This window comes from Cicer arietinum, chromosome 2, assembly GCF_000331145.2.
Source record: "Cicer arietinum cultivar CDC Frontier isolate Library 1 chromosome 2, Cicar.CDCFrontier_v2.0, whole genome shotgun sequence".
Classification (NCBI taxonomy): Eukaryota; Viridiplantae; Streptophyta; class Magnoliopsida; order Fabales; family Fabaceae; genus Cicer; species Cicer arietinum.
This window is the reverse complement of record NC_021161.2, coordinates 36,718,245-36,775,347: the sequence shown is the minus strand read 5'-3', so window position 1 is coordinate 36,775,347 and position 57,103 is coordinate 36,718,245. Positions and strand designations below refer to the sequence as shown.

The following is a 57,103-nucleotide window of genomic DNA, read 5'->3' as shown; positions in this document are numbered from 1 at the left end:
GTTTTATAATAAATTTATAAATTATTTTATAATATTATTAGTCATTTACAATGGTAATAATTTATATTATTAGTCATTAAATTCAATGAAAAAAAATTACCTAATCACTCATAAATATTGTCATAAATGCTCTTTATCTAATCCTCCTTTCATGAACAATTATATTATTCCACTTATAGTGAGTAATGATTTTATACGTCAAAAATTCAATTACTCATTAATGTCAATCCATTTATAATTACTTTCAATTTATGTCAATCTATTTTTTTAATAATATTTTATAAAATAAAAATATATATTCTATTTGACAGAAAATACAAAAATTTATTAAAAATAATCATAAATTCCGAATATATGAAAAATTATTAAAAAAGTTACTTTCAATTATAATATATATGAATATATTAAAAAATATAATAAACAAAAGTTTACTATATATGTATTCTGAAAAAATATGTTAGCACTAAACTTTCATCAATTAAATTATATATTTATAATTGAATGTTATTTTTTATTTTAATTTTCCTTATAATAATGATAATTTGAATGTTAAAAAATAAATGAAAAATTAAATATTGCATAAAATTAAATTATTTTCTAATAGAATTTATTTTTGGTACATATCAACATATCATTATTCAATTGCACAAACAATTAGTTAAAACTTTTAAATACCTAAAATTAATTTAAAGTATATGTAAATCTTTAATAAAATAAATTTCAAACTCTTGATGAAATATATTCAATAATTTTTTTTTACAACAACTTCTCATTGCAATTAAAACATCATACTAATAAAACAAATAAATTTAGACTACGCTACAATATAATTTAACATTAACATTTTTTTAAAATAAAAAATATTAAATACACAATCATATTTTTAAATTTTTACATCTTATTTTTTTATTTGTATTTTACATTTTATTTCATCAAATAAATACAATTACCATTATAGGTTGAAAAATAAACTGACAATCAAAGTACAATGAGTCAAACAATTATCCTATATAATAAGTTATCATACGAATTTTACAAAATATTTTAAAAATTAAATTAGATGATTATGATAAACATGATTTTCCCTCATTTTAATTTTTCTAATCATATTCAATTATTACAAATCAATAAAGTAATATTATAAGATAACTATATTTATAATACATAAAATATTACTTATAAAAGTTATAAAATTAATTAATATTTGCGCAACACGCGGGCCATAATCTAGTTTAATTTAAATTAAAAGTTGTGGTTGGAAAGTGATAGTGTTAACAAGGACAAGTGTCAAAAGAGGAAAGTACATCACTTTTTTCTTATTCCCTGTCAATCATGTGTATACCAGACCCATTCAGACTTTCCTTTCTTTCACCATCATCCCTAATTTCTCTTATATCAAAACACTAAAAGCTTCTTCGTTCACTTTGTTAATGTTTATCATCAACATCCCTCTCCTTTTCTTTGCCTCCCGATGATCCTCCAATGGCAACAACCATTAAAGGTTCTTTCTCTCCAATATGATCTCACGCATGCCTTCTCCTTCATCTTTAGAGTTGTCTATAGTCCAAGGTAACACTGACAACCTCTTTTTCTAGGGTCTTGAAATAAGGGGGTTTTGAAATTGAGAATTATGGAAAATTATGAGGTTTTGCATGTAGGAATGTTTCAAAATTCATTCATTCTTTATGTGTGTGTTGATGATTATAATGTGTTTTGCATGAATTGATCATTTGAGTCATATGAAGTGTGGCATGGTTTGGTATGTCAGATGTAGAGACAAAATTGTGTGACTTAGAATTAATGGCATAGGCAATGTCACTCTATTGTGCAATCAGAGTGAGTGCAACTTCAAAGGATGTTGTGAAAGGCAACATCTTGGAGCATGTTGCATTTTTCAAAGCATGCATGAATAAAAGCTTAAGAGGCAACCCTAATAGAAGTTTTAGAGGTAACTTGTAGTAGGTTCTTTAGAGGCATGCTTAACAGAGTCGTACACTTAGTTCCAACACATATTTGAAGACTGATGTAGCCATCTTTGTTGCCCAGTGTCTGACATGCCAAAAGATGAAAATAGAGAATTAGAGGCCAACATGCATATTAAAACCATTAGAGATACATGAATGGAAATGAGATTTCGTATGTATGGATTTTGTTGTAGGTCTCCCTCGTACTCAGTCTTGGTACGATTCCATCTAGGTAATTGTCGATAGCTTGACCAAGTCAGCCCATTTCCTACTTGTCAATACCACTTACAATGCTTTCAAATTGGCCAAACTATTTATTAAGGAGGTAGTAAGACTATATAGGGTACTGTCTAGCAAAATATCATATAGAGATTCTAAGTTCACCTCTATGTTTTAGAAGGCCTTTCATAAATCCTTAAGAACCCTCTGAACCTTAGCATTACTTACCATCCAAAAGATTGAATGAACAATCAAACCCTAGAAGACATGTTGAGAGCCAATGTCTTAAAGGATGGGAAAAGTTGGGCCACACACTTACCTCTGGTAGAATTTGCATATAACAATAAGCATCACACAAGTATAGGAATGACACCATATGAGGCATTATATGGTCACAAATGTAGGACTCCCTTATGTTGGTCACATGTATGAGACAAGGGGATTATATGTCCATAAACCGTTCAAGAAACATGTAATAACCATCGCCATATAAGAGGGAAAGCTTGATCAGCGGAAATCAAGTTAGAGGAAAGACATAATCAAAGGAAGTCATGTCAAAGGGAGAATTGAATTAGAAGAAGAATTGGATAAGAGGAAGTCCAATCAAAGGAAGAAATAGATCAAAGGAAGTCTGTTAAGAGGAAGAAAAAGATTAGAGGAAGTCCAATCAGATAACAAATTGATTTAGAGGAAGTCCCATTAGAGGAATAATTGGATCATAACAAGTCCAATCAGAGGAAGAATTGGATCAGAGCAAGTCTGATTAAAGAAAGAACTGGATCAGAGGAAGTCCAATCAAAGGAAGAACTAGATCAGAGGAAGTTCGATCAGAGGAAGGGTTTGATCAGAGGAGAGACTAGATTAATGGAAGGGTTTGATTAGAGAAAGAATTGGATCCGAGGAAGGGTTAGATCATAGGAAGAACTAGATCAGTGAAAGGGTTTGATAAAAGGAAGTCAAGTCTAGAGGGGAATTTTAGAGGGAGTCTACATATAGAAAGGGAATTTCAGTGATGCGTTAACATCGATAACACCAATTAACCCACTAAAATTTCACCCTCGCTCATCAATCCTTGACACATTATAATCATCCACACACACATATACATAATGAATGAGTTTTGATGAACTGAATGCAAGTTTTCAACCATTCCTACATGCTAAACCTCAAAATTTTCCTCACTCTCAGTTCAAAGTTCCCATTATTTCAAAACCTCGTAAAAGAAATCTTCAACAGAAAAAGATGTTGAAATCAACTCAAGAACCCACATGCAATATGAAAAATCAATTACTAGGAAAACACCTCACTCTATTTGTCTTCTTCTATATATAGGTACCCATCTATGTTGACAATAGTGAGGTTGAAATTTCTTTAGAAAATATTTGGAACACTTTCCATTTCTCATGCAAGAAGATGATATATTTGTAGCACCACAAGGACCATGAATCATATGGGTCTTGACCAATTATAATTTTTACAATCACTTATAGTAGCCCCCTTTATCTCTTGATTATGAAAAATTATCTTCACTTTTTGAATCTTGTAAGGCATTTCATAGATAAGTGTCGAAAATATTATATTGATTATGGAAAAACTCAATTAGTTAAAGATTTTGCAGTTGTGAAGAAGATGGTAAAGAAATATACTCCAAAAAATATTGCTCATCTAGACAATGTCGAAACTAAAGATACATACAAAGATATTCAAAGTAATCATTGTGTTGTTAACTCTCATTTTGGTGATCATATCCCCAATGTTGAACTAGGAGACACCACAATTATTTTGGAACTTTCTCCTTTTGAAGAAGAAAACAATGATAAAAATTATGAAGAAACATCATATTTAAATCACAGGATTGGTCATGATTAAGAGATATTGTGTGATTTTTTAAAGATTGAAATGTTTGCGAAGTACATCATAGGAGATATACTCGATGATTAAGTGAAGGTAACAATTATTAACTATTTGTAGAATCATTGTATATTGCAAGTGAAGAGTCTTTTACAGATGTAATTTATAAGGCAAGAACAAAGAACATGAAGAAGGAAGTTATATTATATAATTTTCACACAAGAGCCAGTAAAACTACATGAATTTATAAAAAAATTATCACTATTTTCTTTCTTTTTTTTTTCTTTGCTTTTCTTGGGTTAGGTTTATGTCCCCAATTTATCACTATTATCCATCGTGGTAGTAGCAGTAGTAGTATGTATGGTTTTATAAACTTACCCTTAAAAGAGAGATAATTACATTAATGAAGAATGTTTCTTGGAATATTAAATGTCTTGATAATTGGTAGGATTTTATAAGTTTAGACTTAAGGAGAGAAAAATAGTTAATGCTTTCATTAAAATATTTAGGTTTAAATATATTTTTGTTCTTTACAAATATGCTTCATTTTGATTTTAGTCCCTGTAATTTTTTTGTTTAATTTATATCCTAGCAAATTCTAACAAGTTTTAAAAAAGTCTTTCATGAATCTTTTTTAGTAAAAAAATAGTGACATGATTAATTTGGATAAAGTGACACGTGATTGTGTAATTGTTGTTCACTAGACAATACTTTATTTAAAATTAAAATTCATTTTATTAACTAATTTAATCATTGAATAATTCATCCGTTTAAGGCCATGGATGTATCATTCTCCAGCTACACGCTCTCTGGAAAGCAAGATCCACCATTTTTGAAAACAGTGTTAATGAAAATAGTAATGATCGTGATCCCTCTTCTTCACCTGTTTCTAAATCTCTGTCTCAAAGCAGGACTAGTATCTTATATAATTTCTTTTCTGATCTTATACTTCGTGAGCAATATAGAAACCCTTGTAATCAATCATATTAGGATGGGAAAGCTTGTTGAGGATTATGATGCTCTTGTTGGAACCATTGCTTTAAAGGTCTTTCCATTTTATTTTTGAAATTAAATTATGAATTTTGTTTATTACGGTTTCTAAAATATTATATTTTGATTATTCTAATTAAAGTATGTAGCAACCCACACCCTCGACTAAAGATTTATGATTTGAATAAGAAGAAATTGGGGTTGAAGATGAAGATTATTTAGTTTTTTATTATTTAATTAGTTTATTAATTACTTAATAAGTTTTAAGTTTTAAGTTTTTAATTAAATGAGTTAATAAAATAATTTTTATTTTTATTTTTAAATATTAAATATTATATAGTTAATAACAATTACACAATCACTATATGACACTTTCTCCAAAATTAAAATAAATAAAAAAAAGATTTATAAATGACTTTTTTTAAATTTGTTAGAATTTACAAGGATATACATCAAATAAAAAAATATTATAGGAACCAAAATTAAAATGAAATATATTTGCAATAATAAAAAATATATTTAAATCGAGTAACATAATTAGCAATATGTTAGTAAACAAATATTTAAACCGAGTAACAAAATTAGATTGCACAAAATGATGTAATATAATTATGGATATGTTAGTAAACAAATAATTAATGCAATTGAAACTTGGAAAGAAGCTTATAAAAAGGAAAACAAAAATTCAAGAGGGTCTTAAATTTAAAGACAGATCCAATTTAGTACACTTTTTTTATTTATAATTTCGAGTAAATAAATCTGAAACAGTTTATTTGATTAAAAAATTATGAGAACGTAATAGTTTTAAATAAACAAAAAGTAGTACAAAAATTTAATTGTAAGACTTAATTACAGGTTTGGTCCTTCTATTTTAGCTGAATTACGAAAATAGTCCATCTATTTTATTTCTCTCCAAATTTAGTCTCCCAAATAGAATTTTGGTCTAAAATTTGATGAAGTGTTATTTTTTTAAGCCACACCATTTATCATCATAAATCTCAAGTACAATTGTTGCACAACGAGATCTTGAGACATAGTGTGGCTTAAATAACTGCAAAAAAATGATATTTCATCAAGTTTTGGAATAAAATTCTGTTTGGGCGACTAAAATTAGGGAGAAATAAAATATATGAACTATTTTCGTGATTTAGCTAATATAGGAGAACTAAAACTGCAATTAAGTTTAATTGTAACAACAGAAAATCTAATCATAAAAATCACTCAAAAAAATTATAAGGGGACAAAAATCCTATATTATTGTTAAGTATATACAATGGAATAACCAAGAATATAGTGAATCATTTTCAATAAAAATTAAGGCTTTTGTTATAACTAACATCTTCTTTTTAATAAAAATATATCGTTGTTTAAGTTTAACTCACTTTGTAATATTGTTAATTTGGACATTACATCTGAAGTTTGAATCAAAATTTTGAAGTTCTATGTTAATTTTAAGTGGTAATTATATCATCTTAACTATAAATAAATGTATAGTTGAGATGAAACGTTAATGGTTCTTTATTTCCATCATTGTGAGAGTTAAAAGTTAGGGGTTGTTTTTTAATAATCCAATTTTTTTTTTAAATTATCAATATATTTCCTTTTGAAAACTATGTGGCAAACTATATTTTTTATGACTTAATTAGAAATCGTCATTTGCAAAGGCGACTTTCTTAAGAAAACTCAAATTTTCAATTGCGACTTCTTTAAAAAAAAAAAATTCTTCTCACTAAATCGCCTTTTGAAATGACGATTTTTCAAGATTTATCAAAGTCACCTTTTAGAATTTCCAAATAATTAAAAATAAATCCTTAAAAAAATTATCATTTGCAAACTCAAATTTTTTTAAGAAGTCGTTTTTACAAATGATGATTTATAATTAAGTCAATAGAAAATGTAGTTTAGTATATAACTTTCAAAAACAAATATATTAGTGAAAAAAGAAAATAAAAAACCCGAAAAGTTAAACTTGACACATGAGGATGCAAAGTTCCAATTCCCATGGTGGCGGTCCGGTCGCATTCTTGGTTGGGAATAAGTTAACTATCAATCAAACCAAAACACCCTAAATAAATTAAAATTAAGAGAGTTAGGATAATGTGAACTATATTTGCTTATATTTTATTTTATCATAAAAATTTATATATTATTTTGTTCTCAACCTCAAAAAAAATTCTCAATGCCAAGGAAAAATAGAAGTATGTTGACCACTTTTGTTTTTGTTTACTATTAAATTACAATAAAAATGGTATAATATACCCTGAATATTTTATAAAATTTATCAATATATTTATTATATTACATTACATTTTTAACAAATAAATATGATGAGAAACACATTATATTACTTTTTAACAATCAATAACATTTTTTAAATATAGTTAGTAAATATGATGGTAAAGTTCCTGTAAGAAAAATATGATGGTCAAGAAGTAAGAATTAAACTATTTGTGCGAAAGAAGTTACGTAACATTCAATCGTAATTTAAATATTCGAACAAATATTTTAGGCAAAATATTATAATGTTTATTGTGGTGTGTATGATTGGACGTCTGTGTAACTTTGGTTACATTTTTTTTTTTTTTTTTTTTTTTAGATGTTAATGTTGCATTCTATACTTATTATATTAAATTTTAAATATAAACTAAAAAAATTGATAAGATCAAAAAAAAAAAAACTAAAAAATGTGTTTGGTATAAATTATCTAACAAAATATATTAATATAATTAAATACTATTATTTTTATTTGTTAATGAACTTTTATTTTATATTTTGTATATATTTAAATTGTTATTGGTTTTTATTCAATGTACTAATAAAACTACAGCTAGTTGTCTTTTTTGTTTTATTTTTTTTTTACCAAGGACAAGGTTCATTTGAAAATTTGAATTTAGACAACAACTATGTATAGCAATTGATCAAATACATGTTTTCTATAGAAAACTTCTACCAATGACGACCATTAAAATATGTAATAATGTTAGAAAAAAACATAAAATCTAGAAAGAAAAAAATCATAAAAGATGAAAAATCATCATAAGAGAATATATACCATAGATTCAAAATTAAAACAAAACTTTTTTATAATATTTAATTTGAAAAAAGTTATCAAAATGTAAAACTTTTGTAATAATGGCATCCATTAAAAATGTAATAATGTGAGAAAAATTCGTAAAATCTAGAAAGAAAAAACCACAAAAGAAGAAAAATCACCATAAAAATGTATATACCATAGATGCAAATGAAACATTTAACCAAACTGTATAATGATAATTATTATGAAAAATCTTATCAAAATATAAAACTTCTGTAATGATGGTGTCGATTAAACACGTAATAATGTGAGAAAAATTCATAAAATCTAAAAAGAAAAAAAGCCCATGCAAAAGAAGAAAAATCACCACAAGAATGTATATACCATAGATGCAAATGAAATCATTAACACAAAACTTTATAATAATATTTAATATGAAAAAGCTTATCAAAATATAAAACTTTTGGTTGATGTACATACAAATATTACTGTTTTTATGTTGAAAGAATAGTTTAGAATACAAGAGAAAAAATAGGACATGTGAAATAAAATAAAATAAATAAATAAAAAACAAAAATGGTATCTTCGTGACTAAAAATCATATTTTTATTTAATAATCTTTCGCTGCACCAGATTAGTGCTCTTAGTCTTATTGGTTATACTAGTAATAAAAAGTCTTATGGTTATATTAGTTCAATTTTTTTTTATTACGTACTCTTATTGGTTATACTAGTTGAATATTTTTAAATAGTTTTTTATTCAATAGTTCTAAATAGTTGATCGATTCACTAATTTATCCATAAAATTTGATGAACATACTCTAATAAATACTGTAGATCATTTGACTATATATTAAATTAAAATATTGAGTAGAGTTTTTCATATCTTTGTCAATTGTACCATTCATTGTATTTAAAGTTTTAACTATTTTCCTAATAAATCCTCTGTTCATACCTAGGCCCTTAGTAAGAGGACCAATTGACATGAACAAAAATCTCTTAAAATTAATTTAACATCTATAATAACTCCTTATCGACAATAAATTATTCATCAATCATAGTAGTAATAAAAATTATACTATTATTACTATACAACATATAGATAATAATTGGTTTAGGAAAAATTATAAAAAAATTAACATTAAAAGAAATTCCTTCAAAAGAAAAAACATTAAAAGTTTTTGACTTTAATAAAAAAAAGTTGTAAACAGATTATTCGAAAAAGAAATTAATTTTTATTTATTTGGCATTTTTTTTTATTTACACGTTCCTTAAAAAGCTTTAACAATGGCGTACAGTGAATCATATGTGAGTAAAATACATAAAATCTTGGGAAAAAAACAAAATAAGAAGAAACATTATAACAAGATTATCTACCTTAGATACAAAAGCAACGTAAAGCAAAAAAAAAAAAAAAAAAATTACAATATTAATTTTTTTTTTGTAGTAACATAGCCATGGGAGTGAGCATTGACATGTTGAGTTGGTTACCCGATTCATTGCTTTCAACCATTGTTTCCTCTCTCACTTTTAAGGAAGCGGTGAGAACATCTATTTTATCAAAAAATTGGGTTAACATATGCAAATCAACAACAAACATAGAGTTCAATGAACTCTTTTTTGTTAAATATGATAACTCTCTTGATATCATAGATGCTCAAAGAAGGGCATTTTCGGATTTTACTAAAAAATGGATCCAAAATTGCGACCAATCCGTTATTGAAAAATTCAGTTTATCGTTAACATTGCCAGATATTTATGTTCAACTTATAGATCGTTGTCTTACATTTGCATTAAGTAAAGGAGTTAAGCATTTAGAGATTGATTTCACCTATCCAACTTGGATGGAAGATAATTTTTATTATGATATTTATGTGGCTATGGTTGAGTTGCCTAGATATGTTTATGCATATAGTGGAATTGAATCATTGAAATTGTATTCATGTAATTTTATTGCTAGTGAAGTGGTTAATTTTCATTCACTCAAAGAGATTTCTTTGGGTTATATGAGATTAAGGTTGTTTGCTATTAAAGCACTTTTGACCAATTGTAAAAAGTTGGAGAGTTTGAGTTTTTATAAGTGTTGGAATTCGGATGATGATTTTGATTTAAAGGAAGAATATTTGGGGCTGAAAAAATTGGTTATCAATAGGTGTCATTTTAAGTTTAATATTTTAAGAATTAATGCCCCAAATTTGAAGGTTTTCAATTATCATGGGTTGATGACACTTTTTGTGATTGATATTCGATCACCAGGATTGGAAAAGGTTAATCTTGACTTTTCACTTGAACATGGAAGTCAAGGACATGGTCATTATCTTTACCAATTTTTATGTCAACTTGCTCCTGCTCAAGTTTTGATGGTATGCAGTTACTTGCTTCAGGTACATTTTCTAAAATCTTCTTATTGTTATTACATAACAATAGATTAAATTTCATGTTGTTTAAACTTATTTTGGGAAATATTTTTTATAAAAAAAACATTTTTTCGTATTTTAATTATATTTGTGTAAGTTTTAAAAAAATAATAAATTTTATAAAAAAAATAATTTTTATGATGAAAATGAATAGTTACAAAAAATAATCTCTAATTATTTTTTGTGTATGATGTGCTAAGGTAATTTATACAGGAGGACGACCAAAACGTATGTATCGTAATATGAATGTGAAACATATGATAATGAAGACTGCTCTTCACCACCATGAGTTTATGGGAATCGCATTTATGTTAAATAGTTGCCCTAAGCTAGAGCATCTCACTATTGAAATGTGTGACCGAAAAGTTTTGTTGGTAAGTTTTACATAAAATTAATTTGTTTTAATTAATTTCCTATGTATCGACAAATTATAAGGTGGGACACTTTTGATAAGTGGTGAATTATGGATCAGTATTGAAAATTGTTCAAAACTTCAACGACAATCACGTTGTCTTAGGTTAGTAGAAGTTCATCATTATCTTCATTATTATAGTTGATAAAATGATTTAATTGATATTAATTTGATAAAATAAAATATGTTCTTTAAAATTGAACTCTTTGAAATAGCAATAGTCAGATTACCATCCTGAACTGTAGTAATGCGGAGAATTTTGAATATCTACTTTCAAAAAATATCGTCAATCATTGTTAAAATTTTAAATCACTTTTATGTATCGATTCACTATAGACCAAAGAAGTATCGATCAATATAGTATATTGAATTAATTATTTATACAAAAATAAATATTAAAAACATTTGAACTTTTTGTTTTTATTGTAGGGTTATGAACCAATGTTCACCGTTGACCCAGATACATTTTGGGTTGAAACTGCAAAACTTTACAAATGTGTGAGAATAAATCTAAAAGAAGTGGTGATCAAGGGATTTAAGGGAACTAAAAATGAGTTCAATGTGATAAATTATTTTGTTGTTCGTGCAAGGAACTTGAAAAAGATGAGTATCGAAATACTAAAAGATGAGAAAGTTGCTACACGTCGTCAAGCTGCTGAACTTCTACTTATGTCTCCAAAGGCTTCAAATAATTTGGAGATATCAATCTATTAGTGAATTTAATTTTAGGATTGTTATGTTTGTTTAGTACACATGGTTTTATTTTATCTTGTTTTTATTTTTTGTAATTTATTTGTTTTAATTGCTACGACTTCATATTTTATATATATGGATTTTAATAAGACTTTTATTTAGAATTTATTGCAGCATTAATCTATGAGTAATTTTACAAAGATTTCGGTTTAAATGTTGCTAAGATTTGTGTTTTACAATGGTTGTTTTACATAATTTTTTATAAGCAAAATTGTGCTGATATTTCAATTTTGAGAATGCGCTGGACACTATTTTTTTTATTACAGTTGTGTGCTTTAAATGGAGGGGAACAAGAAAGTTCTTTTAACTGTTCTCATAATATGGTGTTTGGAAATGAAGAGGTGAAAAGTATGCCAAAGGTGAAGTATAATTGTGATCAATGAGATGGTGTTCCACTAAGCTTGAGTAGGTGTAAATGTCAATTTTCCAAACTGAAGAATATTGTGTGATTGTATAAGAGTGCAAAGAATAATTGGGAGCCATGATTAGAAAAAAGAACATTGTTTTAAAGGGGACTTTTGAAGGGTCTTCCAACTATGTAATTCTAATTCAAATGATTATAAGAGTAATAGGGATTGCAGGAATCGGATTACTCTAAATTATGATGAGGAAGTTGTGGGAGAGGACGTGTGGAATTTTGGAAAGTCCATTGGGTTAAATTTTTTAGAAGAGAAGGAGATTGTTGTTGACAAGTTGAGATACTTGGAGGAAATAGATAGGAGTAATATTGGGAGAGGGGTTTTGAAGGGGGTTGTTTGATGTTGAGGGAATGTGATGTAATAGGGGAGTAGTTGTTGTTTTAATGAAGGTCATTAGTTACAATGTAAGAGGTTTGGGGGAGCGGCTAAAACGAAGGATATAAGAGAGTTAATTAATCTTTAAAAACCCAACTTGGTTTGTATTCAATAGAAAAAGTTGGAGGTTATCGATCATAAGTTGTGTGTATGTATGTGAAGTTCAAATGAGGCCAATTTTTCTTTTAAATCTCCTATTTGGAGATTGAGACGTTTGTTAGTCATGTAGAGTACAAATTGTGCTCACATGTTATCTTTGACTTTGTTTTCTAACACCATTTGGTATGTGGGTGTTTGGTTGAATGATGGAGAACCATTTATTGGGGTGAATGTTTACGCTCCGTATGATGTCTTTGTGAAAAAACGGTATATTGGGAAAAAGTAGTGGAGACGATGGAGGAATGTTGGTATGTTTATGGAGATTTCAATTCCATTTGGAATGAAGACGAACGTAAAGGGGTGGCTCTATAGAGGAAGATATGAATTGTTTTAACAAGTTTATCAAGGTGGCTTAGTTGTTGGACTTGTCACTCATTGGGAGACATTTTACTTAGTCTAGACTAGACGGGACATGTATGAGACGATTGAACCGTTTTTTACCATCTTGCAGTTGGTGTGATAAGTGAAATTATTATTCTCAATGGGCTTTTAATAGAGGTTTTTTGCATGATTGTGCTATTCTACTTTTAGAGGTGTCGTTAATTTAGGAACCACAATCGTTCATGGTGTTGAAGTGTTGGTATGAGTTTGAAGGTTATCACAAGTTTTTTCGGAAATCAATGAAAGGGTTTGACTTTTAATGGTTAGGGTGGTTTCATGTTGAACGAAAAATTAAAAGGTAGTAAAGCATCGTTAAAGGAGTGGCACCAAAAGCACAATAATAATGTGGAAGAGCAAATCAAGGATATGAAGAAGAGTATCAACAAGCTGAATTTAAAAGGAGGGCGTATGAGAGTTTAGATGAGGCAAATGTTGTAGAAAGAATTTTTATCAACTCAATTATTTTCATTGACTAGAGTTAATTGTAGTATTAAATGGGAAAAAGCAAGGATTATGTGGTTGAAAGATGGGGATGCGAATTCAAAAAAAAGTCCATGGCGTGATTGCAGGCAAACAACGAGCTAATTATATCTTAAGTATTGAAGTTGAGGGAGATATGGTTAAGGGTGTTGAGGGGGTTAGAGGTGCAATTCATGGTCATATTTCTATGCATTTCTAGGGACGGGTGGCCAAGGTTGGAGGGGTTATGCATTGAGTCAATTTTTCATGAAGATGCAGAGTTTTTGATTAAGGGTTTTGATGTAGAAGTAGGTAGGCAAGCGGTGTGCAAGTATGATAGCTTCAAGAGTCTATGATCGGATGAGGTGAACTTTGGCTTTTTAAAAGATTTGTATGAAGACATCGAAGAAGAGTTTATGTGGTTCTTGAATGACTTTCATGGAATGGAAAGTTAGTGAGAGGTGCTAATTGTACTTTTTTCCTTATACTTTGAATGATTTATGCACAATTTCCTTGGTCATGTGCATGTATAAGGTGTTGGCGAAACGTTATTGTCAATATAATGAAGTGTGTGCCAATATTAGATGGTATTCTTGTGGCAAATGAAATTGTTGATGCAGCTAGGAAAAAGAACATAGAGTTGATTTTGTTCAATGTCGATTTCGATAAGGCCTACGATTTTGAGAAATGAGATTTTCTAGACATGATAATCAACTCCAAGAAGATTTCATATTCAGCGAAGGAGGCAATTAGGGACTTGTTTGAGTTCAGCTACAGCGTCGACCTTGGTTAATGAGAGCCCAACTAATAAGTTTATGTTAGGACATGGTTTAATGCAAGGAGATTATTGTGCAAAATTTCGCAAGTGTATGAGTTTGTCAAGTAGTAGTATATAAGATTATCGTATTCGTAGAGATTAATTTAAATTATTTATACTAATGAAAATTATTGTTGGTTCAAGATAATGAAAACGTAACGATAGCTTAAAAATTATAAAGAGAGTATATAACAACACACATTCGAATTAATAGAAAGAAAACCTAATGATTTCACTTGTAATATCAATACCTCAAGTCCTAGTTTTATATAAATTCTTATTTATTTTCTCAATTATCAATCTCTCTTTAAAATTATTAATAAAGACTCGTCGTTTAATGTAATATTTTTTTCTCCTAAATTAATTCTTTGATTGATCGTACAAAAAAATATAATTAAGAGAAATCATAAAAACCTAAGAGGTTGAGTCATTGAAAGATTAATATCTATATTTCATAATACAAGAATCATAATCTCAATTATCCTATATATCTACCAATTAATTGTAGTTTGTCGCTTGTAAACGGATTGATTAAGGCATGCAAAGGTCGATCATCTCAAATATGTAAATAAAATAATAGAATAATTTAATTGAGATAAAAAAAAACAAAAATCTAAAATAAAAGAAATAAAACCCTAAAAGAGTATGAATTTTTGCTCCAAAATCTGAGATGCTTTACTTCAACTCCAAGCAATCCCAAGTTTTCAAAGTGTCTGTCCTTCTCTCTTTCTCAAATTTTTTTCGACTCCTCCGATTTTGTTTCTTGTGTGCGGTTCATCTCCTGTTTCTGATTTCTCCTCTTTATGATAGCAAGAAGATTCTAATTTTATGCGACAACATTTCCCCTTCTTTGGCAACATTTACTTATCAGAAAATTCAATCACCTTGAAGTGTGCAACAAATCTCCTTCTTGTACTCATAAGATGGAATATTAAACTTGATATTTTTGCACTAAAAACTTAATAGATTTGATCAATTTGAATTATTTTATCATCTCATGATCAAGTTTGTAAATACGATAAATAAATGAATATATAAGAAGAAGTTGAAATCAAAACTATAAAATAAGATAAAATAAAAGGTAAATACTCTCTTAAAATCCTATAAACGTAGGTTTATCATATATCATTTTTCTCCTTTTTTTTATTTTTTCTTGCCATAGAAAGACTTGTCATCTCGTTTGAGGAACTTTAGGATCTTTAACATGACTTTGATGGGTAATGGGCGATGTAGACTTAAAACAGACAAACAAAGGTTGTGGTTTAAGGTGTTTTCTAATAAATATGCAGTTATTAAGATGTATAGTAAGTAGAAGTCAGTCTGATTCTTTTTAGTGGAAGGATATTAAAGGTCTGAACGGGGGAGTGGAGTACTAAAGAATTGGTTTTCGGATCGTAGTCTAAATTTATTTGTTTTATTATTATGATGTTTTAATTGCGAGCATGAGAAGTTCTTATAAAAAAAAATTATTGAATATATTTCATCAAGAGTTTGAAATTTATTTTATTAAAGATTTACATATACTTTAAACTAATTTTAGGTATATAAAAGTTTTAACTAATTGTTTGTGCAATTGAATTATAGTTATGTTCATATAGACCAAAAATAAATTTTATTAAAAAATAATTTAATTTTATGCAATACTTAATTTTTTATTTATTTTTTAACATTCAAATTATCATTATAATAAGGAAAATTAAAATAAAAAATAGCATTCAATTATAAATATATAATTTTATTGATGAAAGTTTAATGTTAACATACTTTTTCAGAATACATATATAGTAAAATTTTGTTCATTATATTTTTTAATATATTCATATATATTATAATTTGAAGTAAATTTTTTAATAATTTTTCATATATTCGTATTTTATTATTATTTTTAATAAATTTTTGTATTTTCTGTCAAATAGAATATATATTTTTATTTTATAAAATATTATTTAAAAAATTGATTGACATAAATTGAAAGTAATAATAAATGGATTGACATTAATGAGTAATTGAATTTTTAACGTATAAATCAATACTCGTAGAATAATTGAATATGATTAGGAAAATTAAAACGAGGGAAAATCATGTCACAATCATCTAATTTAATTTTTAAAATATTTTGTAAAATTCGTATGATAACTTACTATATATGATAATTATTTGACACACTGTACTTTGATTGTCAAATTATTTTTAAACATATAATGGTACTTGTATTTATTTGAGGAAATAAAATGTAAAATACAAACCCAAAAATAAGATGTAAAAATTTAAAAATATGATTGACTATTTAATATTTTTTATTTTTTAAAAAAATGTTAATGTTAAATTATATTGTAGTGTAGTCTAAATTTACTTGTTTTATTAGTATGATATTTTAATTGCGAGCATGAGAAGTTGTTGTAAAAAATAAATTATTGAATATATTTCATCAAGAGTTTGAAATTTATTTTATTAAAGATTTACATATACTTTAAATTAATTTTAGGTATTTAAAAGTTTTAACTAATTGTTTGTGCAATTGAATTATAGTTATGTTAATATGTACCAAAAATAAATTCTATTAAAAAATAATTTAATTTTATGCAATACTTTTCATTTATTTTTTAACATTCAAATTATCATTATAATAAGGAAAATTAAAATAAAAAATAGCATTCAATTATAAATATATAATTTAATTGATGAAATTTTAGTGTTAATATATTTTTTCAGAATACATATATAGTAAACTTTTGTTCATTATATTTTTTAATATATTCATATATATTATAATTGAAAGTATCTTTTTTAATATTTTTTCATATATTGGTATTTTATGATTATTTTTAATAAATTTTTGTATTTTCTGTCAAATAGAATTTATATTTTTATTTTATAAATTGTTATTAAAAAAATGGATTGACATAAATTAAAAGTAATTATAAATGGATTGACATTAATGAGTAATTGAATTTTTAACATATAAAATCATTACTCACCATAAGTGGAATAATAGGATTAGATAAAGAGCATTTATGACGATATTTATGAGTAATTAGGTGTTTTTTTTATTGAATTTAATGACTAATAATATAAATTATTACAATTGGTAAATGACTAATAATATTATAAAATAATTTATAAATTTATTATAAAATAACTTATAAAATAATTTGATAATAATATAAATTATAAATTATTATTAAATTGTAAAATAATCTATAAATTATAAATAATTATAAAATAATTTTATAATTTATAATTTATTATAAAATAATATTATCAATTAGATTTTGAAGGTATTAAAGAAATTGTGGAAGGAATAAGAGAAGCAGAAATAGGGATCGAGATCAAAGAAGTTGTTGAAGGAGGAGAGCATACTCTCAATATGTACATATCAATTTTTTTTTAGTGATGTGGAAAATATGATAAAGTGACATCGAAAGTCTATTTTAAATATTAATAATAGATATTGAATACTGTATTTTTATGAAAGTGCAAGGAGTACTAAAAATTATTAATACTATAACTGTCTCCATTTATATGACTTGAAGACACACTAATTGATTACTAAACAAATCCCAAACTATTCTCTCTTCAACTTATGCAAATTGCTCCCCTATAGTATGGGATAACTCAAGAGAACATTAAAAAATGAAAGATTTGTGTAGAAGACATTAGTGAAGTGATTTAAAAAAAAAAACATACTATAAAATATAAATAATTGAAGTGATTGCCTCAAAAAATAAAATAAAGTGAAAGTTCATGAATAAATAGAGTTGTGAACCGAGACTTGCGACGTAATATATTTGACCGTTAATTAATTAATATATAAATATGTATTCTTTTAGAGGATTATATAGATAAATATATATTGGCAATCATTTAAATATGTACGTAAAACAGTTCGTAAAAAAAGTATGACTATTATTTAAACTAATATACGATCCTTCTTTTTTATAAAAATAATATAAGTTTACAATTTTGTATAATTATTTAAAAAGTTTTAAGTCGTTTAATTAGTAAGGAATGACTAAATTATAAATAAAATTAAAAGATATAGAAAAATTGAAGAAAAGAAATGTTATGCCAAAACTCTTAGGAAGCATACCAAAATTTGATACCTTTCTATATATAGGTATATATATTCTAAAAAAATTAGTTATTCAATTAAGTAAAAAGTAATAAAATTATAAATGAAATAGTTTAAATAAAGAAGAAAAAAAAATGTCACCAAAATCGGGTTTTTTTTAAATATCCTTTTTTTTAAAAAAAAATTACTTAAATACTCCCTTTTGAAATTTATATACCTAAATACTCAATTTTTTCACTAAGTCACAAGTCGCCATTTTGAATAGCGACTTATTTAAGGAAGTCCACTTTTCAAACGGCGACTTTCCAAAGAATTTAAAAAAAGATTCAATTATTTTTCAATTAACAAAAATAATATATATATATATATATAATTAATATAATTCATAAAAATACATAAATACATATTTTAAATTAAGATAAATTTTTTTAAATTGAATAAAAATTACGAAACATATTTTTGTTATTTGAATAAAAATTGAAAGAAAAAAATTAATTTGTTTTAAAAAAAAAATTGGATAGTCGTCATTTAGAAAGTGAGCTTCCTTAAAAAAGTTGTTATTTCAAATCGCGACTTGTATCTTAAAAACAAAAAAGGTATTTAAGTATATAATTTTGAAAAAAGGTATTTAAGTATATAATTTAGAAAAGGGAGTGTTTAAGTAAAAAAATTTAGAAAAAGAGGCATTGAAAAATAAAAAACCTTATAATTAACTTGTAGCCTTGTTAAAGAGACTTCAATCTTTCTTTTTTCTAACCCACAATCATTTGGATCTTTGGTCTCTACTAGTAGACAACCCCAAGATATCCCTGTGACTTAGGTCCTTTGGGGCCACTACAAAACTAATCTTCGAGTCAGGACATTTGAATTTTTCACACTAGATAGGATTCAATCTTTTTACCTTAGATATCCACAAGCTTAATATATAAATAAGTTTCTTACCTTACACTAGTGCCACTCTTAATATAAGAATGATGCACAGCAAATGAATGTTAAGGCTCTCAATGCCAACCTAGTTATTTTTTATAAAAAAACAGATATTCATTCATTTAAATTAATAGAATACATCAATGGATAACAACACAAATATAAATTTGATAAAATTGCAAAAGTAATTATGCGAATAAATTCACATCACTCAAGTTCATAGTATAAAATGGTAAAATGCCAACAAGTTAGATAAAATTAAAGTGACCCAAATATCTATATTATTATATCTGCAACGTTGACGAAACTAAATTTATTGAATGAATTTGTTTGTATTGTATTAAAGCTAATTTGATGATCTAAACAAAATGAATGATGCAACAAAATATGAAGATCAAACATCGCATCAAGATTCACGAACAAAATAAAGTTAAACTAAATCGATGAAATAATAGAAAAATACAACAACAAAAAAATAGATGTATATGAAAATCACTTATTTATATAAAATAATAGAGAGAAAAAATGATGTTTAAGGATTATTTTAGATTAAAAAAATGGCTTAGAATCATCCTCTTTCTATAATGAAGAAGAAAGAGAGGTAGAGAGAAAAAAAAATTATTGTGTCTAGGTTAGAGAGGGGTTGACTACTTTAATCATAATGTCATCCTAGTTGAAATTAGCAGTACTATAGTGATTCCTTTGCATATATACATATTTTGCTTTAAAAAAAATATTTATGTCACTCTGTGTATCTTTTCTAGTGCTCATGGGGAGCCTAGGTTATACCTTCTTATGAGGTATGATTTTTTCTATAATTGATATGAGGTTTTAAGTTGGTTGAGATAAAAACTAGTTGTGTCTTTTGCATTTGTCAACTTTTCAATTCTTTTAGAGTTTGGACTCTACAATATTTGACCTAGATTTAATAATTAATTTTGTGGATACTATGAGACCTTCAAAATAATTATATCTTTTTTGATATCTATCTATTCGAGGTGAATCTTACCTTTATATATATACTCACACATTTGGGTTGTTAATCCTTTTTGCTTGTACAAGAATATATGTAAATATTTTGTTGTTTATGTGTGTTGTTTATACTATCCTTCTATAGGAGCTCTCGGTGGATTCGACCTAGGGTATTTGATTTTGAGTACGAGCCTTTGATTTTTCTTTGTTGTCATGTTGTTTTGGATTAGGGTACTTTGTTTTTCCTCTCTTTACCGAAATATTATTTTTATTCCCCTTAAAAGTGGAATCAATTTTTCATGAACATAGATACCTTAAATGCAATTAATAGATTGAGTAAAAAAACAATTAATCAATCGTTGCATTATTAAATATCAATAAAGTTTTTGTATCTTTCTCAATTTTATTGAATAAATCTAAAGGTTCAATTTTGATAAATTATGTATTCATATTAGAGTTATTTTCAATAAATAATTGTAAGTGTTTTTGGAACATGTATATTCCATAAGTTGATATTTTGACTTCTTTGGATCACAAGACAACCACCTTCTGGACTATTATTAATTGAATATGTTTTTTTTTTTTTGTTAGATTATTTAACTATTATTGGTATGACTCTAGTAATTGTATGCTTCTTGTGTTATGTTAGTTGAATTTTGTCTATTACAAAAATAATATTTACTTCCAAAGGGTAATGAAATACACAAAAATATTCAAAGACAAAAAAAAAATCCAACGAGAATCTTCTAAAGATTAAATAATGTATTACATTTCTCCTTAAGTCTTATTAATCAATAATAGAGAGAAGGTGGGGAGAATATAGAGAAAAAGTTGAGAGAAGATAAAAGTAAGAAATAAAAATGACAATATTGAAGTGTGATTTATATAAGGAAATAGTGTTTTTGACGGCCTACACGGCCATAAATGTTCGACGAAATTTTATGGCAATTTAGACCATTACAAATGACAACGATATGCTTGATCAAATTTGTGTCAGTCTAGGCCGCTACAAATTCAATTCATTTTGCTCCACACTTTTTGAGAGGATATGAACCATTTGTAATTATATTTATTGTCAAATATAACATTTAGCATTTGTGATGTGTTTTTTCATTAGTAATGTCAACAAATAGAGTCCCATAATTTCTAAAGATTTTGTTCTGTCAATAATCACAAAAAGGTATTGTGGCGTCAACTAATTTTTCTAGAATTGGTTAGTAATATAATTTATTCTTCTAGTGAAAGTATATGGAATTGATTGAAAAAAATATTTCATTAATTGGGATGTGAAAGTGGATGAAGATGCAAATTGTAATTGTATGACTTTCAAGTTGATAGACAACCAACTTTTCCTTCTCTTGGTGCACAAATAAAGATTAAGATGGATAAGTTGATTATGACTTTACTGTAAGAGGTACCTGATCTCTTTAAGAAGTTTATCAAAGTTGTAATAGTTTTGTAACTTGTTGAAAAAAACAAGACATGGCAATTGGTTAACAAGCCTAAGCATGTCATAGGAGTTCAATGCTTCTATGGTGTAAAGATGAACCATTATGAATCCATCATCAAATACAAGGTTAGGCTTGTTGTTAAGAATTGACTACACATTCTTGTCAAAAAAAAAAAAAAAATTGACCGAACATAAATGTTTGCACTAATAGTAAGAATAGCTACTATTCAAATTAATGTAGCATCGGCGAAACAAATAGAGTGGGAAATTTGGCAATGAGATTTCAAATTAGCAATTCTTCAATGAAAATCTTGATGAAGTTCACGTTGATCAACTTGATGAAGACATAGTGTATAAGCTTCATAAAGCTTTCTATGAGCTAAAACAAACCACAAAAACTTGGTATAACAAAATTGGTAGCTTCTGCCACAATCAAGACTTCAGAAGAAGAGAAAATGGTGCAAATCTTTATCGAAGAAGGTTGTTGGAGGGTGGTTCTTTAATTTTCCAATATAAGTTGATGAGTTGCAAGTAACTAGCAATAATCAACACGAAGCACAAAAACTTATGGAAAGTTTAACTCTACTTCCACTATTTTGTTGTCGAATTTGAAACTCACAAAGAAATATAAAGTTAAAAACATTTGATGTGTTCTTTATAGAAGTTTGATTGGAAGTCTACTTTATCTTACTTCATGTAGACCTATATTATGTACGCAATAATCTACTTTCAAGATTATGCATAATACTACCAAAATATATTTTGTTGCAACAAATAGGGTGCTTAGATATATTAAGGACGCCACTCAATTTGAAATATGGTACAAGAGAAGTGAAAATTGAACTTTGTTAAAGCAAGTTAACGTAACACCATATGTTAATTGTCTAGAATATAACTCTAGCATTAACATAATTTGGCAAAAGCGGTATTTAATACAAATCCCGACAAAAGCCATGCAAATGTATTAACATACATATTAATCTTTCAAAATAAAGAGCAAAATGGAGTACATAACACATCCATGGTTCAAAACAACTTCCTAGAAATTTTAACCAAACTATAACATAAACATTTATGTTACATTCTCCAACTCTTGATCTAAGTCTTTTTACCTAAAAAATATTTAAATACTGTGCAATGAGATTACATCTTAGTGGGTCTCAAGAGATGGAACCAAATAAATTAATAGTCTAAATCAAGAATATATTTATCATATGAGTTTATCATACTTTGTAAGCTACTTTCGAGTTACCTCTTCTATCTCTAGCCTTAACTCTTTCTAAATATTTAAGTCACTAGATGTGAGTAATCTAATGACTTGAACTCTACCTAATAAGCATGTCACAAATACTACATTAGTTTTATAATGCCCTCTTCTTGTTAGTAACTTTATTTTAGTAAAATTGGTTGTAATTAAATTTGTAAGCGGTGTCTTACTTAACCTCGCTTCCATCGTATATAGATGGAGAATTTATCTAACTAGAATGAATCATAACTTTATTCAAACATAGTAAATATATAAGTAAACATACGCACACACACATGTATATATATAGCACCACACATGAATTACAACATCAATTGTGAAGGAATACATTAAAATTATCAAACACTGAACCTTGCAAATTCTTATGGTTTTAAGCAATATAACATAAAATATCACTAACTCTAGTGATAACATATATTCTTAAGTACATTATGATTAGAATAGATTTTTCTCAAAACAACCTCATATTTATGCTAAAACAACGCAAAACTAAGTCTAACTGTCTGTCAATTGACAAGAACTTATAGGTAGCAGACTTAAATAAACGAGCACTATTTGGAAGCTTATGATGTCTAGTTTATAGATAAAAATTAATTTTTTATCAAACTGAGCCCCCAAATTGTGTAGTTTATCAAAACAATACACAAGATCATAAAACCAAGACAACAACTTTGGTATAACCTATAACTCATTTAAGCATCAATACTCAATCAATTATGACAATGTTTGTACTCAAATTGAAAGTAATTGAGTCTAATTTCTAGAAAACTAGCAATCACTCAAAAATAAGGTCTAGAGAAAAAGGTATGACCAAAACATCACATATGTCCTGTGAATTTTAAGTTCCCAGTACTCGTTCAATCACACAAATTTCCAAATGAATTTTTATCTTTTTGCAAACACAAATGATAAAAGTTATGAATACATCAAGCAATGAATACATCAAAAAATCAAATTGGAAAGAAATTATTGACATACCATAATTCAAATCAACATCACGATAATAAAATTCAAGGTCTTTAATCTCAAAACACATCAATAGAACATATTTTCATATCATCAAGGAAATTCAATTATACTCTTATCTATTCTCAATTTCAGCCACTCATATGCATGACCTGTTTTAATAATTTATTCCATAATCCATAAATCTAACATAGAAAATATACTTCTTCCTTTCAAACTTTTAAACCCAAAATCCCTAATCTATAGTGAGCACTACCTCACACATGCACGTAAGGAAATAGGGGAAAGGAACCAACCTCTTAATTTCCTAAAGAATGGAGAAAATGATGATACTCCAAAACATATTATGTATATTAATAAGTCAAACATAAAATAATTACTATCAAATATTTAACATTAAAGAGATATGTTACAGTTACGATTTTTCTTAAGTTTCTGGCATATTCTCATTGAACTCAAGGAGATAAGAAATTGTAGCTTAATCTCCTATTGAAGCATAATATGTAGCAACAATTACAACAATGAACCAAGCTATCAAGATGAGGAAAATACTACTTGATTTGGAAATACATCAAATTGAAGCAAACTTAATTAATTGTGATACCAATTCAAAAATTGTTGTTGTTGAAAATCGAGTTCAAAGTGGAAAAACCAAACATTTTCTAATGAAGTTTCATGTTCTAATGAGGCCATGATTATAGGAAGGTATATATTTTTGTATGAGGAATATTATAAGGGAGTTTCTTCTTCTACCTTTACCTACATTCTAGAAGTACATATTGTGTTTTTTCTCCAAATATGTAGTTTCAGACAAAAATATTTTTTTTTGTCAAGATATTTACTTCAAGATATAATTGCGGTTTTTAAGAAACAAAGGGTGATTTTGGTAAATCAAGAATTGATTGGCCTTTTTCCAAAAGTCATCTTAGAAATGGTGTAGCAGATAGATCAAATCACTAACATATTTGGCTCTAGCTTTGGGAGAGGGAGATGAGAATTAAGTGGAGACCTTTTAAGTTTAAAAATGCTTGAATAAAAGAACTAGAGTTTTTTTTACCATAATTTCTAATAGTTGGACTGAGAGTAGAGGTGTCGATTTTATTGCAAGAATTAAGAAGAGCACTGAAGTCATAAATGAGTGGGGTAAACGCTTAAGCTCAAAGTACAAGGTTGCCATTACTTAGTGTTTAATAGAAATGGAGTGTAGAAGAGAAATAAGGCTACTTGAGGAGAGAGATGTTGAAGATGCATTTTCATGAAAATGGATGAAATAGGTGTTTATGTGTGTGGAAATAATGAACTACCTAGTTATGATGAACGGAGAGGGAATGGGAAGAATCTCACCAACGAGAGTGCTTAGGTAGAGTGGCCTATTGTCTTCTACTTCTTTATCATTAGTGTTTAAGGTGTTACCTCTCTTTTAAAAAGACATGAGGCTCAAGGACACACATATTGTCGAAGTGTGTTGAGGAGCCCCCATCCCCACACACCTTTTATTTTCTAATGATTTTTTTTTGTCAGGCCAACGAACAAGAATCCAAAGAGCTGAAAGAGATCCTAGAAACATATGAGAAGGCATCAAACCAAACTATCAATTTACAAAACTAATAGGTGTTTTTTTAGTAAGAACACACTAGAAGCTATGAGAGTGGTAGTTACTAGAAAACTTGTTGTAACGGAGTATCTTTGAACAGGTATATATTTGGATATCCCTCTATGATGAGACATAACAAGTAGAAAATATCCAGTTACTTAAAGGGAAGATTTTGAAAAAAAATTCAGAGTTGATCTGATAAGCACCTATCGAAGGCTAAAGGAAGATCATGGTTAAATAAGTGGCTCAAGTTATTCCAACATATTGCAAAAGTACCTTTTATTTCCTTTTATTTCCTTTTACATTATTTGAAGAGCTAGAAAGCATATCCAATTCCTTTTTGGTGGGGATCTAGCATGAATTTGAGAAGTGGAATTGAATGGCTAAGTTGGAAAAAGTTAATAATGAGAAAGGCATATGGAGGAATGAGCTTTAGAAACTTTAATGGCTTTAATTTAGACATGCTTAGGAAGCAAGGTTGAAATCTTGCAACTAATCAAGATGCTATAGTAACTAGTGTCTTCAAAGCCAAATATTTTCCAAAGGGATATTTCTTGGAGGCACACTTGGGCCATAATCCCAACTATGACGGTTTAGCATCTGTTATTCCCAAGTGGTGGCTAGATTAGGAGTTGGATGGAGGATGGGGAGCGAAAGTAACATTAAGATGTGGAGAGATCCTTGGTTAATAGGAAATATTAATTCTTATGTGGAGTTAAATGTTATAGCAAGATTTGAAGATTTTTATGTTGCAAATCTAATTGATCATACTACTCGTACATGGAATACTTCTTTAATGGATTGATTTTTTAATGACAACGAGATTATGTTTATTGCACGCATTCTATTACTTTATTTGGAATGTTAAGATAAATTGATTTGGTGCAAGAGTAGATATGGTATTTTCAAAGTAAAGTCGACATACTATTGCGTCCTGGAAGAATTAACAGATAACTCTCAAATTCGCAAATAGGGGGATTGGATGAGTATATGGAAATTTAAAGTTCTAGAAAAGATAAATTTTCTCTTATAGAGGATTTTCGAAGATTGTCTTCCTACTATAATGAACCTTCAACGTAAAAAGGTTCGTTAGCTCAACATTTGTCCCTGTTGCAGCTTAGATAAGAAAACATAATGGCATATTTTCTTCAACATTTGTTTTTGTTGCTGGAGTAGTTGTCGCTACACATTGTTTTAATGAATTTTTTTTCACGCTTGTGTCCATTCTTTCACTACAACATAGGCTTAAATTATTAGTGCAATTATTTTGCACTTAGCGTATACATAATGATAAGGTATGACATAATATCAAGAAACCAGATAGTTTTTCAATTACACTTTCTCGTGAGATGTTACGTGAATAGCAGCTAGCACAAAAAAAAAATTACAACAAACAATATTGTGACAGAACAAAACGTTGAACTATTATGGCATAAATTAGAGTTGCGGGAGTATAACTACAATGTAAGATCTAACAATTGTAACTAAATTTGAATCTATTTTGCAGCATTGCAAAGCCATTGTGCATATTTATCAAAACTAAAATGTTAATTTCACTAAAAGGCAAACAAATTTTGTTACTCATATTTTTACGAGGACATCAAGGTTTTATGATAGCTCTCATATTTTTTATTCAGTCCCAACTTATATTACAAATGTAATTTTGAATGAAATGCAGTAAGCTTATTGTTGTAAAAAAATAAAGAAGAAACAAATAGTGATAAAAGAAACAATATTAGAGAGTTTATTTCCCCTATAATATCAAAAGTCATGAACTCTTTTTTTTTTTTTTTTACAAATTATGGATTCACCATTCCAGACATGCTCTTTCATACTATTAATTCATAATTCAAATACATCAACTTCCTCAACACTCTATCTCAAAACACCTTTAAAAAAAACCCTTTATTTTTTTACGAAATTAATTCTCATTACTCAATCAAATCATCCATTCACACTATGTAAGGTAATGTGACTCTATATCCTTTATAATTGTGTTGTTTATCTCTTTTTTGTTATTCGCATTTTTGAAACTAAGTTGATATGTACATCATTCATATTTGTTGTTCCGAATACACCCAATACCACGTCTGGATTCACTAATACGGGCACAATGTTTAATTTACAAAATTAATGTCTCCATTGGTTAATCCAATCTTTGTTTTCTTGTTGTTTAATTTAAAAAATCACCATGCATTTCAGGTATGGATATTCCTCTTGTTGATTTGAATATTGACAATCCCCCTATTGATGAGAAACCTGACATTTCTGAAGTAGTTTTCGATTCTCTTGATTTTACTACTAACTTCATTATCTAGAAGAACTTTAAATGTAGAGAAAACACGTTGAAGTGGGTTTAAGATGAAGCAATCAAAATTAAGATTTGTTACTGTTATTATTAAGTCTAATCATGGATCTTATAAAAGAAAAACAATATTTTGTATGAGTTGTGAAATGGGTGATGTATATAAAGAATAAAAGAAGGTGCTGAAATATTGAGACACGAGATCCATAAAAATTTGAATGTCCATTTAGATTGTGTGGTTATCCCTGAGCCCATCGTTCTCCCTGAGTCGCAAGCTAGAGTTATCTGTTGCACCTCACCTTTAGTAATCATACCATGTGCAATGTCTCTGATCCGAGCACATCTAGGAAATAGATCCATTGCCATAGTCCCTTACTCCCCACTATGTGTCTCAAATAATTCATCTACATAAATTGACCCCATTGGCTCGCCCTAAGGTGTTGGTATCAAGAAATGGTGTGACATCTAGATATACCAACTCTTGTATCCAAAAGCCCAATCCCAAGGATTAGCGACACATGTTGCATTAACATCTAATGGAGACATCAAAAGAGGTGTTGATATACATGAATCGCATGGAATATTTTGAACATGGCCACACCACTAAAGCATGCAATATGGTAAATGTCGGTGCATGATTTGAGACCTGCACCTAATCTATCTTGAGTAAAAATAGATATTGAACAACTGATGCGTACTTAGGTGGTCTTCAGAAGGACTAAACTGGATGTCTTCAACATGTTATCAATTGATGCGTTCTCGACAAGGTTCTATTGTCAACATACCCCTTTACAAATAGAACACACAAACACATGGGAGAAACTCGTCATACTCTACCTCATAGATCATAGACGAGATGCAGCTAAAATGTTGCATGATGCCTGCTTGTAACAATATGGATCCTGCACCATTTTAGCAACATCTTATTTAGAATCTATAAGCTGGAATATGACAACTTACTCCCACATGATTATAGGTTATGTCTATAAAGGGGTATGTCGGCATTAGAGGAGCATGTAAAGGATAGTTGTACTTTAGATATATCTGGATAAAATGATAACCTTTCACAAACCCAAAGCACATCAATTTTGGATCTTTTGGTAGAGGACCTCTTAGTGGGAAAAAATTTCAGAGAGCCCAAATCTTATTAATAAAACTAAAACTTTATTATAATGGTGTGCAACAAGAAAACCTATTTCTGAAAATGCCATCAATTTTTTCTTAGATGTGTGTCACCCTTATGGAGAATACAAGTCTTTTATGATCTCATTCACTCATTTTTCCAACTCAAATACTTCAAAGCCTTTTATCATATCAAGACAAATGGTAGGCCAATTTTCAGCATTCTTACCCTAAGAGTGCAACAATAACACGACATCCACAACTACCTTCCCCGACAATGTCAACAATTTTATCAACAAAATGATGCATGAAGAGTTCCATCTCATCAATATAAGTTATGGTGCATGACATTGAATTAGGTGATAGATTACCTTGTCGTGCACTCTTTCTAGGTGGACATGATGATTGCGGCTTAGACTCCACAGTAGCCGTATCAAATTATAATGAGTCAACATGTTTCAAAGAAAGAATATGAACGTTTAGTTGAACTTTCAGCTTATCGACAAGAGTGAACATACACCTATTTATTGCACTTTTTTTTGCCTTATCTACTAATGGAATTAGTGATGTCATTTCTAGAAAAACTATTTGACGCATTTGCTCCTTGATATATATCTTCATACTGCAATCAAAACTACTAATGTGTGTTTGAAAAACATGAAAATATTTCAATGTTAATATTTTAATGGTAATTTAAGAGTTACAATTTGTCGACATTATAATACATAAATCGAACCAGAATCGCTTCTAAATCTGGTACAATAGAAATACCTGGTTGACTTTCTTTTCTGATAACAATCATCATCAAATCATAATATCTTCAAGTACTTGTGAACTTTGGCCAAATGAATAGGTAGACGATGCATTATCTTCCTAGCAATTATGCAAATGCATGCAAATTGTAAGTTGTTCTAATCTTGTAACCTTATTTAGAACTATCAATACCACACTCATTTACTCGTCCTGCTTCAATTGCAATAAAATCCAGTGCATTCTTTGAAATATTTCTAACTAATTTTGAGTACAAAATTTTGTTTATCCATTTGTGTTCTAACCTAATAATACTAACTTGAAACAATGTTTGGATTTCAGTATGCTACAAATCACCCACACTATTCATATAAATACCTCTTCAACCTACCGTTAGCATATTCAACTTTGTTTGTAGTCGTATTACACATGTTCATCACACGATTTGTCCATGCACTTACAATTTTCTCCTTCAATGGATCTAGTGTAGTATTTTCCACATACTTGAGGAAGTTCGGAAAATTTGCACTCACATTTCTGAATTGTTGAAGTGAAAAAATATATATTTTCCCTGAATTAGAAGCAGCTACAACATCTAATGCACTCATAATGTTGTCTCATGCTTCTTTAGATATTTCATATTTGACTTTGACTTTGACTTTAACATTCAACTTACATCTAGATCTCACTTTTTTGAAATGTGATAGCACTCGAAAATACTTTAGCAATAACGTTCTTCAATGCATTGTCTCGGTTAATCACAATTACCTTTGACAAATTATCATGATATTTCAATATGCCATGACACTTCTATGTAGCTCAACTGACATTATCTTCCTTCTCATACTCCATATAAGAAAATACAACCAAATATGTCATTTCAGTAGACATGACACCAACAAAATCAAGAAAATGTAAGCGATGTTGGTTTTGTATGTTGAAACCATCAGCAACACAAAGGAAATGTGTTAAACAACTTCATTGAGTCCAGATGAACCCAAAAGATATCCCAGATTTTGTCAGAATCACCACCAATTCTATGTTTGTAGACATGCTTATCATGATCCAAGTATTTCACCAGTTATGATCTTTGACCCCTTAATACTTGTTGTATATGTGACACATGTATTAAAATATGTTTGATAGTAGTCACATTGTCAAGCATTCTTCTTTTCAAATTCATAAGAATATTTTTAGGAAGAACCATATTACTTGTCATTTCATTAACAAGTTTTTTCTTTTCCACAATTTAAACGACATGTAGAAGGACGACCTTCTAATTTTTTTGTCATCTCCTGATTATGTTTTCTACAAACTACATTAAAGTTTTCATACACCAAAGCACAAAAGATGAAAACACAATCTAAATGGACACTCGTATTTTATGAATCTCGTGTCTTGACGTTTCAACATCTTCTTGTATTCTTTATACACACCACCCATTTTCATAGCCCATTAAAAGGTGTTATTTTCTTCTACTTGATATGTGATCTAACTTAGCAATAAAAATAACAAATCCTAATTTGATAGCTTCATCTCGAACCTACTTTAACATATTGTCTCTACATTTAAAGTTCTTGAACATAGTGAAGTTAGTTGTAACATCGAGAGAAGCGACAAATGGTTCGGAAATGTCAAGTTTCACATCAACAATGAGATTATTATAATTCAAATCAACAAGGGGGTGTCAGGTTGTAAATTAAATAGCGGGAAAATCAAAGTCTAGATTAGTGGATCTGGATGTTAAATTTGTAAAATAAACATTGTGTCTGGATTGGTTCCATATGTGGTTTTCGGTGTGTCTAGATCAACCAATTAGATCATTTACGTATTAGCTTAGTTTCAAAAATGCACATAACAAAAAAAATATAAAAAACACAATAAAAAAAAGGTTATAGAGTCACATTACCTTTTATATAAAATAAAAGTTGTGTAGATAGAGTGAATGGATATTTTTTAAAGGTGTTTTGAAGTTTTGAGATAAAGTGATCAAGAAGCTAATGTTTTTGAATTTTTGGTTCGTAGTATGTCTGGATCCATTGAAGAACTCAGCCACATCTCGTCTGGATCGATGAATCTGAATAGAGTAATATTATCTAAAAGGCTTAATTCTAGTTTTGGTTGTTCTATTTTCACCAATTCACGAAATATATCCCTCTATTTAGGGGTGTTCAAAATAACCAAAAACTGAACCAAACTGTCGAACCAAACCGAATTGGTTTTGAACTGAACTGGTTTAAGAATCGAACTGTTTTCGAACTGATTTTGTAAAACTAGAACTGAACCGAACCGGTTTTTCAATTCAAAAACCGAACCAAACTGGTTTTTTGTTAAAAAACCGAACCGAACCGGTTTTTATTTCAAAAAACTTGAACCAGATTTTTTTTAGAAGTAATTAGGGGTAATTATGTAAATTTTGGCCTATATGAACAAAAAAAATAAGTTAAACCAGTTCAGTTTGGTTCAAAATAATAAACCGGTTCACCACTTTTATAAACCGGTTCGGTTCTTTGAACTGAAAATCGGTTCGGTTCAGTTTTTCCAAACTGAAAACCAGTTCGGTTCAATTTTCAAACGGTTCTAGTTCAGAACTGAACTTTGCCCACCCCTACCCTCTATCTTAAAAGTCAATAGTTTTGTTCTCTCTCTAAAAAAATTTGAACTAAAAAATGAGGATTTAACATATTTTAAATGATATGGCATATGATTTCATGACATAGAACCATCTAATGCATTTAGTATTCATGTCATTAATTACATTACAAAAAGAAAAAAAATTGAAGTTGAAAGTTAGGTTTTTAGAAAGTCTTATTATGATTTCATAGGTGTTAATTATTCTATCATATGTCATCTCATCTAAATCATATCATATTGTTATTTTTTAGTTAAAAAAATAAGAATGACGATAAAAACAATCTCACTTTAAAATAAAAAGACCAATTTTATAAATTGATAAAATTAAATAACTAAAAATGTGAAGTTGAAAACTTCCGAATATTTTAGAAAGAAGGTAAAAAAATGAGAAGTTAAAAAAATTAAAGATTTTATAAAAGGTAAAATTGTATTTTCACACTTGTTGAAGGTGGTATATTTAGATGTGGGGTGCACGGTAGAATCCTTGAACCAAAACCTTTCTAGCCCAACTTCACGGATCGTGATCGTTCACTGCGCTTCATGGCGCGTACGCTAAACAGCTTATTTTTCTTCTATCTTTTTCCAACCATTTTAATTAAAGCCTTCAATGTTCAATCAATCATTAATTAAATCCTCCCCAATAAAAAAAGTCATCTCAACCAGAAATTCATTCCAACATAGAATTAGAAACAGAACCTAAAGATCCACTGAATTCCTCGCCCAGAATCCGACGTTGTCGCAAAAACTCAACAACTTTTTATTTTTCTTCGTATATTCCGAAAATCTCCTTTCTGTTATAACAATAAGATCTCTCTCTTATTTAGTAATCTAAATCTAAATCTACCCTCTCTCCTCGTTTTCTGAGTATTTGGTTTTAGAAAGACGCTTTCGATTTTGTCTTCTATCTTCTGCGATGGAAGCTATGTTGAGTCACGCAACTGGGATATGTTCTCACTGGTAAAACACCTCATTTTTCTCTATTATTAAATTTTTGAATTATTTATCTCTCTTGATTATTTTATTTATGTTTACGATTTACTTCTTCGTTAGCTTAATCTTAATTAAATAAGAGATGAAAAGAAAATGAAAAACTATAGGAAATTGGGATTATTTGTTTCGTAAGTTAAGTAGAAAAATGTGAATTGCATTTGACTTTTATATGCTAGTTTGAGTTTTTTTAGTGTGTCGGTGATTTAGCAAGGTAGAAAAATTGAATTTGACCGTGTTGATTTTATGTTTGGATTTGCGGTGTGATTGATTGAATCACGGTACCACCGTGATTTTGGCATAAGCTACTCTTTGGAGCTTTAACAAAATCACGATTGCCAACTTGATTTTGTCAAACTAACTGATCATCCTAACATATACACATGGGAAATTAGTTTTAGTTAAAAATGAGTGGACTGCTATGTGATTTGTGTTTGGATTCATTAATGTTAAAGTGAGTTGAACAATAAATTTGAATGTAAAAATCACTGTTAGAGTTAAAAGCTATAAATTCCTATCTAACTCATCCTAAACATGTAAAATCAAATTTTGATATGTTTAGAATTGCTTTGTGGTTTGTTTAGAAACCTGATGATGATTCATTTTTTATTTTTCAGTAAACGACCTATCCCTGCTGCAAATATTGATTTGCATTATGCTTATTGTTTCCGGAACCTTCGAAAATGCAAACTTTGCGATGATATGATTCCCAAAACAATTGCAGAGCATCACTATTTAACCACTCATGCGCCAGTAAGTCAAGTTTGTGTTGTTTTTACCATTTTACAACTGTCATCGAGAAGATTTGAGTTTCGCCCCTTGAGCGTACAAAGTCAAGTTCTTATCACTGAACTGACACCTCAGGGACACCTTCCACACTGTAAACATCATAAAATAAGATTTAAATCCACTTTTGTTAGTCTTCTAAACAAAAAAAAATGTGTATTTGTGTAGGTAACCTGTTCATTGTGCAGTGAGATAGTGGGTCGTGATGTCATAGATATCCATAAAGGTGAAAATTGCCCTAGAAGGATTGTCACTTGTGACTTCTGTGAATTCCCATTGCCAGCAATTGATCTAGCTGAGCATCAGGTATGTTTATGAAGAACTTTTGAGTTACAAGATTTTATTAACATATTTGCCTTTGCACTAATTTCAGTTTCTAATTTATATTTTGCAGGAAGTATGCGGGAATCGAACAGAACTTTGTCACCTTTGTAACAAATATGTTAGACTTCGTGAGCAATACAATCATGAAGTTAGGTGCAATGGCGTTCAAGATAGCGCTGCCGCTGTCGGCTCTTCAAGGTAAGACATATAATCATTCACATTAACAAATTCTCTTATTCATTGTTTTTTTTTTTCACTTGTTGACTATAGGTAACTGTTCATAGACTGAATCGCGCAATTCGGTTATCATCATAGTATGCATATTTATTTCTCTTTAGGCATTACACATGAATCTCAACAAAATATTTATATTTTGATATTTACCTACCGTCCGGAGGTTTAAGGAATGATTGATTATCCCGATTGTCTTCATAACTAAGTTGAATTTCAGCATATTATTTAAAATGGGTTTGTGCATTGTCCACACTTGAACCCCAAATTAATCTTGCATGATGTTGTGTATTAGAGGAATAAAGCTAATACTGAACCTATTATCACCTAATAGCTTCAACTTTTAGGCGATTAGGTCCTTGACAGTTGTCACTAAATATAACAACAAATTAAATCACTTAACATTATTGTTCTTGTTTTCCATGTTTTATATTGTGATAGGATCAGAATTATCTACTGCAAAATTGAATTATATTAATACTATAGAAGCGTCAAAACAGTTCCTTCGCTATTACAATGTTAGAGACAATGACTATGAAATGGAAACCAACTATAGATGGAGGTAGACTCCATGCAAGAATGGAAATGAAAGACTAACCCTGTTTCATGAGGAATAAGTGATTCTCCCCTTAGCCTGACCAACCAAATTACTCACCAAATGATTGCCCGCCTATTCCGTTAATTTCCCCTTCTAAAATTCACCTATCCTTCCCTCTAACTTCCTTGCGCCACAGATCAATTCTATTATGCCCATTCTCCCCCTCATCGACTTCTTTTTTCTTTGGTTTCCCCACGTTTCCTCCTTTCATACACCAGCAAGCCTTGTTTCTTAGGTCCATCAACGCCTTCTTTTGCTCCTCCCTCCCTATCCTCTTATATACAATGTAATGAGCCTATCATATCAGTAGTGTTACTTGAACAACAGTTTGAGACACCAAAATTGACAACTGTTTTACACGATTTGTGCAGTTAACACATGTCGCTAACACAATTCAGTGAGTGGTTAATAGGTATATCAAGATTGGATAGCTCATTACCGTCAACTAAACTTTATTAACCACAAATTTGAACGGTATTAATCACGACTTCAGGTGTTCCAGCTTCCGACTACATGCAGATTTGAACCCTAAAAATTATAGTTAATCGATTCACATTCATGGTTTATGAAGTTCAATAGATGGGTAATGAGGGTTCGGCATTTTAACCAAATCTAACACTTCATTAATCACGTCTATGAAATGTGTTTACCATATCAAAAGTTGTCGAATTTAGGTGTCCCAAATCGATATTCAAATCACATTGCTCTAGAAAAGTACCTATAGTTCCGATGTTGGCTTTTTTTAGGTCACTAGGTTATGGCCATATTTTAATTTTTTGATAGAAGCAATTAGATGTAATTTATAAGCTTTCATTTTTCATGTGAATACTATTACTAATTTAATACCACTAATGTGCTTTTACTCAATACCCAAAAAACCTTTGGGAGAGTTGGTTCACTGCATGGTGTCTGAGCTTTTGTGATCTTGACATGAAACCCTTGACTTGCATCATTCTAGCTGCCACTGTCAACGCTGGATAATTGTTCTCCATGCACTCAAGCTCAACCATCAAGCTAAGGGCACATACTCTCTCAAAAGTCTGATTGATCATCCCTTCAAATAGTGTATTGTCAATGTTTTTTTTAAAGAAGAAATTGTGGTTGGGGAAAATTTTGTATTAATCAAGGTGGCACTAATGACCATTTTACAACCGTCCCCGAGGAGATTTAAACTCAGTGTCTTGAGGTTACAATGTTAAACTCTTACCACTAAGCTAGCACCTCAAGTATTGAATCATAATTCGTATAGTCATATGATTCTGAAACACAAATAAAAATAGTTAAAATATGACATAAATTATGCATAGTGCTTGATTTAATAATTTTAAATTAGGAATTGGCAAAACAACATATCCATGTGTCTCACAAAATAAAATAAAAGATTAAGTTATATGTCACAAGTCAAAATGAAAACAGAACGAAAGTACAAATAAAAAGGTTTTGTACGTTGTACTAGTAAACGACATGAACATTTGTAACATGACTAGGTGAATGAGTGTGCGAAGCCTCTTTTTCAAAATAATTAAATAATGTACTTAATAGTACTCCTTTAGTTTCTTTCTACTTGATAATTTAAGCTTATTTCACTTTTCAATTTCTTTGATGTGAATTGGTGAAAGAAAAACAAGATAAAATAACAAATCACTCATAAACAACAAGTTGCACTGATTCATGCATCTATTTCATGATTCAAAGTCATTCATCACATGATGCTGATTAATGGCTTTTGAGTTGTATGATGGCACAATATACAGATATTCACTTCATAAGTTTTCATTGTCTATACTCTATAATCAGTAATTGGCATCATTTCCCTATAATGAACATTCTATTGCTACTGTAGTATTTTCCTTATTTCAAATGAGTGCTGAGATGTGCACATTCATTTAGTAGTGATATGATGCCTCACTGTCCTAACATGCATAATTCATGTTCCTAAGTAAACCTTGGTTCTATTGGAGCAAAGTAGATGCATTATTGAAGTCTGAGGTTATGATGATTAGATGGATAAAACAGCACTAAATACTGTTGATAGCCATAGATATGCTACACCTAGTCATGAATAGGAGGAGTTATCAACTTATCATATGAGTATTTGGGTTTGAGTAGTAGTAGTACTCTCTTTTATGCATGTGGGTGTTTTTCTTATGTTCAGTATCCCACATTGGATGTCATATGATCGATAATGTGTTTATAAGTGAGAGGTATCCTCCACCTTACAAGTCGGTTTTGTAGAGTTAAGTTCAAATGTTCAATTGTAAAATTAGCTTCGATCCAAATTTCACAATGTATGAGGCATAGTTTCAAATTGTGGTCGCAATATTGTAGATTTTGTAATCTCCGCAATGGCATCACAACCGCAATTTAAAACCATATTCTGAGGATATGTTAGCATCATTTTGAAGTTCATTTCATTGTCCACGTAAAATGAATCAAGAAATACTAGATTATATTTGTGAATTTACTTATATTGGGAATTATTGTAGCATAACATGTATCAAACAATTTATTTCAATTCTATTTCATGTTATTGCGACGTACGTTTTTCACTTACATTGTAATTTAGCTATTTCCTTATGTTTTGTTTGAAGGAATGTGAGGGAAGTTGAAAGAGGCGAAGGTGTCCGACGACGAAGGCAGCAGAATGAGTTCTCAACTAAACGTCTTCTTTTCACAATAGCCATCACCGGTATTGCTGTTATATTGGGATCCATTTTCCTACAGAAAAAGGCAGATCCCAGTGATCTGCATTAGCAACAGAGGAGAAACATTTAATGATCTCACAATTCCGCTTTATCTGTACAATAATTCATTCGCCTGGTTCAGAAGTCTTATGAGATCTACTTTTTCCAGCGTATTTATTTATATAATACATTGGCATTGTCATTATTATATATATAAATAAATATCATATAACATAAACATTATTGAAAATGGTTAATATAGTTCTGCATTTGTTGAAGAAAAACTCAAGTAACCAAGAGATGTATCCGAGTCTTTATCTGATATAAGATTTATTAGAGCAAGTCAGGAAAGAAACAATTGCTTGTTGCCAAACAAGGCTTTAAGCCTATAACAAACTCTGTAACTAACTCTGCTGAGTCAGCAAAAGTTAGCTACCCTACACTGTAACTGAATTCTGAATTCAGTTCAGTTACTCTAGTATAACTAGAATCTAGCTGGTCCTAGAACTGTAACTGTTTTCCCTTAACCAGAAATATTCTCTCTTTGATCTTCACCTTCTCCAATGGTGATTTCACCATTTTTGTTTTTCTAATATGGTATCAAAGTCTAATTGTGAGGTGTGGCTCTTAGCACCATCGAGAAAATTAGTATATGCAGACTGAATTAGTTGTTAATCTTGCAATTATCCAAAACATAGGAAAAATAATTAGTATTTTCAAACTGGTTTTGAAGACAATTAATAATAATAATTTAAAGTTAAAATAAAATTAGAGTCTTAGTTTTACTTTGCTCAAACTATCAAAATGAAGAATTCATCAAAATAAATCAGTTTTCTTGTGATATTGGAAGTGATAGTTCTTTAGTTAGAGTTTAGTTTTTTCCACTAGTATCCGCTTTATTAATAAAAAATATCTCCCTTCATTTTCTCTTAAAAAATAAATCAGTTCTCTTGTGTAGTTTTTCTTTTCGCCGTTTAAGTCTTTACAAAAGTAAATGAATATTTAACAGGGAACGCATATATTTGGTGATGTTGGTTGGGGTGCATCAAACATGATTGTTATATTCTAACTTTTCAGCTTCATTTTTGTCCACGAAAACCTAAACGTACACGACTACAGTGGCGATTGAGTAAAGAATTGACCATTAAAACCGAATTTATAAAAATTATAAGGTAAGAAAAAGTAGTTGCCCAACAACTACATATCCTTATTCCTTAACTCTCTTATGAACTCAACAACTCATATAACAAATTAAAAATAAAAAAAATCAAATTGTAGCAAAAATACATTGTAAGACAAAATATTTCAACTAGTAAAGAATTCTTCAACATGTCCTCACAAGCAGTGCAGTTGCATATCAAGGATAATCATGTAAGACGTTGTTTTTCCTTCAACATAAGTAGAGTTTGGGATTAATTAATACTATAATTTAATGTATAAATTTGAATTTTCTTGAAACTTTGAATTTCAGGTGGTTATGGACAATGGTGTAGTACAAGTGTATTTATCTAATCCGGGTGGATTTGTGACTAGAATACAATATAATGGCATTGATAATCTGCTTGAAGCTCTTAACGAAAAGAATAATAGAGGGTAATCACTATACATATATAAGACAAGTTTTATTTATTTAAATATATGTACTGCATTTTTGTTTATATTTTGTTAAGGAAAAAGTATAACAAAGGATTAGTCTCAATGGATTAATAGGTATTGGGATGTCGTTTGGAGTGAAGCAGGAAGTACCGGAACAACTGGGACATTTGAGCGGTATGTGATAAATGTCTCTTGTAATTTCCATTTCTCTCTTGAGCTATATCTTGCCAATATTAAAAACATGCTGTGTCACATGTAGTAGATTTTTAGTCTTTTAGTTATTTGGTTCAGAATTCAGTCATCTTTCGTATGTGTGGAAAAATATATGATAACAGATGTTTATCTCTTAAATAGATCTTAATTATTTTAAAAGATTAATCTCCACATATGCGAGATATCTTAGTTTATAAATAAAAAAATCTCATTAAAGATTCTTTATATTAATTATTAAGGCGGAGAGAAATTGAATTATAGAAGAAAAATATGAAATCTATCTCCAATCTTGTATGTAAAATTGGACATAATATTTTTTTTTGGTTGATTAATTTAAATTTTTTTTGTTTTACTATAAAAAAATTAATTTTTTTTACTAAAACATATGTACTCTGACTCAATTGATGTCTTGTTTATTGGTTTGCAATTAATTGGTTACACGTGCAGGATCGTAGGAACAAGTTTTAATGTTATAGTGGAAACAGAAGAACAAGTGGAAGTATCATTTACAAGAATATGGGATTCATCTCTAAAGGGAAAGCAATCACCTCTAAATATAGACAAAAGGTACTATTAATTACATAAGTTACCTAATTAAGATTGAAATTAATTCATAGTTATCAATTATTTGAGAAATAAGATACTGATATGTATCCAATAGTGCTTGAATTAGATGACTTCGAATTTAACTAGAGATCTTGGGTTCGAATTTAGTCTTGAAATTGCAGTAACATTCAAACTTTTGAAGGAGAATTTTATTGTCTTATTGTGGTCTTATCCAACTCGAGAGATTAGTCTATACAGTTGTACCGTATAGAAGATACTTAGTTAAAATAAAATAGGGTAAACTATTATTTTAACCTTTGAAAATGTAGAGCATTGTTACTTTGATCTCGACCAAAAACTTAAATTAATTTTTAAATAATCAAAACGTTCGCCAATCTAGTCTCTGATGTTATAATAGTTACGGACTATTTTGACAGTAAGTTGTATTTTTTATAGATTTTTATAATAGTAAGTTGTATTTTCATGGATTATTTTAATGATTTGATGACTAATTTGAATCTTTGTCTAAGATTGGAACTAAAGTAACATCGCGCTACAATTTCCTAAGAACTAAAATATGGCTTATCCAATAAAAAAAAGAGTATAAATATTTTAACAATTAATGAATGAATTTGCAGGTATGTGATGCTTTGTAATTCCTCAGGCTTCTACTCATATGCTATCTTTGAACACCTAAAGGAGTGGCCTGCTTTCAACATACCTCAAATTAGGATTGTTTATAAACTTCGAAAAGACAAGTATGGACTTCATAAATGGCCATAAATTAACATTTAATTTAACAAGAACTATTAAGTTAGAGTAATTTCTGCAATGATAATTTATAGAGGTGATGTATAGGTTTCATTACATGGCAGTAGGGGATAATAGACAAAGGCTAATGCCTCTCCCTGATGATCGATTACCTGGAAGAGGAGAAGAACTTGTTCCCCCAGAAGCTGTTTTGCTTGTAAATCCTGTGGAGCCTCAGTTCAAAGGAGAGGTACTTTTTATTCAAAGATTTTATCAGACTAGATTCATGTTAGTTTCTATTATTGGCTTTTCCCTAATGTCTTTTCATTATTTTTATTTTTATTCATTTTTGTCGATTAATTTTTTATAAGTGGTGTATTTTAGTCTTTGTCATAATCACAATAAAAGTTATAACAATATTTAGTCATTGAAATTTCTTTTAACAATTGCAAATATGTATGCAGAATAATATTCTTTCAAAAAAAATATAAATTTAACTCAATAATAGGCTTGCACTTAAAAAATTCTTCTTATATGTTTTGAAACAGATGTAAACTCATTAAAATAAGATATTTTATTAAAGTTTAATGTATTTTAACTTCATCTTTATTAAAATTATATATTTAACTTTACAACTGATTTAAGATTTGATATCAATAGTTAATAGCAATAATTATATCAAAAAGAGTTACGATGAAAAAACTAAAATATATTATTTATAAAAGATAAATGATCAAAATAAATATTAAGTAAAAGATAAACAATCAAAATTATATTTGTTTTTTTTAACAATAATAAATCTTTTTTGAATCAATTCTTTTTTTATGGTACAACGTTTTCTTTTTGGATCATTCTATTTGGTTAAATACAATTTTCTCTTGGAATTTAAGGTGGATGACAAATATCAATACTCATGTGAGAACAAAGATCTTAAGGTTCATGGATGGATAAGTCAAGAATCTGAAACCAATCCAGCCATGGGGTTTTGGGTAATCATACCCAGCAATGAGTTTCGATCAGGTGGCCTTGTTAAACAGAATCTTACCTCTCATGTGGGCCCCATCAGCCTTGCAGTAAGTATTCTTCTTCGTAAAATGTGAACCAATTAACCTTATTCAAAGTATATATACTAATCAATATCATGAATCACCATTATTTAGTCTATCAGTTATTTAAGTAAAAAAAGAGTCTATGAAATTGTTGGACACAGCTTCACCCTTAAATTAAGGAAATTTTAAAATCATCAATGAAATTGCAAATATTTTATCACAGTTGTAATGTAATAAAAAAAATTAAATATTAAAAATAATATTTTAAAATATTTTAGATTTAAATTAATACATTAAATTATTTTAGATTTAAAATAAGACATCGTTAGAAATAGTAGCGGATCTAAGACTAAACCAGTGAAATTATTTTACTTAATAATATTATATATTTACATAACAAAATACTTTAAGTTACACAAACTTCACTATGAAAAATTAGCAGTAACAAAATAAAGGGTAAAAACTGTATACATGAGATCCAAATATTGTGAGTTTTGTTTTATTTATCAAAATAATTACAATTTTGCTATTCATGTCTCTCTTTTTGCTGACCACGTGTTTTTGGGTAGACTGAGTTCACATACGCAAACTCAATTCACTTATATTTCTAGACATACTCAGTTTGCGTAATCAAAATGAGTTTCATTTTCACTAAAATCAATTTCAATCGCATAATCCTCACTAAATATTATAAATAAATAAATAAATAAATAAATAAATAAATAAAGAACAAGAACAAAAAGAAGAACAAAATGTTGCAAATCTAATGTAAATAAGAGCTAATGAAGATGATTGACGACGTTGAAGTTGTTGAAAATGGAGGAAGAATGATAAGGGGATGGGAGAGGAAATGATGAATATGAGTGTAAGGTAGAAGATGAAGATAGAAAGAGATATTAGAGTTTAAAGAACGAAATAAATAAGCAAATGTATTTTGGGCATTTTGTTTTTTTTTTAAATTTGAGGGGTGTGGTTAGCAAAAAGGGGGTGTAGGTAGCAATAGTGTAACATATTTCTATATCATATTCTAATATCATATTTCTAAATTATATCCTTAAAATAAGGAAATAAAAAAAAAACATATAAAAATCTTAAGAATATTCTAAATATAAATCATAGATTCTAATAATGTCTTATTTTAAATCTAAAATATATTTAATTATAAATCTAATTCTAAGATCTTCTAACGAAATTTAAGCATATTATTCTCAACACTCTTTGGCTAAATATATTTCTTAAACGACACTACATCTTTAACTTCTTTGTACCTTGTCAATGAGATTTCCCACTTACATCTTCATTCTCCTTGTTGATTAAATATGTTAATGTCTCTAGTTGCGGATTTTTTCCTCCTTTATATCATTCATGTAAACATGAGTATGTTTCATGTAACATATGATTATGTAGGTTATAAATCATTGGTTGTTGTTTGTTTTTAGCCCTACATCTTAATGTAACACATGAGGTAGTAGTCTTTGGTTATAACTCTACTTCTTCATGAAACACAAGAAGAAGTAGTCTTTGATTATTGGTTATAAGCCATACATCTAACACATAAAAAAGTAGTCATTAGTTGTTGGTTATATACCAAATTGCATTTGGTTTCTGTTTCTTCTCCTTCTTTTTCTTCATCTTCTTCTTCAATCAGATCTAAGTATGATTCTTAGCTTTGATACCATTATGATGAGGTTTTTGTGTTTTTGTATTTGCATACTTTATATGGATAAGTCTCTTTTTTTTTTAGTGAATTCTCTTAATCATAAACTTGTATTCATTGCTTTGTATATAGAGCTAAATTGAAATACAATAACATATTTCTATATCATATCCTAATAACATATTTCTAAATCGTGTCTTTAAAATTTTGGTTTTGTGAAGGAGTTCTGGGAAGATAACAAAATTGATTTCATGATATTTTTGGTCGAGTTTCACTTGAAAGGGAGGTTGGCAAAAGTACGAAATTCACTTTTACACTAATCATTCCAAAGAAGGATAATGTGTTGGTGTTTTCAGGTTTTAGACTCATTTCGTAGGTAAGGTGCATCTATAAAGTGTTGTCTATAGTGTTGACTAATAGGCTAAGTAATTAGGAATATAATGGTTGAATCTCAATCAGGTTTGGTTAAAGGTAAGCAAACACTTGATGGGATCTTAGTTTCAAATGAAGTAGTTGATGAGGCCAAAAAGAAGAAAAATGAATTAATTTTGTTCAAAGTTATTTCGATAAGGCGTATGATTCATTCAAGTGGAATTATTTGGACCTTGTCATGTAAAAAAATGTGTTTATCAAAGAAGTGGTATAAGTGGATTTTGGAATGTGTTAGCTCTACTTTAATCTCTATGCTAATTAATGGAAGTCCTATTAATGAGTTTTCTATGCATAGTGATTCGAGAGAGCGCAATCATTTATCACCATTTTTGTTTGTTTCTAGGTGTTGAGGGGTTGAATGTTTTGTTATGTGCTTCAGTGGAAGCTAATTGATTCAAAGGATTTGAGGTGGGGTCTAATGGCTTTCAAGTGTCTCAATTACGGTTTGTAGATGACACTCTAATTATGGGGGAGAAGAGTTAGCCAATATTAGAACTATCAAGGTTAATTTGTTGTGGTTTGAGCTTCTATCAAGGCTTAAGGTTAATTTTCACAAAAATTTAGTTGTGGGTGTGAACGTTAATAGTTCTTGACTTCAAATCGCAATAGAAATACTTAATTTTAAGATGGGTGTCATACCTTTCAAATACTCGGGGTTACGTATTGGTGATAATCCTCAAATATTGGCATTTTGGAAGTCGGTTATTGATAAAGTCTGAAACAAGTTATCGGGGTGGAAGTCTAAGAATTTATCCATGGGCGACTATCTAATTCTTCTTAAATATGTATTTGCTTCATTTTTAGTTTATTTATTTTCCTTCTTCAAGACTCCTTCAAGTATCATTTCTCATTATGCGTTTATTTTCCAAACTTTTGTTTGGAGTGGGAGTGAGGAAGTGTGTAAGGTTCATTGAGTTAAGTGAGATAAGGTGTGTTTGTCTCAAGAGAAGGTAGATCTAGGTGTAAGAGATTTGAAAGCTTTTAACAGAGCCTTTGTTTGGCAAATAGCGTTTGAGATTAAAAACAAAGTCGAATGGTCTTTGGCTTAAGGTGTTGGAAAACAAATATCGAGCGGTGTCTGGTGGAGTTAAGGGGTGTGTTTGGTGGAAGGATATCATCGTGGACAGAACAGGTTTTGAAGTGGATTGGTATGATAAAAAAAAATTATTTAAAGTTGTTGGGGATGGGAGTACTACTATATTTTGGAAGGATCATTGGTTGGTGGGCAAGGTATTTTGTTAGAAGTATAGTAGGTTATTTAATTTGTATTTGCAACAAGATGAATGTGTAGATGTGATGTTGGATATTTTACATAGGGGGGTGTTTAGAGTGACGGTGGCTGAGACATTTGTTTGCATGGGAGGAAGGCTTAGTAGAGAAGTGTAGGTATTTTTTAGCTAGCGTTCTTTTGTTAGTTAATGTAGCTGATAAGTGGTCGTGGAATAACATTCGTGGAGGTTCTTATTTGGCAAAGGAGACTTATTATGTCATTTGCGACGAATTTGTCGAAGGCGTCCCAACGTCTCTTTTTCAAAGCTTAGTTTGGCATCCATATATAGCTACAAAGGTTTCCTTATTTGCATCGAGGATTTTTCAAAATAGGTTGCACACAAGAGACAATTCTTTTTCTTCGATGTATTGTTCCTTTATGAGCATAACATTGTGAGTAGGGATGGGAATAGGCTAGGCCGTCCGTCAGGGGCCTATGGCCTGACCTACTTATGGTCTGGTCTGGCTTGGCCTATTTAATAAAAAAAGCTAGGCTCATGTTGTTTTTAAAGCCTATTTATTTAAATAGGTCAGGTTCAGGCTTATAAAAAAGCCTATTAGGCCTGACAGGCCGACCTATATATATTTTATTATTTATTAATATTATTTATTATTAATAATATTATTTCCTATTTTAAATTCTATCAATTAGACAATCACTCTCAGTGAGCATTCCATATTCAGTAGTTGTTCCATATTCGGTAGCGATTCCATATTTGGTAGTCATTTCATATTCGGTAGCCGTTCAATTAGTCAATCACTCAATAGTCGTTCCATATTTGTTTCAAAGGTAATAATGAGTGTGTTTGTTTCAGGAAAAAAAAAATCTATTATTTGACACAATATTACTTTTTAGGGTTTAAATGATGTTTGTTTCATATTTTTTTTAAATTATTTTAAATAGGCTTCCAGGCCAGGCCATACTTTTAAAAAAGTCAGGTCATGCCGAAAAAAAAACCTATGATAGGCCGTAGGCCAGACTTAGGCCTAAAAAATAAATCGTAGGTCAGGCTCAGGCCTTTCAAAGTCTGGTCTGGCCTGGCCTATTCCCACCCCTAATTGTGAGGTAAATAGTCGTGAAGTTGAGACAGTACGTCATATGTTTTTTGACAGACATTTTTTGGGTTTGTGTGGTATGAAGTTTTGAATTGGTTAGATATACCTGGAATGTTTTCTAATGAAACAATTGATCATGCAATTCAATTTGATAGTCTATTTCTATGCGGTTGTGAGATGTGCAAAAGAATTTGAGTAGTTTCGTTGGCGACGACTTGGGGGATTTGGAAATTAAGAAATGAAGTAATCTTTCATTAATATGCATTGAACGTAATTCTTATCATTAAAAGTGTCAAACTATTAGCATGAGGTGGATCAAGTTGAATGTAAAAGGTTTTAATTATAAGTATCATCAATGGTGTGTCCAATCACTAATGTGTAGTGGTATCGAACATGCCTAGTTTCAATTGCAGGGTTTTAGTATTCGTTTTTTAAATGTGGTTGACTACCGTAAATGTAAGAAAAAGTGAATGTAGTATATTCGATTTTGAAGATCACATATTTAAAAAGGAAAGAAATGTTTATTTTCAATTTAACAATGTAAATTTATTAGTGGGATCTATTTACTACCTTTTTTAGAAGTGTTGAGCTAGATTAATTGAATATTTTTCTTTTCTAAAAAAAAATAAACTACAAAAGAATAAATTATTATTAATAATGGTGACATTAATGGTCATGTTATAAAACACACACAAAAATTGATTAGATGCTTATTAGATACTAATATTAAAAATATGAGAATTACTGATAACACATTTTCTAACACATATTTTAACACACTATTTTTTATTTATTAAAGCCCACATGAATCCCACCAAATTAGGCAATCTCAAAAAAATTGGTAGGATCCCCAAAATATTTAACCAATAGAAAGAAATGTGTTGAACATTGCTAACCTTATTCTAAAAATATACTCTCTCTATATAAGAATAAACAAAACTATATCCACCCTTTAGAAAAAATAGTTAATCTCATTTAATATATTCAAAGTAATAAAAAAAATCAATTGTATTCTCTAAATTGCCTTCAAGATAACTTCTTCACCGATAAAAAAAAATTGTAAAAAATAACATCTAAATTTAATAAAAGGATATTGTAAAAATACCATTAAATGTGATAGAGTTAGGTAACTTTTACTTATATTCTCAATACCACAAAAATATTTTTTTTGTTTATATTTGGTACAAGATGAAATGTAAATATACTATGGGGTGAGTTCCATCATAGCTTCTATGGCCAAACTTAAGGGATAGTTACACAAAAATGAGAATACGGTTTTTAGAAATTTTTTTCTAAAATAATATATTGCCTCATAAGTCACTCTTCTTTATATATGCAATCTATCTTAGGTAATGGGCCATCTATTTGGTGATATGAGGTTCAATTAGAATTACTTAAGAATTCCTCAATGTTCCTTCTTTTAGGGATAACTAAGTGCTCAAGAAGGATGTCATGGCTCATTGGAAGAGTGCAAATATGCTACATCGAATCTTTTAGTGTTCATCTGATCAACTCTTGAATAATGTAATGTTGATTCTCTTTAGTATAATCGATCACTCCAATTCAACATAGTACACTCAGACGAGAGTCACTTAAACACTCAGTTATATAGACCTCCATTATAAGTGTTATAATGTGAGAAATAGTTTTCAATTTCAATAACCATTTCAAATTTGTTAATTTTTAGAGATTAAAATTTCAGATCCTACAATTTTAAGAATTAGATGGTACATTGCAAAAATAAACTTTTACAAGTATTTAAAGTTGATCAACTAATTGGAAAGAGTTTGCATTATTTTTTGTACCTGTCAGATGTTTCTTAGTGCTCATTACGCAGGAGAGGATATAGTTCTTAAACTCCAGCCCAATGAGCCATGGAAAAAAGTTTTTGGGCCAACTTTTGTTTATCTTAATACCTTGTTGGATCATGAAGACCCACTAGACCTTTGGGAGGATGCCAAATATAAGGTTCAAAATCAGAATGGAGAATTTTAATTTTATTTAGGAAGAATAATGTAACAAAATAATTCACATTAATTAAATACTAAATAAGACCACTTTAAATTATTTCTAGATGTACGAGGAAGTTCAAAGTTGGCCCTATGATTTTCCAGCTTCACATGATTTTCAAAAGTCTAGCCAACGGGGTAGCGTTTGTGGTACATTACTAGTTCGTGACAGGTAAAACTATTAAATTCATGTTAAAATTATTTGATTTTTTTATTTGGAAAGCAAAATTATTTTATTATTATTTTAAGATTTTAATTGGTTGCACTTAATACTATACTTGTGAAAAATTATAGTATGTTTTATCAATGAGTATATAATTGGTATGCACCTTCCTCAAAAAAAAATTAGTGTGCATCGTCTTACACATGCATCCACTTATATTTATCTATATAGACAGTTATTATAAAGATATTTATGAACTCAAATGACATAATGATAAGATATGATTGTATATCTACATAATGCTTTTTTACATTAATAATGTGTATATTTATCATAAAAAGAAGAAAAAAAACTAAAATTGCATAGCAATTAAAATCTATTGTACAATTAAATGCATCGTTTTAAGCTATAAAAATGATGATTTTCAGGTATATAAGTGACGAGTACATAATAGCACAAGATGCATACATAGGATTGGCACCACCAGGAGATGCTGGATCTTGGCAAATAGAATGCAAGGTTATTCTTTTTCTAATATTTATGCTAACATTTATTCAGTGAAATTTATATGGATCTCAGCACTTTATGTGAGATTCATTTAAAAAATATAAGATTTACATTAATTTTATCTAATAAAAGAATGAATTTAAAAGTGAATGTTGAAAAGAGAGTATTTATAACATTTCTCTATTGTTCAAATATATATATTGATTTATGGATGCATGTGGTGATTAATGGGCCAACGTTTTTTACTCGCAATGCCTTTTTTGGTTAGGGATACCAATTTTGGACTAGAGCAAATGAGGAAGGCTACTTTTCAATCAAGAATATACAAAGTGGGGATTACAATCTATATGCATGGGTTCCTGGTTTCATTGGAGAATATTGGAACAATGTTGTCCTCAAAATAACCTCAGGTTCATTCTTCAATATTTATGGGCTTTTGCAACAACAAAATAACTTCTATATACATAGGCTTTTTTTTATATTCGTGTATAAAACATAAGACTTTCCCTTTTTTATTTTCTTGTAAGAAAATATTAATAGATATAGGCCTTCATTTTAAAAATTTAATGTGTCAATGGATTATCCATCAAGTGAGATTTTTAGGGGTTTTGGGAATGAAACTTTTATTTTTTGTTTTATATAGGTTCTTTCTATCAAAGGTAATCATATTTGAAAGATTCGAATTTAGGTTCACTTTAACCGCTTTCTCTAGATTCAACTTTCATTGGTAAAATGAAACTTATATTTATTGAGAATATCATATTAAAATGCAAACATAATGGGATGCTAGTAATCATCGTGATTCCTTTTCATGCCTATTATTTGCTTAAAAAAATAAATCGGATCCTTACCTATATGTGTTATTAAAGGTAAAACTTCTTTGAAGTAAACTTCTTTTTTTAAAATACACTAATAGAAGTATACACACACTTAACATAATTTAAAGTGCAAGATTTTTTTAAGCTAAAATATTTATTAAAGAAAAGGGAAAACAAAAAATTGGAGGGATGTGCATGATCTTAACATATAAAAATTCAAAAGTATGCAAGTCTTTAAATGCATATTTTGCAACCAAAGTCAAATATTGCTTATATTTTAGTCCATGTGTGTTGAATATTATGCAACATGCAGGTTGTGAAATAAATGTTGGTGACATAATTTATGAGCCCCCAAGAGATGGTCCAACATTATGGGAGATTGGTATTCCTGATCGTTCAGCTGCTGAATTTTATGTTCCTGATCCTAATCCAAAATACATAAACAAGCTATATATAGATCATCCAGACAAGTTAGTCACTTTTCCCTAAAAGTCATTTCAAACACAAAAATTTATGATTAAATATTAAAAATTTGTTATTTAAATTTTAGACAATGGACTTACAATGATTTTAAGTATAAACATAGTCTAGAAAGATAGTCGTTGCTTGTTCTAAAAAAACAACGATATTTTTACTTTCGTGCCGAATAAGCATTGCCTAAGAAATAAATTAGACCTTAAAGATATATTTGCAAGTTGGATTTTAGAAAGTTTGGTAGGAAAAAAATTTGAAAGACTAAATATATATATATATATATATATTGAAAAAATAACGTGATAAATGATGATATAATATCATATTATTTTTTTAATTTTTGTAGATATCAAATATATATTAAAATATAAATTTAACTTTTTTTTTAATATTTTATTGTTATCTTTGACCTCTCATCAAACCACCATTTATAATGATAAGTTCTCTTAATTAATCACAGGTTTAGACAGTATGGTTTGTGGGAAAGATATGCAGAGCTATATCCAAATGAAGATTTGATTTACACTATTGGTGTTAGTGAGTATAGAAAAGATTGGTTCTATGCACAAGTCACCAGGTACACTAAAAAAATAAGTGCATGAAAGGATAAGAGTCCTTTCTCACCTAGTTAATTATTTTTTTATATGTGAGTGTTAGTAGTTAGTATAAATATTAGAGAGAGATAAAAATATTAGTAGTAGGAATTGAATTATGGATTTAGTCTAGTAAAATTTAATAAATTCATATTGGTTTAATGTCAAATATTGTAGAATTTATTTATTTAGTATAATTCAGATGAATTAAATGTCAAATATTGTACATAAGTTTATTACTTTTATTATTTAGATATTCTAATTATACATAGATCATGTATATATGTTTAGATTTTGATGAGTTTTTTTATTATATAAATAATATTTTAAATACAGGAAGAAAAATGATGGCAGTTACCAAGGAACTACATGGCAAATTAAGTTCAACTTGCATGATGTGGATGCAAGTGGAATTTATAAATTACGATTGGCTCTTGCAAATGCAAATGTCTCTGAGTTACAGGTTAGGAACTTCATCAAAAACTTTCAATAGTTTTCCAATGTAATCACGAATAATTTTATTTGTATCCATTTTTAGGTTAAACTTTTTTTATATGCATCAATCACATCTCAACATATAGTATATATAGAGATATATATTTAAGAACAAATACAACCATAATTGGACCTCAATCACGGAGGGTCCAAAATTATTTTATAATATACTCTAAATTTAAAAAAAAAATATTGATATATTAAGTTTATACAGTGAATACTATAATATTTGTGTCTTACATGTATAATAAATACACAGTTTTCCATCACTATGAATATCTGACAACGATGGCAATCTATCAGACGCCACCATCCATCATCAAATGTTAAAATTTTAAATATTGATGTTTTGTGATTTTAAACCTATAAATAACATGATGCATAAAGTCCTTTAATTGGACAAACATGTAAAAAATAATCACTCTAAATGCATAAAATTTAATCTTAATCGTGAATTGTTTAAAGATAAAAACTCTTGTACCTTAGGGTTTTGTTGGATATGATGCTCAACATCCTATCAATCAATGTCGTATTATTTTTTAATATTTAATTATTTTATCGTCAATTTAATTTTTGAATTAATTTTTTATTTTGGGTATAAGTATTCAACAAACTCCTTTAAATACTATCATTTTTTGGTTTTAACAATCTGACCCTCAAGAAAATTTGACCCAAATAACATAAAGTTATGTTGAAAGATAAATAAAATTTGATAAATAATTATTCCAGCAAAAATCCAAATTTGGATTCTCTCAGACAATTCTTTCTCAATTGAAACTCCTTGAATTGTTAGTTAAATGCTATCCTTATGTGTTACCATGTCTCATCCTATTATATTGTTTGTTTTGAATTTAAAGGTAAGAGTGAATGATCTAAAACAATTAGATCCTCCACTATTTACTACTGGGGTGATTGGGAAGGACAATGCAATTGCTAGACATGGAATTCATGGACTCTATTGGCTATTCAACATTGATGTGCCAAGTCTTCTTCTATCCAAAGGTGATAATACTATATTTCTAACACAAAATATGGCTATTGGCCCTTTGGCCCTCTTCCAAGGAATAATGTATGATTATATTCGTTTAGAAGGCCCTGGCCCTTTTTCTTCCCATTAATTAAACAAAATTGAAGGCTTGATTATATTTAGTGTGGCAAATGGGTGATTTCGTCTTTTTAAGTTTATATTTTTATTATTGTTCAAAAGAAAGTTATATTTTTATTGTAAGGTATCAGTCCTTTATTTTTTTTACTTAAATTGGTCTTTTAACTTTCATAATATTATAAAATTCTATAATTGATTTTAGCCAAATTATTCTTGAAGTTCATTACATACAAAATAATTATTATAGTTTTGGTAGAACGAAGAATTAATGTATTGTTATATATGACCGTTATCTAATATATGACCGTTATCTAATATTTCATCTGTTATAAAATAATTGAGTTATTTGATCATTTGATATGTATTAAAAAAATATATAAATAAAATAGACAAAATACTATTTTTACTAAATTATCTTAGTTGAATATTGGTGCATTATCAATGTCACAAATATATAGAGAAAGATATTGCATTGAAAATATGATGCAAATAGTATTAATTAAATAGTACAATTAAAAAGTCTTTAAGTCCTAGAAAATGTCGATACTAGGTTGGACATAGGTTCGAACTCTTATATGAGTTAATTATAATGGAATTTACAATCTTTTTTAAGAAAAAAAATACAATTAAAAAAATATAATTTTAAAATTGAAATAATTTTTTATTTTAAGACAACGTTTTTACTCAATTATTGTGAGACAGAGGAGTATGACGTAAAAATATAGATGATTAATGTCATGTGAAGTTGTTTTCGGTTAATAAGACAGAGGAATATGACGTAAAAATCTAGATAATTAATGTCATGTGAAGTTGTTTCCAGTTCATAACAAGTCTATCATTGAAGTGAGTTGTATTACTAATGTAATTAATAATAATGGATTATAGTGAATATATAATGTAAATTTAATTAGGGTTCAAAAACCATTAGCTCTTTGAATTTTGCAATTTGGGTGGAGTTCTATAAAGCGTAGATATGTATGTAGTAAGAAATAAAATATATTTTAATGTTATTGTCAACGCATAAGAATGTAATTTGTTGTCTTTCCACATTATAATTTTATTAAAAACCTTTAATGTTGTTAGATATGTACATAGGTATTTTACCACCTATTTGCGAAGAAAAAAAAATGCATCCTCTATATTGGAACTTGAGAGCCACAATGCATTAATGTTGTGTGTATGGTGATGATAGATGGAAATTGGACAATTTTTTTAAAATCTGTATTAGCCAAATTAATTATTTTAATTGCTTCGAGATTTATTTTAATACATAAAAATTGATGTCAACGATATTTTGTCTTCAAAAATACGATCAACATAATCAATTAATAAAAAAAAATCATGATTTAAGAAACTATTTTTCAAAAATATGATCAATATAATCAAATTATTAAAAAGTTTTTATATGACTAAAGCAAATATTTTCCCGCTCAAAGTATGGGTAAATTTGGAATATAAAAATATGTTTTTGCCTCTTTATTATTTATTATTATTAATTAATTAGGCTTTATTTTATGCACCACATAACATATAACCAAACCTCCTCCTAAAAAAATATATATAACCAACTAGATTTATTTTATATGCATTAGTAATAATGTTTGAATATAGTTTTTTTAGCAATAATAATTTTTGGTTTGCAAGACAGAGAAAATTGGTCATCATTAAGTCTTATTATGTTTTCAATTTCATATTAAAGCAATTTTTTTTTGGCTAAATCATTTGTAATTTTACTATTTATACGTGAATCTATGGTAGTGTTTACAATTTGAAAAATAAATAAACTCTTCTTATCTTTGGTAAACAATTATTTGTTTTATATGTTGCCTAAAAAACCAAAACTCTTCTTTCTCATGCTCAAAATTTCTTTTTTCCCCAATACTTGTAATTATAGTTTTGTTTTGTGACATTTAATTTAATTTAAATTTTTTCAATACATAATACATACTATAGAGTATGGGCATTAGTGATTTAGTGATATTGTTACACATCTTCGTTTTTCTAAGACATCCACCAACTTGTGTTGTTGTTTTTCTCATATTTGGATTTCATTCTTACTTTGTCCTATATGTACTGTTTCAATTAACAAGTTGAGGGGGGATATTTAAAAAAACACGTGAAGTTTTATTTTTGCTATTCCATAGTGAAATGCCTCTTTTTCAATTGCATGTGTCAAGATTGATTATGGTTTTCCACTTTATATATTATATTTTATTTGTCAGTGTGTTTGTTTCGAATTTACAAAATTTACTCCTAAGAATAGAAGGATGGAAACAAATATCCTATGTTTGTTATAAAACAAAAAATTTATTCCAAAGAACAAATTATACTCAAGAGTTTTTTTTAGTCAAGATGGCATTATTTTTATTCTTAAATGATGAGGGTGGGAAACTTTTATTTCCATGATATTGTAATCAGTTTTACGTGGACTAATATGTTTACCCCACTAACACCCATAACATAACTTCCAATCTAATTTGTATGCATTATATTAACTAATTAGATAAAATAAACAATTCATTTATATTTTTTATTATCAGGAAACCATTTTGTAAACCAAACACTTTTCTTAAACTTTTCTTGAAACAAAAATTTCCACCATTATATTCCTAGGAAAATTAATTACGTGAATATGTTTTATAACCATGAAGCAAATACACTCTAAGGTAATGACATATTTCGTTTTGACATTTTTTTACATGATATTTTTTCTTCTTAAAAGGATTTTTTTTATGATGTGTATATTTGGTGATAGGTGGAATTATTTTCCTTGATAATACTAAACAATGTACTAGTCATTTACAATTTTTCTTACTATTCTTTATAATAGTATATTATTTTTTATAATGTGTATATTATTTTTTATAATGTGTATATTATTTTATTAATGATTGATATTACATTTTTATACCTAAAAATATTAGTCATTGTATGGGTCCAAGAACTAGTCATAATAATAACACAAACCGTAAATTAGTTAGTCTTTTTTATATTATTATTATTATTATAGATTGTCCAACGCACGTGTCAATAACCGCTAACTTAAGGTCGACCTCGATTACACCTGTCTTAAATTTGTTCTCCCTTATCAATAGACGCAATAATATCAAATAAATTAAAAGTATATAGTAAAGCGTTGATCATCTTTATGCTTATAAAAAAAACATGACTCAATTTTGTCAAAAAGATAAAACAAACATGATTCTTAATAACAATATAGTCACGCTTGGGAGTTCGAGGTACAAGAATAATAATATATTAATGTTTCATGATTACAAGTAACTTTAACACAACATATTAACCTTTTGAATAGATCTTTTCAATTTTGAAAATCTTTTCAAAAGACATAATTCATAGTTAATATAAAATCAATTACACACAGTTTGTATCTAACAATTACTTCACTAATCCGTATAGTAGATCAAGAAAAAGGATAAATTTTATTTTAGTTTTTCAAATAAACTAGACAAGAAACTTAGCTAGACTTGCATATCACATACTTTAAATATAAAAAATAAAATAAAAAGTGAATAATCTCAAGTTTGACCTTGAATCTCTGTTTTTCTTTAATGAAAAATCTAAACATTAGGAGGATGATTGAGTCTATTCTTGATATCTTCAGCAGCATCAGCAGCCTCAACCTGTTTTTTGGTAGCCTCAAGCTCAGCTTCACTTGCTTCCTTCTCATTTCTTGCACTTATAGTCTTTGCCTGTTTTTTCAACACCATTTCAAAATAAATTATTAATAATAGAATTTAAAGATTGTTAATTATTTGATCAAACTCGTCATTAATTATGATGTAGATAAGTAAATGTAATATTCATCTAAATTTGATTTAATAATAATAATAATAATAGATAGGGGTTGTTTGGATATTGAATCTGACCTGACCCACTAAGAAAGCTTTTATATATCTAAAAGTTTCTTGTGTAGAAACTGCAAAAGATAAGCAACTTCTCTTGAGACGAGACCCCACAGAACTCTTGTTGTGATTTGATAAAGGAGTTGAAGATGAAGAACCCACCTCTTCCATTGATATACTTTATATGCTAGTTTTATTTATTGTTTTTCTTTTTTTCTTTCAAAATAGCTATTGCCTTAAGAGCTGAAATATTCTGTGTGTGTCCAACCAACTACAACAATAAAAATATATAAAACATACAAACTCGACCAATTTCATTTTATAAACATAAAGGTGTTTAATGACTGGACCAAGAGATCACACAAAATGGCCAGCACACAAGTAAGACTCAAAAGAGTGTGCTTGGTTGGAAGCCTTTCATTTAAAATATCATTTAAAATTTCTATCTCATATTAACCAAATAAAATTCATTAAAAATTCCTCATCTCATCTCATTTTAATCAAATATATATATATATATATATATATATATATATATATATATATATATATATATCTTTTGTTTTATATTTAATTTTTATATCTCTATT

The 57,103-nt window shown here is 28.5% G+C and overlaps 4 protein-coding genes across 8 annotated transcripts; 3 read left to right on the top strand and 1 right to left on the bottom strand.

Annotated features, from left to right (window-relative positions):
• Window positions 1–9,514: 9,514 nt before the first annotated feature.
• On the top strand, window positions 9,515–14,123 carry LOC101493051 (putative F-box/LRR-repeat protein At1g56400). The gene is made up of 8 exons (XM_004490436.1): window positions 9,515–10,441; window positions 10,765–10,848; window positions 11,316–11,567; window positions 11,906–11,998; window positions 12,663–12,799; window positions 13,653–13,744; window positions 13,820–13,882; window positions 14,017–14,123. The coding sequence occupies exons 1-8, from the start codon at window positions 9,515–9,517 to the stop codon at window positions 14,121–14,123; spliced, it is 1,755 nt and encodes a 584-aa protein (XP_004490493.1).
• Window positions 14,124–32,799: 18,676 nt separating this feature from the next.
• On the top strand, window positions 32,800–38,123 carry LOC101509037 (uncharacterized). Its single transcript, XM_004490407.4, has 5 exons — window positions 32,800–33,265; window positions 33,913–34,048; window positions 34,250–34,387; window positions 34,476–34,603; window positions 37,826–38,123. Exons 1-5 carry the CDS (start codon window positions 33,222–33,224, stop codon window positions 37,986–37,988), a joined length of 609 nt encoding a protein of 202 aa, XP_004490464.1. The 5' UTR covers window positions 32,800–33,221; the 3' UTR covers window positions 37,989–38,123.
• Window positions 38,124–38,611: 488 nt separating this feature from the next.
• Window positions 38,612–52,868, top strand: LOC101508507 (uncharacterized). 5 transcript variants are annotated; one of them, XM_073365224.1, is made up of 16 exons: window positions 38,612–39,289; window positions 39,390–39,511; window positions 39,629–39,688; window positions 40,175–40,294; window positions 40,912–41,031; window positions 41,132–41,273; window positions 41,914–42,096; window positions 43,954–44,025; window positions 48,299–48,454; window positions 48,561–48,667; window positions 49,087–49,177; window positions 49,434–49,575; window positions 50,297–50,453; window positions 50,918–51,034; window positions 51,387–51,513; window positions 52,403–52,868. In XM_073365224.1, the coding sequence occupies exons 1-16, from the start codon at window positions 39,248–39,250 to the stop codon at window positions 52,661–52,663; spliced, it is 2,019 nt and encodes a 672-aa protein (XP_073221325.1). In that variant the 5' UTR covers window positions 38,612–39,247; the 3' UTR covers window positions 52,664–52,868. The 5 variants fall into 5 exon arrangements, with proteins under 5 accessions (XP_073221325.1, XP_073221324.1, XP_073221326.1 ...); XM_073365223.1 differs by having other exon boundaries at window positions 43,951–44,025; XM_073365225.1 differs by lacking the exon at window positions 40,912–41,031 and having other exon boundaries at window positions 43,951–44,025.
• Window positions 52,869–56,032: 3,164 nt separating this feature from the next.
• LOC101508182 (uncharacterized) lies at window positions 56,033–56,884 on the bottom strand. Its single transcript, XM_004490404.4, has 2 exons — window positions 56,538–56,884; window positions 56,033–56,360 (listed from the first exon to the last, which is right to left on the bottom strand). Exons 1-2 carry the CDS (start codon window positions 56,682–56,684, stop codon window positions 56,229–56,231), a joined length of 279 nt encoding a protein of 92 aa, XP_004490461.1. The 5' UTR covers window positions 56,685–56,884; the 3' UTR covers window positions 56,033–56,228.
• Window positions 56,885–57,103: the final 219 nt, after the last annotated feature.

Coding starts and splice junctions, on each gene's coding strand:
- LOC101493051 (XM_004490436.1), top strand. CDS start 9,515: ATGGGAGTGAGCATTGACATGTTGAGTTGGTTACCCGATTCATTGCTT. Junction 11,568..11,905: donor TTCTACTTATGTCTCCAAAG/GCTTCAAATAAT, acceptor TTTTTATTACAG/TTGTGTGCTTTAAATGGAGG. Junction 11,999..12,662: donor AGGTGAAAAGTATGCCAAAG/GTGAAGTATAAT, acceptor TTAGTCATGTAG/AGTACAAATTGTGCTCACAT.
- LOC101509037 (XM_004490407.4), top strand. CDS start 33,222: ATGGAAGCTATGTTGAGTCACGCAACTGGGATATGTTCTCACTG. Junction 34,049..34,249: donor ATTTAACCACTCATGCGCCA/GTAAGTCAAGTT, acceptor GTATTTGTGTAG/GTAACCTGTTCATTGTGCAG. Junction 34,388..34,475: donor TTGATCTAGCTGAGCATCAG/GTATGTTTATGA, acceptor TATATTTTGCAG/GAAGTATGCGGGAATCGAAC.
- LOC101508507 (XM_073365223.1), top strand. CDS start 39,248: ATGTCCTCACAAGCAGTGCAGTTGCATATCAAGGATAATCAT. Junction 41,032..41,131: donor TATAAACTTCGAAAAGACAA/GTATGGACTTCA, acceptor GGTGATGTATAG/GTTTCATTACATGGCAGTAG. Junction 42,097..43,950: donor TGGGCCCCATCAGCCTTGCA/GTAAGTATTCTT, acceptor GGTTTTGTGAAG/GAGTTCTGGGAAGATAACAA.
- LOC101508182 (XM_004490404.4), bottom strand. CDS start 56,684: ATGGAAGAGGTGGGTTCTTCATCTTCAACTCCTTTATCAAATCACAAC. Junction 56,361..56,537: donor AAGCTTTCTTAGTGGGTCAG/GTCAGATTCAAT, acceptor TTGAAAAAACAG/GCAAAGACTATAAGTGCAAG.